At 47.7% G+C, this 72089-nt stretch overlaps 3 long non-coding RNA genes across 3 annotated transcripts; 2 read left to right on the top strand and 1 right to left on the bottom strand.

The window, feature by feature from the left end:
* The first annotated feature begins 15900 nt into the window (after positions 1-15900).
* On the top strand, positions 15901-27060 carry LOC146201399 (uncharacterized). Its single transcript, XR_014705337.1, has 3 exons — positions 15901-16056; positions 17416-17541; positions 26309-27060. It is a non-coding gene; the product is annotated as an uncharacterized LOC146201399 (long non-coding RNA).
* Positions 27061-43715: 16655 nt separating this feature from the next.
* Positions 43716-45735, top strand: LOC146201398 (uncharacterized). Its single transcript, XR_014704880.1, has 4 exons — positions 43716-43857; positions 44004-44153; positions 44294-44427; positions 45542-45735. It is a non-coding gene; the product is annotated as an uncharacterized LOC146201398 (long non-coding RNA).
* Positions 45736-56483: 10748 nt separating this feature from the next.
* LOC146201397 (uncharacterized) lies at positions 56484-63012 on the bottom strand. Its single transcript, XR_014705336.1, has 3 exons — positions 62881-63012; positions 61384-61509; positions 56484-56802 (listed from the first exon to the last, which is right to left on the bottom strand). It is a non-coding gene; the product is annotated as an uncharacterized LOC146201397 (long non-coding RNA).
* Between the last annotated feature and the right edge of the window lie 9077 nt (positions 63013-72089).

Genomic DNA, 72089 nt, shown 5'->3' with positions numbered 1-72089 from the left:
GAAACGTGGAGACTAACCAAGAGAGTTCTACTTAAGTTGAGGACAACCCAGAGGGCTATGGAACGAAAAATGGTAGGGGTAACATTAAGAGATAGAAAGCGTGCAGAGTGGGTCAGAGAAATAACTCAAGTTACCGACATTCTAGTAGAAATTAAGAAGAAGAAATGGACATGGGCAGGACATGTAGTGCGAAGAGAGGATAACCGATGGTCGCTGAGGGTAACAAACTGGATTCCAAGGGAAGGAAAGCGTAGCAGGTGGCGGCAGAAAGTTAGGTGGGCGGATGAGATTAAGAAGTTCGCAGGGGTCAAGTGGATGCAGCTAGCAAAGAACCGGGTTAAGTGGAGAAATATGGGAGAGGCCTTCGCCCTGCAGTGGGTATAATCAGGCTGATGATGATGATGATGATTAATTACTTTGCTGAAGATCGCAGAAAAGTAGTTAAATTACATTACTCATTACTGCTCCCAAAAAGTAATGAAATTACATTACAATTACTTCTTCTGAGTAATTCAATTACTGTTAAATTACCGTCTAGTTTCCATTCGTGCAGAAACTTAGTAGTAAACAAAACAACGTATTCTCCAGACGCGAAGCACACATTCTTTCGTCTTCCCGCCAAATTATATAAATTATTATAAACCAGCCTTCTTGCACCATCTCTTGCACGCCTTGTTCCCTGCTGCTAGGAGAACGGTTGCCATGGAATAGCTGCACTAAGTGACCCTGCTACACATGAGGTCTCAGGCTCACTGTTCTGCTCAATTCTGTCTCCTTTTGCTGATCCGTTATGCTGGCTTCGGCTTACCGCACGTCGTTCCTTCTTTCACGGCACTCTACTTCGTTGTCTATTCAGGGAGTAGTGGCGCACTTTAGTAAAAGTAATTTCACAAGGAATTAATTACTTTTGATGCGAAATTACTACCAAAAAGTAATTCATTACATTACTAAATTACCAAATCGAAAAAGTAATTTATTACATTACAAATTACCCGAAAAAGTAATTAAATTACAGTAATTTCATTACTACAATTCAATTACTGCCATGTATGTTTCTGGGTGCAGCGGCAGCGCCGCAACTAGAGGCCACAGTCGGCAACATGTGGTCGCAATAAATTCTGTGGAACATGAACAGAAGAGAGGCCGGTAAAATCGTAAGAAAGAAATAATAAGAAGAAAGACAAGCGCCAAAACTGGGAATGGGAACTGAAGTTTTTCTATCCCAGAACACAAAGTGTGTTCCATGAAGCCGTTAACGCTTTTCGGTCAGGGTTAAGACACACTCACGAAGTAGAGCTACAAAAGAAACGCGACGACCACGCAACTAGGACCGGGCGTCCCGTCCTGGACGCCCTTCCTTCTCATGCTCCTGGTTTTCGTCACTGTTGCGCTGCTTAACTACCACATTTTGCACCACAGCAATCCGCATGTCGGCTTCGCCTTGAGTCAACAATGTGGCCTTGACAAGGTCTGAGCTCTTCGTAGTCGGCTAGCCGTCGTTCTGAACTGTACTTCAGCTTGCAGTGTTTGTTTCATAGGAACACATACAAACGGCACAGGAAAGGGCTGTTTGACAGCCCTCTGTATAGTAGCCTGCCAACTTGACTCCCTCGCTTCCTTACAGAAACAGTACAAGGCAAGAAAGAGAATCAGAAGAACGGAAAGTCAGGGAGGTTAACTAGGGAAAAAGAGTGCAAAGAAGCAGGAGCCTGTAACTCTCAACTTTAGTCTGACTTTTGGCATGGTGGGAGTTAAACGCAAAAGAATGGAGCTGAGCTTAGGCGCGAAGCAGGAAAACTGAATACAAGCGGCAAAAGCCATCTCAGTCAATCCAAGCCGTGAAACACTGGACCCAAGTTCAACTAGGTCTCAGCCTCGCCAGGTCGACGGTATACCATCTATATATACTACAGGACTCCGATAAATGGCTCAACGTCGGCATCACAGCGTAAGCCACAGTCCGACAGCGCCCAGCACAGTTCGAAGAAATGGAGTCAGTCTTGTTAATGTGGTTCGGGAATGTGCCCATACAAAAATGGTCTATGTACTTCAATGGAAAAGTTTATAGTCAGCTATGTCTATCTATAGACTTTTATAGTCGGCTATAAAGTGCCATTGAAATATTTATAGGCAGCTATAGAAAATTCTATAGCACTTTGTCTATAGCTTCTGGACCATACAAAATCTCTTTAGCTAACTATAGAAAACCATATGTCCATGAAGCTATAGACTTTTAATCATAGAGTTATCTTTAGCTGTCTATAGAAATTTGAATGGCTCTAAAGCTACAGACTGCAAGCCATAGAATCAGTTTTAGCAAGCTATAGAAACGTTTATGCTCCTGGAGCTATAGATTATTAGTCATTCAGTTATCTTTAGCTGTCTATAGAAATTTGAATGGCTCTAAAGCTACAGACTGCAAGCCATAGAATCAGTTTTAGCAAGCTATAGAAAAGTTTATGCTCCTGAAGCTATAGAATATTAGTAATACCGATATCTTTAGATGTCTTTAGAAATTTGAATGCCTCTAAAACTACAGACAAGTCATATAAGCTGCTTTAGCTGGTTATAGAAAAGTGTATGTTCCTGAAGCTATGGACTACTAGTCATACAGTTACCTTTAGCGGTCTATAGAAATGTGAATGTCTCTAAAGCTACAGACTACAAGCCATATAAGCTGCTTAGCTGGCTATGGAACAGTGTATGCTCCTAAAGCTATATACTATTTGTCATACAGTTATCTTTAGCTGTCTATAGAAATTTAAATGGCTCTAAAGCTACAGACTTATAGCCATATAAGCTGCTTTAGCTGGCTATAGAAAAGTGTATGCTCCTGAAGCTATAGACTAGTAGTCATAAAGTTATCTTTAGCTGTTTACAGAAATGTCAATGCCTCTAAAGCTACAGACTGCAAGTCATATAAGTTGCTTTAACTGGCTATAGAAAAGTGCATGCTCTCGAAGCTATAAACTAGTAGCCATACAGTTATCTTTAGCCATCTATAGAAATGTCAATGGTTCTAAAGCTACAGACTGCATGTCATATAACCTTTTTTAGCTGGCTATAGAATATTGTATATACCAAAAGCTATAGACCAGTAGGCGTACATCCTTATATGACAGTACATATATCGTCGGTTCGAATCCCTCGCGCGACTTGTACTCTAGCTTGATTAAGAGTTGTGTGCTGTATGCAACGAGAAACCGTATGTCATCAACTACAACGCTGTATGACAAATGAAGTACGTCACAATCTTGATATAACTGGTGGGAGCACTGTCGCCGCATGGAAGTACGCCTACAGTGAGTACCTCCGACCCATGATGGTTTTAGTCGTGGGGACTGCTGGCCAATTTTCAGTTATTTATTCATCGAACTGAAAATAAACTCGAAGATATAGAGCATGACACACATACATGCTTGCGCATACACAAACACACGCACGAACATACATACATACACACACGCGCGCGCGCGAATTTTCTATAGCTGACCATAGAAAATGCTAAAGACTACAAATACTTAAATTAGGACACCAGAATTAGTCCATAGGTTATAGACTTCTATAGCAGGCTATAGCTTTTTGGGCCAAATATCTATAACCGACGATACACAGGATATTCTATAGCTGGCCATAAACGTTTGTATGCGACCATAGAAAATGCTAAAGACTGCAGTACATAGGAAGCCATAAGTCTATAGAATAGGTTAAAGACTTCTATAGAATAGATTATAGAAAACCTGAAGACTACCATAGGAATGGCTATAGCTTTTTGGGCCAAATATCTGTAGCCGACCATACGAAGAATTTTCTATAGCTGACCATAAAAAATGCTAAAGACTGTAGTAAATGGGGAGCCATAAGTCCATAGAACAGGTTAAAGACTTCTATAGAACAGACTATAGAAAAACCTAAAGACAGCCATAGAAGCGGCTATAGATATTTGGGCCAAGTTTCTATAGCCGAACATACAAAGGATTTTCTATAGCTGACCATAGGAAATTTTTGTATGGGTGCACGCGAATGGTGCTGTCGTGAGCGACGAAATGCTTCAAGAGAAGGCTCGCTGCCTCGGCAACATTATGGGTGCTTCTTCTCCTCCGTCTTGATAGGTTTTACCTGTGATGACTTACGGAATTTTTGTTCAGTAAAACAGGGGGATGTTTACTGAGAAATATTATTCTACGCTCTGTCTAGGCGTTACTGACTTCAGCTACTCAAGAGGATGGCTGACAAGGTTTAAGAACATACATGACGTTTCGGGTCGACGGATTCATGGAGAAGAGGGTAGCATCGACATCTAGGCTGTGTTTATATACCCAAATTAATTAACCCAGCAGCCATTAATTATAAAGTTTTCTCAATTATATACTTTTCGTTTTTATTCATGACTCGTTATTATGGATGACTCACTTTATGGACAGTTTTGGTCGGAAACCAAAGCTTCCGTACTAACGAGGCACGACTGTATCCCTATTTTTTTCTTAAATTAATGTATTCTGTCGCAAAACAATGTACAGTGTAGTAAAAAAAAGCTCGGCAATCATCAATTTTTTTTTCGAATTAAGAAAAAGAGCAAGGATGAAAGCTTCGGCGCGTTGGTGTCGGTTTTCTTGCCTCATAGCGCTAAACAGACAGGGACACAGCCAGACATACGGGACGGGCGATAAAAAAAAGCGCCCGTCCCGTGGGTCTCGCTGTGTCCCTGTCTGTTTAGCGCTATGTGGCAAGAAAAAAAAAAAGAGCATATCGTCATTGTTGTCGTCGTCACTAGGGTCAACAGCATTTGTCTTTTCAGTTTATAGTAAGAACTGGTTTGTTTTATTTCTAATGCGAATCTTATTCACGTGGGTCAGATGGGATAAACTTTTTGTATTGCATTATGGGCCTATGCGTAGTAACGTGGTACCCATGTAGGCCTTAGATTGAAACCGACCACAAAAGGGTAGGCGAGGAGGGGGAGAGGATTGCCACTTTAGTGTAGAGTTGGACATGTAGTGTCCAGAGTTTCTCTGCTTTCATCCAGGATATTAATTGTAGTATAAAATTAGGAGTAAAATACAGCCTTCATACGACAAAATTCTGGCTAGCCTAAATATACCCCCGGATTACCGAGAAATGTATATTTGCTTTAAGTTACTGTTTAATTTAATGATTCTTTTTTTTTTTTTGAGGTCGAGCGCCTGACCTCAACCTCACATTTTGAGTTTGAGGTGAGGTTGAGTGAGGTCGCCAATGGTCACCTGAAAAGTGAGGTGAGGTCGCCTGGGGGACCTCAACCTCAATTGATGAGGTTGACGTTGAGTGAGGTCGCCAGATATTTTTTGAGTTTGAGGTGAGGTCGAGGTTTTTGAGGTCAAATGCCCACCTCTGCTTGCAACGTACTGCAGGCATGTTCCATCGACAAGGGCGGGCTGACACCCACGTGAAAAATTCCAGTTGGGAATGAGCTGGTCCCAACTCAACTGGTTTTTTGGACAATTCCCAACTGCAGTTGGGACCAGCTGGTGTTGGTCCCAGCTGCTGCTGGGCTCAGCAGCAGGCAGCGGAACAAGCTGTGTTGCACCAGCAAGAAACACACTTCACAGTGCTGCTTCTCAGGTGCAGCAATATAGAAGCCGCAATATAAAAGAAGCCAAAAACATTTATTTCAGTGCCGACGGGGTACATGTGCAGCTTTCAAGACCAGTGGCTTCTGTCTTGTATTTTCTTCGAAGCTTTGGTATCATAAACAGCATCGCCACTCCGTCCACATCTTTCAAACAGCCCTTCGGTGGTGCGCGGCTGAAATAGAAAACCGGAAAAAAATATGTTACTCACACCAGAGGTTTAGCTAAATAATTTCGTGAAGCGGAAAGCTAAATTAGGAAATGCAGGTTTCCAGCATATCACATGCACAAAAAGCCGACGTTTAGATCAGCCTAACCATAAGCTATAAGTTCAACGCACAGCCTGTGGACAATTTGATCCCTGACTTCATCTTTATTTAATGCAGTTTTTGATCGAGGACTAGCGCGGCAAAAAATTATTTTGCTTCAGTTCACGCTGTTTACCGCATATCATGGAGATACAGCAGCGCGAAAATTTAATGTCCGCCCTAAAGCAACTAAACTGATATTTTAACTGCACGGCAAAAATAATGCCATGGTAGAGCAACGAAAGTTGCGGATGATGGCCTGGACACATGAATCGCAGGCCAGCACGGCACTCGTGATTTGGCATGACTCGAGCCGTTCCAGAATCATCGAACCGCTCTTGGCCGCGCTCAGTTTCATGGGGACGACACTCGAGATGAGCTCCGGAAAGCAGCAACAAAAACCTCAAACGTCATGAAACAGCTGCGCGATTGCCATCTTTTCAGAGAAATCTTGACTGCGTATTTTGTAGCTGATATGGTCGCGTGCTCCCGTTTAACCGCAGAACACATTTAACGAATAAATAAAACAACCTCTTCGGTTACTTAACGTGCAGATATAAAGAACACAAATAAGTACCCAAGCGCGCGCCGGAGCCGGCGCCGCGGGACGATGATGATGGTATGTACAAGAGGAAGACGAAGATCATGGTATGCACAAATGAAAGAAGATCCGTGGAGGGCTCACACAATCTGCCCGGGGGGTCGGAAGCGGCCAGCCTAGCCGCTCCTAATCAACCGATGTACCGCGGCGCACAAACGGCTTCAAGCGAGAGACATGAACAATTTCAGTTCCACGGTGGCGTCGGTCAGCTGGGGGATCAACAGGTGTGACTTGGTAGTTTACTGGGGAAGTTTGGTTGATTACCTTGTAGGGACCAAGATAGCGGTGCTGAAATTTATCACTAAGGCCAGGGGTGCCCAGTGGTGTATACAGCAGTACTTCGTCACCAGGATGAAAAGAGACCAAGCGATGTTTCGAATCGTAGCGACTCTGCGGTCCTGCTGGCACGCTTCTGTGTTGAGGCGGGCAAGATGACGGCATCTGGCTACACGGGATAAGAACTGGGCTGGTAATGATGAGTAGTAGTCGGGCGTAGAGAAGGAGGAAGTGTCGAGGATTGTAGTGGGAGGACGGCCGAAAACGAGGAAAAATGGGGAGTAACCGGTAGTCCGTTGTACTGCAGTATTATAGGCGAATGTGACGAATGGTAGAACAGTATCCCAATTTTGATGATCCGGTGTGATGTACATGGATAGCATATCCGATAGGGTGCGGTGAAATCGCTCAGTCAGACCATTAGTCTGGGGATGGTAGCTTGAGGTTGTCATATGGAGGGTGGATGACGCACGAAGAACTTCGGATACGACTGTCGATAAGAAGGCCGTCCCGCTGTCACTTAGAAGCACCCGAGGAGCGCCATGACGCAATACAATTGACCTCAAAAAGAAATTAGCTACCTCTTCAGCGGAACCAGTCGGTACAGGGGCGGTCTCAGCATAGCGTGTAAGGTGGTCGACAGCTGTTATAATCCAATGGTTACCCCCATTGGAGAGAGGTAGGGGACCATATAAGTCGATGCCGACTACGTCGAATGGTGTGGCGGGACAGGGAAGGGGTTGTAGGAGACCAGCGGGGGAAGAGGTCGGCCGCTTGCGACGTTGGCACAGCTGGCAGGAAGCAACGTATTTAGCTACGGTGGTAGACAGGCCAGGCCAGAAGAATCGTCTTTTCACGCGGTCGTATGTTTTGTTAAAACCAAGGTGACCTGCGGTAGGGTCATCGTGGAAAGCTGCTAGTATACGTGGGCGAAGCACACGCGGTACGACTGGGAGCCAGCGAGTTCCATCAGGATAATACACGTAGCGGCGTAGTATGCCATCTTCAAGCTTGAAATTGCGAAGCTGTCGGCGAAGCCTAGCGTGGGTGGGCTCGAAGCGCCGATAAGGCGGTCGATGATGGGCCGACAGTAGGCATCAGCTAATTGCTGTGAACGGAGAGCGTGCTTGTTCTCAGAGTCGTCAAAAGAAACTGCAGTGATATGCGTCGGTGGAAATGCATTGTGAAGAAAAACAGCAGGCTGATTCCGAAACCGGGCAGCGAGAAAGAGCGTCGGCGTCTTGGTGTTGGCGGCCCGATTTATAAACGACGTCGAAATGGTATTCTTGCAGGCGTAGAATCCAACGGCCAAGTCTGCCTGTCAAATTTTTCAGTGAAGATAACCAGCAAAGAGCATGATGATCGGTCACAACTGTGAAATGCCGACCATACAGGTAAGGGCGAAACTTTTGAACAGCCCAGACGACGGCGAGACATTCCTGCTCGGTAATGGTGTAGTTTTTCTCAGCTGAAGTCATGGTCCGACTGGCGAAGGCAATCACTTTCTCACGTGAAGTTGCATCGCGCTGCAGAAGTACAGCGCCAAGACCGTGACCACTGGCATCAGTGTGCAGGATGGTAGGAGCGCTGTCGCTGAAGTGGCCAAGAACTGGATCTGATGTAAGGGCGTGCTTTAGGTCGTTAAAAGCAGTGTTGCACTGTTCAGTCCACAGGAAAGGGCTGCGCGCTTTAAGTAGTTCATGAATTAAGTGGCGCAGCAATAGTTGCAAAATGTCTTATAAATCGCCGGAAATAGGACGCCAGGCCGAGGAAACTCCGCAAATCTGTAGTCCGTTGCGGACGAGGAAAATTCAAGACCGCGGTTATTTTTTCAGGGTCTGGGCGAATGCCGTCATGGCTAACCAGATGTCCTAATATTTTAATTTCCTTCTCTGCAAAGTGGCACTTTGTGTTGAGCTGAAGGCCCGCTGAAGCAAGACACGTGAGGACTTCATTCAGGCGCGTGAGATGGTCGGTAAAAGTTGACGAAAAGATAACAATGTCATCCAAGTAACATAAACAGGTTCTCCATTTGAGGCCACGGAGTACAGTATCGATCATTCTTTCAAATGTTGCGGGTGCGTTACAAAGGCCGAAGGGCATAACATTAAACTCGTAAAGTCCGTCAGGAGTTGCGAAAGCGGTTTTTTCTTTGTCGAGAAATATTCGGCACCTTGGAGAGAGTCAAGGGCGTCATCAATACGCGGCATCGGGTAGACGTCTTTGCGGGTAATTTTGTTGAGTGCGCGATAATCAACACAAAATCGTACCGATCCGTCCTTTTTTTTAACTAATACTACTGGGGAGGACCATGGGCTTGTTGATGGACGAATAATATCGCGACGGAGCATGTCATTGACAATTTCTTCAATTACTTTTCGTTCCGAGAGAGAAACCCGATAAGGTCGTCGGCGTACAATTGAGTTACCTTCGGTAAGGATGCGGTGATGTGCAACACTAGTCCGTCCCAGTGGTGGGGAAGTGGCATCAAAAATGGCTTGGTGGGCTTGAAGCAATTGCAGCAATTCTTGATGTTGGTTTGGCTTGAGGTTCGGATTGATTGTCTTCGACAGCATGGAAAGAGAGACTTGCGATGAATCGCGTTGCGGAGGTAGCGGGGCAGTGAGCACCATCATGGATATAGGGTGAGCATCCACTATGCATGGCAGGGAAGTTCCTTTAGTCAGCACGAGGGATTCACGGGATGTGTTCGTGTGTGTTCGATTCCGCAGAGCTGCTGCGGAATCGTACAAGGCTTGATGGGAAGGCGATTCCACGGGCAAGATGACGATGATATGGTGCGATGAGTACATCCCCGTCACTGATGTGTTCGGAAGAAACGGTAATAAGTGTTTCACACTGTGGAGGCAATACAGTATCAGCTGCGGCAATGAGGAAATGATGCCGTGCAGAAATGTCAGATGAACAATCACTGTCTGTCATATGGATGACACGGTCGCCACAAGAAATTAACGCTGAAGTTGTTGACAAAAAATCCCATCAAAAATCATCAAATGCGCACACGGTGAAAGCACAGCAAACTGCACATGGTGGCGGACGCCGTCTATAACAACTCGAACTGTGCACTTTGCTGAAGGGTGCAGAGGGACGCCATTTGCTCCACGAAGTTGAGGTCCATCATATGGTGTCGTTACTTTCCGCAAACGGTGGCACAAATCAGCATGAATAACAGAAAGTGCAACTCCTGTGTCAATCAAAGCTTCGACCGGTAATCCTTCAGCTAAAACGGAAATCATATTATACGGGCGACGAGGAGGACTTTTTGTAAGTTCGCAAAGTGCAGTTTCTCCTCCGGAAACTGCATCGCTTAGTTTTCCGAATTACGGACAGGAACAGTTGTTGCTGGTCGAAGTGGCGAAATAGTGCGGGGGTATGGGGAAGGGGACCGGCGTCGGGATACATGAGCCCCACTTGGTTCAGACGAGGATACCGGCTGTGGAGAGAATCGACGAGGTTGACTAGGAATTGGTCGTCGCTGATAATATGCAGGTGTGTCACTTTAGAAGGCGTCATAACCACGTCGCTCATTCTGAATGCGTCGGCGACCAAAGCGAGATATATGTCCTCGAATTCCACAATAATAGCACACTGGGAGAGAGGGGCGCCAAGGTGCGTAATAGGGTGGCGTCGGTTGAGCCGTCGTCATGGCGTTGATGTGTTGTAGGGTGGTGCTTGGGGTGGGGGAACAAAAGGAGGAGGGGATGCAGTGACGTGAGCGTAAGTCGGTGCTGGGCGAGGTGCAGGAGGATCAGGCGTGACAGGGTGGTTGATAGTGGCCAACTCTTCATAATGATGTGGCGGAGGCCGGCGTCATTAGGAGGAGACGAATGATCGCACCCGTGCCGGCAGAAAGGGCTGAGAGCTTGGAGCTCCTCGCGGATTATCGCTCGAATCATGGCTCGTAGATCGAGGTCAGTAGAAGTCGGGGCAGTAGTGAAGCTGGGCTGCAATCGGGAGGACTTTAGCTGGTCGAGGCGTTGGCAGGTCGTTATAATGGAATCAACACTTGATGGATTTTGGGCAACTAGGGTGTTATATGCCATTGAATTGATTCCCTTCAAGACATGGTGTACACGTTCAGATTCCAGCATAGTGGGACTGATACGCCGACAGAGTGACAGCACGGCCTCTATGTATGACGCATAGGACTCATCGGGACCTTGACGGCGGGTAGCAAGCTTGTTCCTTGCGATCTCCGTCCGAACAGCCGGGTCAGCGGAGTACTGTCGGAACTGCTGCTTGAAAGTGGGCCAGTTTGTGGTGTGGGGCTCGCGGTTAATAAACCAATTTCTGGCGACCTCAATAAGGTAGAAAGATACGTTCAGAAATTTCAAAGCATCATCCCACCAGTTGTAGGCACTGCAGCGTTCATAAGTGTCAAGCCAGTCATCGACGTCTTCGTCGCGACGACCAGCGAACAGCGGCGGGTCGCGTTGTCGTGTGGGCACCATCGGAGGCGGCGGTGTAGCCGAGGTAGAGGGTCCGGCCTGTTCGGGACTGCTCTCGGTTGACATGACGATGGTAGTGGTTAAACGGCGACTGGAACGTAGCTCCAGCGAGAGGCAGGGCACAAGGCAGCAAGGGGATCTAATTTCACCTCCACCACTTGTGAAAGAAGGCCAGGTCCAGACGGCAAGGTCGTGAAGGCAAGGCAAGGTATGCCGTGTCAGCGTTTAATCTGATGGAGAAAAACCCAAGCGCGCGCCGGAGCCGGCGCCGCGGGACGATGATGATGGTATGTACAAATGAAAGAAGATCCGTGGAGGGCTCACAATATATACACTCTTCGGGCAGCTCTGCTGATCGGTATCAGTCTTCGCCATGCGATGACATCCAAAGTGTTGTCTGCCTCTCGCCTAGAGAACAACTGATGAACTATTTCGACTTCAGAGCAAGTTTGTGAAGAATAGGCGCTAACACGAGTTTCTTCAAACAAAAAATTACACTCACGCACCACACATATCAAATCGACAAGTCACGCCGTGCACGTGTGTACGGCCGCTCCTGGCCGCCATGCTGCTGTCAATGCTGTTTACTGCGTACGAAACTAACTCACGCAATCTTAATTTTATATAACATTATGTTGCTTACGGCAGCGGAAAAAATATAACATAATTTTACCTACTAGTTCGTTGCTAATATTAGAGCTTTTGTTGCAAATAATAAAGTACGCAACTGACCACCACACTGAATGCCAAATTGCTCACTGGCCGGATGCCAGCGGAGACTATTGAATGCTAGCAAAATTATTCCTTCAACTTGTACCTGTGTAAACTGTTACTAAAACTAAAACCAACGATGCTACTGTTACCATCAAGCCCGGAACAAAAACAACACTTGCTAAACTAACTACCTTCACAGAAACCAACAGATGCTGTTGGGACCAATTTCTGCTGGGACCAGCTGGCCCAGTTGAAACCAGCAAGGTCGCTGTTGTGACCAATTGGAAACCACTAGAATTCATGTTGGGACCAACTGGCTCAGCTGAAACCAGCAGATTCCCAACTAACCCCAGTTGGAAAGCTGCTGGTGTTGCTGTTGGGACCAGCTGGCCCAGCTGAAACCAGCAAGGTCGCTGTTGGGACCAACTGAAACCAGCTGATTCCCAACTGGAATTTTTCACCTGGGCACGCATTGCAGAACTAGTGTCGCAGTCCACAGGTCGGAGACGGTGCTATCTGTAACTAAGAGAACGCATGGGAATATCACAGCATGCCGCTTCACGAACAGCAGTACGCGAGGCCGAAGCTCAAGGAGTGTTATAACAAGTGGAAAGGAACACCTGGGAACACGGCCACACACGGCCACTCGGCTACGATATTCAAACTACGATGCGAATTGAAACCCGTCCGCCACCATCGCCACAGCCAAGTCTGGCTTGCGAGCGATCACGGAGCCGGCGACACTGGCGACCAGCTATCGGCCTATCGCTAGAAACAGCGACGAGAAGCGGCAGACATTTTACAAACAAAACATAAAACAAGTTTTTTTTTTCCAAGTGGCGTTTCGTCGGCACTTACCTCGATCATGCGCAGAACCTTCATGATGGGGTTGTCATTGAATTCACCAGCTGGCACATATATATATATATATATATATATATATATATATATATATATATATATATATATATATATATATATATATATATATATATATATATATATATATATATCCATTTTACTCTCGGAATCTTAATTTATTTCATTTTATACATATGTGTACAGTCCTATATACCTAATATCCCTTGTCCATTCTTATGCTGTGCTCATCATATATCCTTCTAGCTGCAGCTCAGGTGTTTGATGCAGTCTTCAATACCATATCCTGGGGCGAGAAAAATGTTTTGCTTCCATTTAATTAACGATATTAATTAAACCGTTAAGAAAAATAAATAAAGAAAATAAGCTAATTATACCAGTAATGTTTACCACGTCTCTCAAAGCAGCATTCACAAAGCTGCATTTTTATTATGCCTGCTCTAATTCGATCATGCCATTCTACTAAACAATTCAATTTTTTTTTTAACTGAACAAAAATCTTTACCAGCTCGTGGGGCTATTCTGGACCTAACTGGCTCTAGCTGGAACCAACTGATGATTTTTCCATAAACTGTACCCTAAATGGTGAAGATTTCTGCTTGATATAGTTAAAAAAAATCCCTCAGAACTGAAAGCATAGCCCCATGCCCTTCATAAATTTAGCAGAACATACAGTACCTGTAGCTTTCACACCATGCATCAACTTTTCTATACAACTAAAAGCAATCGATACATTCATTTTCTCGAAGAAGGCATGATATGCAGGGAAGACTTCGAAGTCATTGAAAATTCAAGTTTATTTATTATGTACATTATTTACATTAGAATGAACACTATTTCATTACAAAGAACAAAAAAAAAATGAAGCCATATGCAGGAATTAAAAGAAAAACAGAGATGAACTATGCATGCAATAAAAAATACATGAAAAACATACTCTAATTTCCAGTATAGTCTGCACTGTCTGTAAAAACCAGCTAAAGAAAGGATAATCCGCACATGGCATACAGTGCGTGTGACTCTGGTATAGGCATAGCAATAATGACATAACATGGTAAACGCTCTATATATATTTTTTTTTGAAGTAATATGAATGCTTTTCAATGCATACCATTGCCATCAGGTTGACCGCACCCACGGCAGGGTAAAGGCCTCTGCCATATACATCAGCTAATTAACCGTGTCTTGTGCCAGCTGCACCCGCCTAGTCCTCACAAACTTCCTGATCTTATCCGCCCACCTTTCTGCCTCCCTCTGTGACGTTTGCCTTCTCTTGAAATGCAGTCAGTTACCCTATAGCAACCATCGGCTAGCTTGCCTGAATATTAAATGCCCTGCCATGTCCATTTCTACTTGGTTTGAATTAAAATATTGTCACAGAAGCCAGTGAAACTGGTTCAGCAGGTTTACTTACAACTAAGTAAAAGTACCGGCAAGATCAGGCACGGAACCGACTGGCGGGCGAGCACCGAGAGCGAAGAAGACGAGCGCGTGCCAGTCTCCCGAGCTCGCCACATGGCGGCGCCAGTAAGTTAACATTGCGGCGTTGATGCAGGCGCAATCACTGTTCCTGAAGCTCTGGGGTTTAGAGATACCAGTGGCCGGGTGAATAAACCGGCGGTGGAAACTAGCAAAAAACGACTGGAAGATTGGTGGCTTAAAAGCAGAGAAGTGACATAATGTTAGTAATGTAGGAACAAAAATTTAATAAATAGAATGATGGTTTAGTTAACCATTCTAAATCAATAATTAAGATATATGGAGAAAGATGAGCATGATAGCTACTGCTACCACCCCGTTTCAAAGGGGACGCTCCTATATTCCATCCATCCATCCATCCATCCATCCATCCATCCATCCATCCATCCATCCATCCATCCATCCATCCATCCATCCATCCATCCATCCATCCATCCATCCATCCATCCATCCATCCATCCATCCATCCATCCATCCATCCATCCATCCATCCATCCATCCATCCATCCATCCATCCATCCATCCATCCATCCATGCGGCATTGCCCCTCCCGGTGGGAAAGGCATCGTCCCGATGCCGAGTGGCGAGGTCGAGGATAACCCTGGTCGGCGAGGATGTGCGTTTACATCAAGTAGTTAAAGGAAGCAAAGAAAAAAAAAACACATGTAGCTTGACCTAGCGGGAGTAGAAGGGCTTCATCCTGGCGACATGTACGACTTCCGATTGTGCTTGCTGTCGGGATAAACGAACAGTTCCTTGCGGGGTCACTTCGCAGCTGACGTCGCTGAGTTTGCGTTGTACTTCGTACGGGCCGAAGTAGCGGCGCAGAAGCTTCTCGGAGCGACCCCGCTGGCGAACAGGTGTCCACACCCAAACCTGATCGCCAGGGTTGTAAATTACCTCCCTGTGACGAAGGTTATACCGTCGAGCATCTTTAACTTGCTGTGTCCGGACTCTCAGTCTAGCCAGCTGGCGAGCGGCCTCGGCATGCTGGACGAATTGGTCGGCACCGGCAATCGATGGGTGGGCAACATGTGGCAGTATAGCATTGCGTCCAGCATGGTGACACCCAGACGGCCACTGACGTCCGACGGACAACCGAACTCGGCCGCAACTCGGCGGCCGATTTCGGACGTCCGCCGGAATTCCGGCGTACGTACGAAAGCGGATAGTCGAATCCGTTCGCCCAGCGGACAGCCGCCGTACGTCCGCCACTGGATTTGCTTTTACACAGCTATGATATAGTTTGTAGTCGTCGTGCTCGTCTGAACTGCGTATAAATCAGTAATGCCGTCAAGTCTGCATTATATGATGCCAGAGCGAATCGATGCGATAGAAAGCGTTTCCATTAAACAGTTTTTTTTATTTTCCGCATGTTTCATCGTTGAATTCTTCCATCAAAAATTTTTGATTAAAAGTTAAATGACCATTAAACATGTTTCTATCATGATGCTTCGGTAAAATTTTAATCAGTGGCTGAATAGACGCAGCAAGCAGCAAGCTCAAAAAGAACGAAACCGAACCTATCCTCAAAAAAATCTGAAATGAGCCAATCCAATCCACCTGACAAGTTGAAGTTTAGTCATGGAAGATGGCTTCACGTTTCCGTGTTCTGCATTTTCTGCGCAGTTACAAATACCTACGGCTGTAATGCACTGCTAGCATTGTTTTTGCTGTGGCTTGGTGCGGCTGGCACACTTTGTTCACCCGCCGATTCCAAAGTAAGTATTTCACCGAACTTTTGTTTCTTTAGTGGAACTTTTCGATGCACCGATAGTGGTGAGCTTTTGGGTAAGGAAACAGCTCTGTACAGCAGCCGAACGGTCGATTGTTTTAGGCGAGACTGACAGGATGGCTCCGCGCCGACTAATTAAAGTGCAGCCTCAAGTCTGAGGGCCATCTTTCTCGGTATTACTGGACGCTGCGCCAGTAAGCCGCGCAACTTCTCTGTCTGATAAAGGAGTGACTGCCCGAGCTTTAAAGGAGTTAATTTGTTAACCATGCGCAACGAGCTGAGTTGTAAAAACTATACGAGAAAACTTTTGCACTCCTCGAGCCTATCGTGCGACATGCCTACACTTGTGAAAACGTCGCGAGTTTTTTTTTTTTTTTTAATGGACAGCCGCTGATCTTTCTCTCTCGAGCTTTACGGCAACTACAGTTTCTAGAAGGAACGGCTGTAGCTACTAAATAACTAAAGGTTTAGTACTCCCCTTCAGCTTTGACAAACCAGGACAGCACCTTGCGCATGTTGGTTATGCATGTGGGACCGAACCGCGCAGAACAACCGGACAAGGAGATGAGAGAAAAAAAAAAGTCAGCACTTGTCTTTTTCTTGACCCGTTGTTCTGCGCTGTTCTGGCGCGAATTTGACATACCGCCGCCGCGATACAGGTGGGCTGTGAGCTCTGGTGCCTGCAACGCCTTCTTTTATGCAAAACAGGCGTACTGGGAGGCCATGCAAGCCGCGGGCTCAAAAAAAAAAAAATCAGGAGTTCAGCAAAAGTGAGATGAAAACAAAATTGTTGTTGCTTTGTCCTTACAGATATTCAAAGGCTACACAGAACTTCACTGCATTATTGACAGCGAGATAATGCCAAAGCTACACTAGAGCCATGCAGCACCTTATAGTGCATGATACTGAGCTTATGTCTCGCACTGAAAGCTCTTACCATGTTCTTAGATTATCATATTAAAGTAGCTTTAAACCCATGCTTGTTAATACAGTGATAGCCATAAATTGAATCTAGGGCATCATGCTCACATACAAGGCTTCTGATAACCGCTGGTCACATGATGTGGGCTATAGCAGAAACCTGTACCTGGTCATCTTACAAGCATTTGTGCAATTGATGCTTTTAATGTGTTGTAAAAGTTTTTGTGTTCTGTTTCTGTATGGGAATGCTTTCCTTATTGAAGGCTAACATTTGGCTTGCTACAGCAAAACCTCTACCTAGTCATCCTAAAAACAGCACCGCAGTTGGTGCTTTTAGGGTGTTGTAAAAGTATTTGTGTTCTGCTTCTGTATGGCAATGCTTTTCTCGTTGAAGACTAGCATGAGGCTTCCAAAAATTTTTCAGATGCCATTTGCTGTAGCCGATTTCGTAGGCCAACAGGAAGCAGCACTTTGAACATGGAAAACTGTCATCCACGGGGGAAAAACAGCAACATCCCTTTGCATTCTCATTTCTTTGGTATGGCTAAAAGTGAGTATTGTATCATTATCTATATTATTAATATTGAATCATGATTGTCAGTGTTGAAGTTGTTTGAGCGTGATGATTTTAAACACACAGGACATCCCTTCGACATTAAGGTTTTAGCTTGTTTACATGTAGGATGTAGAACTGGTTTCAACAAACTTTATGCAGCAAATTCTTTTTACATTGTCCACCATGTTACTTTTTGTCATTGGACACTGTCATCCACTCTTAGCTTGAATGGGAATGTGTGGCATGCAGTTTGCAAAATAGCAATGCATCCGTCACAGCCATGCATCAAGGCTAAGTGGCTTGTGCGTAGAGGGACCAGCCGCTCCAGCTTCACGTCATCTGCCTCTTTGCTCCGGTGTGCAGATGTTCATTGAGGCAAAGTGGTATATGTGTAGAGAAACCAGGAGCTTCTTTGTCACATCTGGCTGTTTGTTACGGTGTGCAAATGCGCATCGAGGCAAAATGGCTGATGTGTAGAGGGACCAGGAGCTGCTGCTTAACGTCCTTCGCCTCTTTACTACAGTGCACAGTCGTGCATTGAAGCTAAGTGGCTTGTGCATGGAGGGCCCAGGAGCTGCAGCTTCACGTCTGCCTCTTCGCTCAGGTACGCAGGTGCGTATTGAGGCAAAATGGCTTATGCATAGCGGGACCAGTAGCTGCTGTGTGGCGCAGTCTGTATATTTGCTATGGTGCGTATCGAAGTACAATGGGGGGGCTCATGTGCAAAGGTACCATGTGCTGCCGCGTCATGTCGTCTGCCTCTTTACTATGGTGCGCAGGCATGCAACAAGGCAAAGTGGCTTATGCGTAGAAGGACCAGGAGCTGTTGCTTCACATCTGCTATGATGCGCAGCTGCGTATTGTGGGTGGTGGTGGAAAACATTTCCATCATATACAAATACAGGAGGTTACTCACTAGCTGACCCTGAGGGGGCCTGTCCTGACAAAAACAAGGGGTCCCTAGTTTGGGACCCCAGTGGTGGTAGAGGGACTAGAGGCTGGTACTTCACGCTGTCTGCCTCTTCGCTACGGTGTGCAGCTGCGATGGATGCAGTGGCATCTCAAAAAGTGCATGCCACGCACTCGCATGTTCAGCCTGAGTGGACGACTGTGTACCTGCTATAGCTTTGTTATTCATAGAATAAACCTAGGCCAAGTTGGATAAATTATAGCTCACCTCATATGGGGTCAGCAAAGAAAAGCCACTCCAGAAAATCTGATGCATTTACTGTCATAGGATTCTTATTCATATACATGCTACTGACAAGTCAGATTCTTCACCCTCAGAAATGCCAGAAAAATAACCAAGGGTGCGTCTGCAATAGTCTATCTAGCTTGCTCTTTCTCTGCAGACTTTAGTCAGATGTGTGTTCCATTGCTGTGGGTGGGACAGGTGTGAATCTTTGATTTTAAGCTTGCAACAAGTATGTTATTGTAGTTTAAAGGCAAAACGGTACTAATAATCGTAGCCCCCCGTGGCCTTTATCCCCTTTTAATAGTGTTGCTAGACACTGAATTATTAGTTTACTCTGCACTGTTTCTGTCTAGTTAATGTGCGGAGATGTACATATATTTATATGACTTGGAGTTGCCGACTTTGCACTTAGAAACATTATAGCGTTATCTGATGTGTTGCTTTCATTTCTTTAATGATTTCTGTAAGGGATCGGTGGGTATGCTAGGCACCATTATTAGTCTGCTCTTTTTGGGTCACCTGTTCAATGCCCAGCTGCGGCCGTCTCCCACTTGCCCTCGGACAGGAGGCGGAGAGACGCGCACAGAGAGGCAGCTACAGCAGTTACAGTGCTTAACGGAAACGTAGGCAGAGAGGGAAAGAAGTCCTCTCTGCCGAGGACTTTGCTGTCACACTCGAAGACGCGGGGACAGGCAGTTTGTTCTCGTTGCTGTGTCATGTAGGGGGCTCATTTTTATTTAAGGAGCTTTACGAACAGTATACAACTAAGGGGTCCTTAGTACTAAGCGTACTAAGGGGTCCTTAGTACGCTGACTGGACCCATCATCCGGAGGCAGCACAGCTTTGAAACGAGCACCTGTTTTGGAAGAACTGCTTATCGTTCAAAGAAAAAACACTGTCAGGTTGAAGGGTGTAAGGCCCTCTTCCTTGTGGGGAGCCCATAAAAGTGACAATTATTCAGTGCAGGCGCGCTGAGTGGGGTCACGTTGAGGATTCCAACCCTGGATGTCAACAATGGTGGGAGATAGCGGCGTTGAAAAAGGGCAAGTGTGTAACAGTGACGGTATGATGCGGAGCGGGAGGATGTGGGTTGACTCTTCTGATGTGGTCCGCAGTGGTGCTGACTCGGATGCCAATAATTGCAATAATTGCCCTGTAAAAGGAGCCGCCAAGGATGCAAGCTGTGGGCAATGGTTGCGCACGTGGGACACCGTTTTGATGGGTTCTAATTTTTTTTCTTTTTTTTTTTCCTAGGGGAGAGAGTTCGGCATGTGACCTAGTGAGCCAATCATTTCGAGGTCCATTCTCTAAATTCCGTTTGTTGTGAAACGAATTTGTTGTCCCTTTTGCATTGCTTGTATTAGGGAGAGGGTGAAGAACTTATGAAAGTGGAAAGACATGCCAAAATGTTTGTTAGCCAGTCATGTGTGAATTCGTTGTCATCGGGGAGAAGAAATGTGGGCGGAGTCCCGAAGTTAATGAAACGGCCCCGCGGCCTGGAGAACTCGTTCTGAGCTGGATTTTGATCTCTTTACTCTTCGGCATAGATCATGGTCATTGTTTCACCTGTTGTAAATATGTACATTCATGTATAAAATTTTCAGTTCATCTTTCAGAGTTGTTGTGGCCAGATGCAGTAAATTCACTATTTTCAGTTCTATATAACGTGCCTTTCTGAAGATGGTGAGCTCTTTTGTCCAATCCTGTAAGAAAGCTGCAAAGCGCTCCCAAATCTTCCACAAAACTGCGTGATATCTTTAATACTAACTGCGGCTTGGTGTCACTCAAAACATGTAATTGAGGTAGATTTCTTCCCCCCCCCCCCCTCTTTTTGTTCGTTCAAATGAGGACCAGCGGACACTAACTCTTGCTTTTGTAATGCCCTAGGCCCCGCCTTAAGGTAGTACTCCAATGTCAATACCATTTTTATAGCTATGGCTGTCCAACAGCACTAATGTCTTTTATACACTTCTTTTACTAATCTCTTACCCAAGTGGTGGCTTATACTGCGGGGGCAAAAGTCTGGACAGTATGTCTGTAGATTTTGGACTAGAATCGCGATGTAAACGAATTGTGACCTTATTTCTCTTGCACACATGAAATAACTAACGTTCAACTTTCACATCTACAAGTATGGTCCGAGTTTCCTGGTCGATGTGAAAGTTATGTGCTTTGATTGCAGTTTGTGTAGTCCATACACTTGTCCCCGATATTACATAGGGGCAAATTAGGTGCCTTTACAGGGGCAGTTTCTTTGGCACCCACTACCTTCCCCATAAAAAAGCTACAGTGTTTCTTGTGAACAGCTGGCTGCATTTATAAATACCATTATTTTTTTTTTGTAATTTGTTGTGCGTAGTTGAGAAATCCATGATATACATGCACAGCTGGTTGCCAGAATTATGCAACCATATTTCAGTAACTAACATCCATGCTGCCTGCTGCCGGTAATACATCAGGAGCTTGTGGTTGTCAGCTTTTTGTGTTTTGTGTAACTATAAGCCTTGCTATTGTAAAGTCACATATAGCGATGTGGGTAAACAAATAACTTTACTTTTAACTCTTGTAGAAGCATGAACAATGCGCAATCACTACGGCGGGCTATGCTTCCACATTGGGCTTTAGCCACATGTCAAATGTCTTTCTTTATTCTGCTGCAGCAGCTTGCATGTTATCAGATAAGTTACTTCGTCGCAGCTGCTCTAAGGAGACGCTTTCTAGACGCTTGTAGCCTAGATGTTGATATCGATATACCCCCGACACGCTGTGGTTTCTACGTGGACATAGGCCACAAACCACCGCGGGTTCGAGCGTCGCGCGAGCCGAAACCCCGATCAGCCGTCACCGCGCGCGCACTGAAACACTGCAGCGCGCACTCAACCTCCATCGGGAGGAGAGCACTTCGCTGCAAGGACGCAACCTCCAAGTTCACAAAGGAGACGTTTATTGAAACGCCATCCTCCAGCGGCACACACACACGCACACACACGCACACACATACACATATTTACAAACGCACATACACACACATACGCAGTCACCGTGTCAAGGGAGCGCGCGAGGAGCAAGGCTCCCCTGCGCGCACAAGTGACACGGAGTGCGCGCCGCAAGCACGCAAGGGCGTGCTGTGATCTCTCTCGCAGTGACCAAAGGGTTCCTTTGAGAGAGTGTGGGCAACCACCGCAAGGTACGCCTGTCGCGGATCGTTGGATCACGATCGACAGGCTCGAGCTTCGCTCTCAGGTAAGACCCGGAGCATACGAACTCGAGTACACACTGGTCTGCGCGGACAAAGGCCGGCAGACAAGAACAGTTGCGTACGCACCTTGCGATGTCTCGGAGGGGTCTCTCTCTGAGCTCCGCTCGGAGGGTCGCGCAAGCGCGGCCCTCGAAGCGGTGCCGTGTTCCCGCCAAAAGGCGCCAATGAGAACAGCCACTGGGACGCCAGGGCGGAGCTGTGGCCCGAACGACAGTGACAAGTCGTCCGAGCCCCTCTCCGCCGCCTCAGGCGGGAGAAAGGGAACGGGGAGAACTGGGAAGCGGGTGGCGGCCGCGCAAAGGGCAGCCGCAGCAAGCCCGAATCCCACATCCTCCTCTCCTTAATTGCCCTCCTACCCATCAGTGAAAGCACGCGGCAGGTCCCCAGCATGAAGAAAAGAATGCTATCCTCACGCAAGAAGTCAACTACACTTCAGTTCCAGCAAGAAAGATCTCGAAAAGACAGACACTCAAGAAAGACAAACATTAGCAAGGCTCACACAAAAATGAAGATGGCATGAAGAATAATGTACAAAGTTCCGGAGGCTAAGTAACAACGACTATTTACAGAACACAATCATGTACAGCACACTACTATGTACAGAAAGAACTATGTACAACCACAACTATGTACATAAGTTCCAAAGTTCGTCGGTGCAGCTCAGGGAGCCTGCGGTGACTCACCGCTCGTTGACTTCTGGGTGGCCAACGTTCATCCTTGGCTGCAAACGATCTCGGTCGGTGGTAGTACAGGTTAGGTGCAGCGACAGCGAACACGCCGAAGGGGCCCCGGGTGTGGAAAGTCCGTGGCTCCGTGGCGATCCAAGACGCACATGGGAAGACCGCGCGGGGCTTCCTTTCCACCGCGCTTCGCACACGCCGGCAAACACACATGGCGCGACGTCGTCGCCTCCACGCCCAGGCACGCACACGCACAGCCACTCACACACCAAAGGGTGATGCCGACCTTCCGCGGCGAACCTGTCCCGAGCACCTTCGCAACCGCGGCGGCCTTGGGTGAAAGGGGCATCGTCCATGCTCCCCGTTACCAAACGGCCCCAACTTCCTTTCCACACACGCCGGAAAGGCCACGCGTCGGAGCTGCCTAATGAGCAACCCTCGCAATTTCAAGCAGAAAGAGGAGAGAAGACGCGCTGTACAAAAGAAGGCACTCACTGTACAATATTTACAAGATAAGAAGCAAGATTGGAAACAGAAGAAAGCGAAAAATGGGAAAAGAGACACAAAAACAAAATAAAATACAAAGGCTGGAACTGAGCGAGCTAGAAAAGATAGAGACCAACCTTGCTTCCGGGTAGGGTTCGACGAGCAAGCTCGCTCGGTGAAGCGGTATGCCTTCGGTTGCGAAAAAGGCCCGCCGTCCGGCATCAATCACACAGGTGATCGCCGCCTCACCTTGTACCGGTGCGTGGCACGGCTGCGTTCCACCGCATCGGGTGTGCCTTGGCGCTTGCCTGTGGTGACAATGGGCACCAGCGCAAGCTCGTCAGACCGTTACGCATAGGCCTTCAGGTCTGCGATGTAGGCACGGCTGGCTTTCCCCATAGGGGGATTCTCCAGCAATGAGCCCCTGCTTGTTACTGAGGAAATGCCCCATGAACTCGCAGGTGGCCATCTGCCACGGACGCACACTGTCAGTTGGTGTCGTCATGCCCGGTGGCTTGCCACCCCTTGACTTCTCCATTTGACAGACATGGCAGGAACGACAACAGCGGGAAATGTCGCGCTTCATGCCGGGCTGCAGTCACCGATTGACTCAGTTTCTTGAAACCTTGGAGCCACTCAGATGACCAGCCAATGGTTTGTCGTGAGAGAAACGCAACAGAGCGCCGCTCAGACATTGGGGAATAGCCACTTCAAATGGTTCATGGACTCATCATCCATGGCTATGTATTTCAGCACGAGCCCGTCATGGCCCAGCAAATATGAATCCCCGGGGCACGCCGCGACACACGCTGGCTCGTGCCCCCCTGCGCCCGCTCAATACAAGTAGCGTAACGGCGCTGCGCCCGCTGCAATACAAGCAGCGTAACGGCGCTTCGTCTCCCAGAGACCGTCGCTGACATCGCGACAAAACGGGTCACTTTGCTGGCCCGTCGTAGCTCTTCATGGCTGAAAATGATCCCAGTCATCCCAGAGGAGAGCCTGGTTTCGTCCCCCCGCAGGTTCACAGCAAAACTTCCGCTAGCATCGGCGTCTCAGATGTGCTCACAAAGAGCTTTCACCCTCGCCTGCTTTGCGAAGCGCTGCTTACCCGGATAGCGGAATGGGGAACCCGTCTGCGGGCGTCCCCTCCGTGCCGATCTGCGGCTCGTCCGCTGTTTCGCCCCCTTCGCCCGCCGTCCGTAAAGACGCCGCCGCGGGCGAGTGGGGCACGGGATAGCGCGTCAGCTACCACGTTCGTTCTCCCCTGTAGATACTGCACCGAAAAGTCGAAATGCTGTACCAAGAGAGAATGGCGCGCCAGCCGGCTCGCAAGTTCAAGGAGCCGCATCAGCCAACTGAGCGCGCTGTCGGTCCGGTTTCCAGAGGGAGCCCGGCCGACGCCTCGCCGTTCCCCGAACAGAAATGTCTGCAAGCGGGGTACGGGTGCTGTTGTGCGAAGATGCCGTCAGCGGCGGCGTCGCGCACATTGCTTCCGCAACGGCGTAAAGCTGAAACAGCGGAGGCATATGGTCAACGTTCGCACCGCAGGGGGGTCCGAATAACCATGTAGCGTGTTTCAGTGCCTTTGCCGAGTGCCGCGCAGGGGGCGGCAGGCATGGCGCATGAGCTTGATCGTCAAGGCGACCGGCTCGGCCGATGTGCTGTCCAACGACTCATGGAGCCAGGGACAATTCACGTTGGGCGCCAGTTGTGGTTTCTACGTGGACATAGGCCACAAACCACCGCGGGTTCGAGCGTCGCGCAAGCCGAAACCCCGATCAGCCGTCACCGCGCGCGCACTGAAACTCTGCAGCGCGCACTCAACCTCCATCGGGAGGAGAGCACTTCGCTGCAAGGACGCAACCTCCAAGTTCACAAAGGAGACGTTTATTGAAACGCCATCCTCCAGCGGCACACGCACACACACGCACACACATACACATATTTACAAACGCACATACGTATATTTACAAACGCACATACACACACATACGCAGTCACCCTGTCAAGGGAGCGCGCGAGGAGCAAGGCTCCCCTGCGCGCACAAGTGACACGGAGTGCGCGCCGCAAGCACGCAAGGGCGTGCTGTGATCTCTCTCGCAGTGACCAAAGGGTTCCTTTGAGAGAGTGTGGGCAACCACCGCAAGGTACGCCTGTCGCGGATCGTTGGATCACGATCGACAGGCTCGAGCTTCGCTCTCAGGTAAGACCCGGAGCAGACGAACTCGAGTACACACTGGTCTGCGCGGACAAAGGCCGGCAGACAAGAACAGTTGCGTACGCACCTTGCAATGTCTCGGAGGGGTCTCTCTCTGAGCTCCGCTCGGAGGGTCGCGCAAGCGCGGCCCTCGAAGCGGTGCCGTGTTCCCGCCAAAAGGCGCCAATGAGAACAGCCACTGGGACGCCAGGGCGGAGCTGTGGCCCGAACGACAGTGACAAATCGTCCGAGCCCCTCTCCGCCGCCTCAGGCGGGAGAAATGGAACGGGGAGAACTGGGAAGCGGGTGGCGGCCGCGCAAAGGGCAGCCGCAGCAAGCCCGAATCCCACAACGCCCAGGGAATGTCTTCAGTAGAGGGTACATGGAAACTAGCGAAATGTGCAGTTTACAGAACAAAAAGGTAACAATTTTAAATGATATTATTGATCACTTCTTTTCAGAGCAGGAACAATGACTTTAGAAATCTGCCTGTTAAACCGCTCAAAATGCAGGTTTCTGCCGCCAATGCGTACCTGTGTAATACTGCAATGCTCTGGCTGTGCTTTATGTTCATATACAGCATCCTTTATGCTTAGTTTCTCTGCATGTGCACTCCATGTCTTGAGCATTGCTGAGGGCGCATAGCAGCAAGCATAACATGCCATGTTTGGTCAGAGTGGCATGTTCAAAGAGACGACATAAAAAACATTAAAATACTGAATGCCAGGTTCTAGTCAAACTACGTTTGTATCTTTTGTTATTCTGCATGGGTTTTGCTGCAGTTACATGACCTTTCTATATAGTATGTGACAGTTCTGAATGGAGATGCATGCGTACAGTGCCATCTGGAAAAAGCAATTGAGAGAAACTGGCAGTTGCCCTTGGAGATGTGTAATCAAAGTTCAGCACAGATAACTTGAATTTCATTTTCCCCTCTATTGCAGGAGGAGCCCAGCCTGCTCTTTCCATCTTAGGCCTGAAAGACTAGCAACAGCTGATCGAGCAAATGCACAGGATAGTAACTGCTCCTGGAATCCCGGCCTGCGGAGACCGCCCACACAGAACTCGATCATCTCGCTAATTCCGAAATATTAGGTTTCAATAAATACCTTTTCCTCCACCACCTCCCCAAAGGAAGAGCTGTCACGGCCAAGGATAATTAAAAAAAATTATTCAAGTAGATTCTTAATACTCCCGTTGGCCTGCATTTTACCATGCCATTCCTTAACATCGATATTTTTTTAGTGTAGACTATTTATGCATGCAGTTTTTGCAATAAAGCAAAAAAAAATGCTTTTTTTACAACCTCGCATGCTGGTATGCCTATGCACTTAGCATGTTTTCAGGAATGGTGCATTTGTGTAAAGCTCAGCTAGCATATGTGCCTCTTTGATGGAAGTTTTAATTGCACACTACTGTTCAGTGCTTTGTGTGTGAAAGTAAAGCTGACAACAGGAAACTTGAACCTGTTGCATATTCTGTTGTCTGCTTTACTCTCACGACAAAGGCATTGAGCACTAGTATGTGACTGAAATTTCCATGGCACATGCTTGCTGAGCTTTACACGAATGTTGGCAAGTTTTTACACGAATAGCGGGCCCTGCAAGCATGTTCCGGGAAACGTCCGAATGTCCGCCTCCGGCTGCCCGTCGGACGTCCGTGGGACGCGATCCGGATCCACGAACGATAGTCCGACGAACGTCCGCTGTACGTATATCGAACATAACCGGACTTCCGTCGGATGTCCGAAGGTCCGAAAACGGACGTCCGTCGGTCGACCGTCGGACGTCTATGGCCGTCTGGGCAGCTTCGCGACCGCACACCAAACGAAACGGTGTAAAGCGGGTCGTTTCCTGGACTGCGGTGTTATAAGCAAATGTTGCATACGGTAGCATCTGGTCCCAGTTCTTATGATCTTCGTCGACGTACATAGAAAGCATATCGGCGATGGTCTTATTGAGTCGCTCAGTAAGGCCATTCGTCTGAGGGTGGTAAGCTGTTGTTCTGCGATGACAAGTGCCACTGAGCCGCATCACTTCCTGCGTTAGAGCTGAAGTAAATGCCGTGCCTCTGTCAGTTAAAACGATCGCAGGGGCACCGTGACGAAGGACTAGATTAAAGATGAAAAAGTTCGCAATATCAGTAGACGTGCCGCTGGGAAGAGCTTTCGTCTCACAATAGCGGGTTAGATAATCTGTGGCGACTATAATGTACCTGTTGCCCAATGATGACATAGGAAATGGCCCCAGCAAGTCCATACCGACTTGGTGAAAAGGTACTCGAGGAGGAACAATAGGCAGCAGCAGGCCGGCCGGCTTGACAGGTGATATCTTCCGACGTTGGCAATCACGGCACGTCCTGACATAGCGCTGAACCATAGCGGCAAGCTTGGGCCAGTAGTACTTTTGTCGTACTCGTGCCAAGATGCGAGAAAAACCGAGATGTCCGGCAGAAAGCTCGTCGTGGCATGCCTGCAAAACGTCGGTACGGAGCGGCGTTGGGACAACCAGCAGATACTGAATGTCTGTGGAAGCGTAGTTTTTCTTGTAGAGGACGCCGTCACGCAAGCAGAACGACGACAGGCCACGCGTGAAAAGGCGAGGCGGCGATGAGGCGGTTCCTTCGAGGTAATCGATCAGGGGCCGCAGTTCGGTGTAGTCTCGCTGCTGTTGAGCGAGATCTGGCGTCGAGAGAGCACCGAGAAAGACGGAGTCATCTGTTTCACTTGAAGAACACGGGATAGGGTCTCGGGATAGGCAGTCAGCGTCACTGTGTTTCTTGCCGGACTTGTACACAATAGTGACATCGAACTCTTGTAAGCGGAGACTCCAGCGGGCTAACCTGCCTGAAGGATCTTTAAGGTTCGCTAACCAACAGAGTTAGTGGTGGTCGCTGACCACTCTAAACGATACGGCCGAAATTTTGTTACCGCCCACACAACTGCAAGGCACTCCTTTTCGGTAGTAGAATAATTCGCTTCGGAACGAGACAGGGTACGGCTGGCGTAAGCAATCACCCGCTCAACGCCGCCTTGCCACTGAACGAGAACTGCACCGAGGCCAACGTTACTGGCGTCGGTATGCAATTCTGTGTCAGCCTCCTCGTCGAAGTGGCCAAGTACGGGCGTTGTTTGAAAGCGCTTGCGAAGCTCCTCGAAGGCCCTTTGCTGCTCGTCGGCCCATATGAAAGGCTGGTCGTCCTTTGTTAGGCGAGTCAATGGTTCCGCTATTCGGGAGAAGTCGTGCACAAATCTCCTGTAATATGCACAGAGGCCCAAAAACCGACGTACGGAACTTTTATCAGTGGGGGTCGGGAAAGTAGCTACGGCAGCCGTCTTCTCTGGATCAGGGCTAATTCCCTCAGCACTCACGACGTGACCCAGGAACTTGAGCTGTTGGAATGCAAAGTGGCATTTTTCTGGTTTTAATGAGAGTCCGGCCCCGCGGATGGCATTTAGCACGGCCGTCAATCGTTTGAGGTGTTCTTCGTAGGTCGCAGAGAAAATGACAACGTCGTCAAGGTAGACGAGGCACGTTTGCCATTTCAGGCCGGCTAGGACAGTGTCCATCATTCTTTGAAAGGTTGCGGGAGCGGAACACAAACCGAATGGAAGCACCTTAAATTCGTACAGTCCGTCAGGAGTAATGAATGCGGTCTTCTCTCGATCACGTTCGTCGACTTCGATCTGCCAGTACCCGCTGCGTAGATCGAGCGATGAAAAGTATCGGGCGTGGCGAAGTCGGTCGAACGATGTCATCGATTCGAGGCAATGGGTAGACGTCCTTTTTCGTAATTTTGTTAAGCCTCCTATAGTCGACGCAGAATCTGAGTGCTCCGTCCTTTTTAGCGACCAGCACAACTGGTGACGCCCATGGGCTTGTGGACGGCTGGATCACATCATCGCGGAGCATTTCATCAACTTGCGCTCGTTTTTTCGGCAATACTCGGTAGGGGTGTTGGCGGATAGGGTGCTCGGTGGGATCAACTATAATTCGATGTTTGGTTACTGACGTCTGTTTCACTTTGGAAGTGACGGCAAAGCAGTCACGGTAAGTGTCCAGAATTGCTTGAAGGCGGCGTTTCTGGGTAAGAGACAAAGCTGGATTCACGTCAGTTTGAACAGTATGTCCAGTGCTCTCGGGAGGGAATTCTCGTTGGCCAGCGAAAGGGCGCAATGGGCGGATGGCGCACTGACTTCGTCAAAATAAGCGATAGCTGTACCTTGCGGTAAATGGCGGTATTCGGCACTAAAGTTCGTTAAAAGCAGTTCAGTTCGTTTACTTTTCAAGACGAAGACTCCCCGAGCAACGCAGACTTGTAGGCTAAACAATAAATTCACGTTCGTTTCCGCGAGGCCTTGAAAGGCGGGGGCGGGGGGGGGGGGTTGTCGCACTGTACTGTAACAAACATGCTGGTGCGTGGAGGTAGAGTGACATGGTCGTCGCACACTCGGAAAACTGGCCTGTCTGTGTAGTCGTCGCTGTGCTGTCTGTACTCGTCGGAAATTGCGCGGTGAGAGGAAAACGTCACCATGAAGTCACGGAGGTCGATGATTGCGTCGTTTTCTCTAAGAAAATCAAGGCCGAGAATCAGGTCCTTGGAGCACTCTGCTAGCACAACAAAGCAGCACGAGAAAGTTACGTGGTGAATCTCGACGCGAGCGGTGCACACTCCGAGCGGCGTTACCACGCGCCCTCCGGCTGTCTTTATCGGGGCTCCGTGCCAAGGAGTCAGGACTTTTCGTAGAATGGTAGCAAGGCCATGACTCATAACGCAAAAATCAGCGCCGGTATCTACAAGGGCAGTCGTGTTGTGGTTATCAACGACGATCGGTATTTCGGCGGAATGTAGCTCACCGTCGACAAAGTGCGGCTTGTCAGGGATCGTCGGGCTGACGGGTCGTTCGTTGCGTCGAATTACGGCGTCGAAGGTAAGCTTCTGTGATCGTCGGGAGGTCGTCGGACTCGTTGGTCGTGCGGTGCGTCGATTGGGGGCGTCGGAGGAAAGCTTCGGCGATCGTCGAAAAATAGTCGGATTGTTGATCGGAGCGAAGGGTCGGAGGTCGGTATGTGTGATCGAATCGGTGAGCGGAGGATGTTGCTCGTAATGTCCATCGACGGCGGCCCTACCCCCGAGGGTCGCCGTCTTCAGTTTTCCCGGTGCGGACTTGGGGACTGCCTGAGGAAAGAACGGCGGCTAGTTGAAAACTGTCTCGGCGGTGGTGACCTGGACTGGCGTCGCTGGAGGGACGCAGGTGGGACGTGGTCGCTGAAGTATTGGTCGATATCCTGAGGTCGTTCGCCATAGCGCGGCCGAGGGGCATCCGGGGAAAATCCGCGCAAGCCCATCCGACGGTACGGGCAGTGGCGCAGAACGTGACCGGCTTCGCCGCAGTGGAAGCACAAAGGCAGATTGTTCGGCGTGCGCCACGCGTGTGCTTTGCGAACGGGTGGTCGAGGTTCAGGCACACCAGTCGAAACTGGATATTGCGGTGGAGGACGTGCGGGAGGAGCAGGGTTGCAGGGTGCCAATTGTTCAGGCGCAGGGGTACGCAACACGTCGCTGTACGTCATGATCTGTGGTGCAGGCGGCTGGGGAGACGGTACTGCCCAAGCATCCTTGGCCGACCATTTACGTGTGGCCGACGTTCGGAAAATGGTCGGCAGCCTACTTAGTCGGCTAGTAAACCACGGCAAGCGGTCGGCCCGGAGGTAGCCGCCAGCCATTTCGGCAAGTAGCTCGCAGCGGCCTTTGGCCCGACTTTTTGGGCGGACTAAATGCCGGGCACGGCGCCAGGTTAATGGCAAGAGTGCGGCAATGCGTTGGCCCGACTGTTGAGGCGGTACATTGAAAAAAAGTTATGAAGAGCACGACTGCAACTTTTTTTTAAATTTGCCTGTTACTTGGCTTTGGTTTTTTGCGATGTTATGTAATTTGCGCTTAGTATGGAACAAACTGATACATGCTATTCAGTGTAAATGTTTTGTTACATTAATTAATGCTATTGTTTGTTTAACTTGTCGCTCACATTTTTAGTGAACCTTATAGCTGTTAGTAAAATTATTTACCGAGTTCTGATAAACAGCAAGCCCCAAGGTGACCGCGATTTCATGTGTAGATCATGTCATTATACTGTTTGCTTAATACGAAGCGCAGCTGTAGGTGCTGTAACATCAGTTATATTTTGGCGCACAAGCTCCCGTACACCCCATTTAGCCCGTATCACTCACTGAAATGCGTCCGCTACATGGCAGGGCACTTGAGTAGACGCAACTTCTCATTGTAAGGGAGGAGAAGGCTATTGTGTAAAATAAAAGAAGCGGACAGAAGAGAAAAAGCACACGGGGGCAGAAATTATGCGTAGGGCACTGGCAAGCCTTAGCCGCGGCGGACGCTCCGGCAGGCAAGCAAAGAGACAAATTCTAAAAACACTACTTCGCAGCAGGAGAAGAGAAATGCGTACACGGAGGGAGACCCGGAAGAAACAAAACCGACCTCACGCTCGGACGTTTCGAAGGAAGGGCGGAAAAGAGGGGGGAAATGGTGGGAAGGGCGGTGCAACTGTGTCACCCCCACCGTGGTCACCCCGCAGCTCGAAAGTTGGTGGCGAGCGTTCCAGACTGGGCGAGAGAAGAGATGTATACACGCCGACTTTGAAGAGATCAGCATGCAGTTTTGTGGTATTTGTATACTATTTTTGAAGGAGCTCTTTTCGACCAAAATTGTCTTACGATGAAATACATGAAGAAAAAAAAACGAAGGAAAATGATTATTGTCCAGGTTATTAATCGCATACTTTTTTTCTCAAAACAGTCTGGTAAAGCTAAGAGCCGCGAGAAAACGGGCCAGCGTCCTTGTCATTTGGTTTTGTTTCTTTGCGTGTGGCCCATTCATCCTCTTTTACGACCTGCCGGGGTGGGACGGGCGGCTCTTTTCATTTTTTTTTCGGAAGTCGGAGGGGCGCATTTTCGCCGCGAGCGGTCCGATTCTACACCGGAAACTACCCCCCTCTCCTCCCCCGCTTCTTGTCAACAGTTCTTGGAAGACTCGGCAGCTTGTGCTCGTGGGTGCGTGCGTGCTTTCAAGTTCATTGCAGAAGTGTAGAGCGCGACCAAGAGACGATCTCGAGCGCGCGAGGACGCTGTACGTGCCAACGAAATGTTGGAAATGTAAGCGCGTTTTCCAAAGTTGCGCGTTATTAGTTAAAATTACAAGACAGTCAACTTTGTTACCTTCAATAACTAGGCGCTGGACAACCAGGTACCTCTTTTTCATTCGCATTTATATACTGTAAGGACAAGTGACTGTAGTAGTTTTCAACCGCTGTATCCTTTCAGTAACTCCGCCAAGCCATCCTGAAGTAACGCGCTCCTCCGGCGCGTTTGGACACAAAAAATCGAAGATGCTCCGCTTTTTCTGTTTTTTTTTTGTTCCTTTTTTCTTTTTGCTCAAAGAATGGGAGTGTGGTTTCATAGGAACGAAACAGTTGATTTTTATTTATTTGATTAGTATTTCGCTTTTGTTTTACAGATTGTTTTGAATTATGGCTTCTATATTTTCTTGCTTGTTACTGTCCACTCCTGGTCCGCGAGAGACTTATTTTCTCAACGCATCCTGCATATCAATATGAGTTTGAGACCCCTATGTTATACAGAGTGATTGAAAATTAAGAATATTTATTGAGAGCTACACGAGGTACGCGCAATGAAAGAAGCTAATTGAAAAGAATTCTTTCCTGAAGCAGCTGCCGCAATTTCGGGTTTTTGTTGTGGCTTGCAGACTAATAATATGGAGAACTTTCAGTTTTAAGGCGTGAACATGTATCGGAAGTGATTAAAGCGAATTATCTGTCGTACGTACTAAGCCGAGAGATCGCTTGTAGAATAGCCCTGCATATGGAAGGAATGCTGCATAGGTCCAGAAACTTAAGACTTCGGCTTGAAAAGTACCGGGATAAGAGAGTAGAAACGATCATGACGTCATAGGCGTGAACTTCAACCATTTACATAGCAGGGAACCAAAGAAATCTTATTGATAAACATGGAAATAGCAAAGCACACTGGGACAATAAATAATGTTTCAGTAAAACAGCAAACAGTACCGAACATATAAGGTAGCGGCAAGAAATATATAATGCAGTGAGTTTCTGGTCACACGTTGTATATCAATAATGCGCAGCTGCAACAGGACTCCCTCGGGCGCTCTGACCACCTAACAAATTTCCAGACAGTCGATTGCTCGATACTTTGTGCTCACAAATATACGCGTGAGCCGCAGGCTTGCGTCTTTCAAGACAAGAACCGAGTTCAAATCACTTCGATGTACAAGTGACCTTTCTGAGGTGGATGTGCCGCGTCAACAACCTCCGGATAAAGCTTTGCTCTCCAAGAACTAACAGCTGGCTATATCTAGGTGAGACGCACTAGCATGGGGAACAGTAGACAACGGGGTCAGCGAAAGAATACGATCGACCGCGTTCCTATTCTGCCAAATGATCAATCCCACGGACTTCACTACACGTTGTTCGAACGCTTCGCGCGGCCTTCCACTGTGCGACGAAAAAGCTCACGGCGCTAGGCAGTGGAATGTCCAAGCTGCGACGCAGTCCTTAAGGACACGTGTGTGAGACTCGACCTGACCAAAGTTGATACTGTGCGGATCAATATGCCAGCTGTAAAGCCTGTCTTAATTTGGTGGGGATCGAATACGCCACACTCAGTGCGCCACCGAAAGTCTCTTAGAGCATGCGGGAGATTGGGTGCAACAGGCGTCTCCCACTTCGCATACGTTTGGCACATATGTATAGGGGCGCAGAATAGCAGAGCGCTTCGCAGAGATTAGATACTGCTATGGCTATCCATGCTCCGTCTACAAACATCTCCTCTAACTATGCGAACACGTGCGCCTGCTTCCCCTGACCATGCACTAGAAGCATCTGCCTTCTACTTCTAAGCCAGTATAAAAGTTAAGGCCGCCCAACTTAACCTATGTGATCCACTAACTCGGATACCCAATAGCGCACAACAAAGGGCATAATGAAGACAAGGCGGAACCCAGATAGGCGCCACCACCTAGCTATAGTGAAAATATAATCAAAGTAGATTGACTTTGCAAGAGGAATCCACAAGAAAACACGTGCTAAGCCATGCAGGGTCGTATCATTGGGAGGCTGGATCAATAAACAATCAAGGAACACAGATGTGGGAAAGTTGGCACCTGTGTGCACTAGGCTTTATCGGAAGTTTCGCGCATACGTTAATTAGCTATAACTTTAGGATGAACAAGATGTCCGAGATTATTGAGTTAATAGTCTATCCCAACATCGGCACGAAGCCGTGTGTGACGCATGCACGTACGCACGCACGCACTTACGCACGTCTGCAGTCGCACAGAGTAAATTGTTCCACGACCTTACACGGTGGTACGATGGAATAGTTAATAATATTTGGAAGAAGAAAATAAAAATTAGGGGGACGCTCAAGCTTCCCCTTAACATTCGACGGGATACAACGCCTTCTCATTCTTCTCTCTATCTCGCTATTTCGGTGGACAACCGCAGTTAATTGTAAATTGGTTATAGGAAAGTAAAGCGCAGCATCTGTCACAGATCCCGGTGGGAACCTGGACCGCATCTCCATATTTACTACCACATTCCGAATATTTCAGACAAAACCCGACGATACTCAAGCGAAAACCGGGTTAGCGAGGTGGCTTTTGGACCAAATGAGCTGTAGCGCTTCGCATATATACATATATGCTGCACTCTCGATAGACGAAACTCGAGTATATTGCCGACATGAGGATAAATGGAACAGCTTGGGACAAATATTTGCCCGCCTCAGTTAAAACACGGGGATTAGGAAAGCTTTATTCCTTATATATCAATATGCCGAGGCCGACTGTCTTTATCCAGAACACAAATGTGGTCCTGATAGTTTTCAAATAAAAATGAAAGGCAGGCAAAGAGCCGATCGCCCGGACGATTCGCCTGTCGAACGTATACTTCCTGCGAACACAAGCATTGTGCAAGAAGTAACCTTTGGTTCTTTTGAGAAAATTCAAAGGGATTGCGTTTTGAGAATCCCGCGCAACATGACGAGGATCGATCGGCTCCTGCACCAGTGGCGGTCTACATTGTGTTAAATTCTTCAACGTCAGCCTCACACGCAGAAATATGGTATGAAATGCCAGAATATATATAAAGTTCCTCGTATCCCCTTTTCCCCAGCCGCGTATTCACTGCTGCTATAATATATCATTAAATAATATTGTGCATATCAAAGTAAAGTCTCCTGCAATACAGCAGGTTTCCCCTCTACGTTCCATGAGGCAGTCGGCTTAGCAGGAGAAAAGTGGAAAATTCGTATCATTGAAACAGCTATTTTTATGCAACATTGAGTTATACCGCGTGCATGATATATATTGACACTATATCATTTGAGCCTGCTGATAGAATTATACATTGCGCAACAGAAGGTGAAATTAACTGCTATTTATACATATTTTGAAATAAAGCTTTAACCGCGCGCTAATTGAGCCGCGGCGGGTATGGTACACTCTGTAGTTGATCGCGAGTTGTCATGAACTTATGCTTTAATTTATGAACTGGTAGGCGCTGATTGTCTGTTTGAAGCATACTTAGTATTAAATGCCTAAGATTTGCGCGGTAACTGCTATGAACCTACGAATGTAATTGTCCATTTTTTTATGGTTCAATGGTAACCTCTGAATTTAAACAACCTCATCATAAAGTTAACCTATAACGTAACCCTAAGCAAACCCACGGTAAACCGAAGAGATCACGTGCCTTTATGGTTTATATGTTAACCGTCAATTACTTTTGCCAGTGCCCTCGAAACCTATCAATCCTAAACGCCCTTAAATTCGTTTCGCAGCCTCCGTGAGTTTACATTTCGTACGGGGTGAAGAAAAGAGGCGGTGAGCTTTTATGAGCTTTCATCCGGATTCGGTGCACTTTGCCCTGCGACCTTCTACTGATTTTCATGCATCCCTAAAACAAATGGACAAAATATATTTTTGTCAGAAACTTGCAGCAGTTACTATGTGGTTCAATCGGTATTTACCAGCTTGAGCTCGAGGTCACGGGCTTTAGTCGAGATGCAGAAGCCGCATTATGATGGAAACCAAACGCGAAAACGGAAATGTGGTTTGCGATTAATATGACAGCCGGAGGGACTCTAAATAACCCACGTACTGCTTTGGGAAGTATAAATCCGCATGGACTATGTAATTTCTGCAAAAGCACTCATAATATACAGTGTTCTGCAACTTAACCGTCTTGGAAAAGACGGTTCCGATAAAGTTGCTGAACACTATATGCGTAGCCAGGTCTTGCTATTTTGGCTAAATGAAGCTGCAGGTGTTCTACTGCCCCACACTTGATTTATGTGGAAGATATTCGGTTAAAAGAACATTACATACATTCACTCCAAGCCATATTTTTCGAAGTGTCTAAAGGTACGTCCGACGTATCCATTCGATTCTCGTAAAGATACGGCGGACGTCGATATACAGGCTCATGGCTATATGCACGTCGAACGCGGCCACATATCCCGCTTGCTAAGCGTGAATGAATCTTATCCTCTATGATATCAGCTAGCCGCGACTCTCGATGAATTGCTACGAAGAGTGCATCCGTTCTAACATAGATCACGGTCTTCACTTAGGGTTGTGTACGGCAAGCATCGCTGTCACGCACATAGCTGCAGGCGATATGCTACGTACTGCACCAGCTCCACCAGCTGGCATCGAGATACGCACATTCACGAGCAGCTTTCGCTTCGCACTAAACTATTACCTCGATCTGCCCGTAATGTAAGCGAGCTACTCCTAGCATTTACGCTGTCTTAGGTCCTGCATCGACCTCCGAAGATCTAGCGCCGGTACAACACACACACCCCGCCGTGCAGAACATTCGGCAGTCCAAAGTATGTATGTGAAATGGCATTATGCTCTTTCCTCACATGCAGACCGAGGAAACAGGATGTTTCTAGCCAAATTCTTCGTTTAAATTCTACCACAGAGCCGTGGCAGAAGACATTCCGAATCTACTAGAGGCCTGCGCTGCTACTGCGGCGAGCTGCACATCGACTCGTCGAGGCTAAGACCTACTGCATCGCACCGCAAGAGTGCACAACCGGAAAGCCGGAAGCGCGAATGATCCGAATTCCCTGTGAACAGCAATGTTCTTTGGTATTTAGGGGAAGACTAGACTAAAGTGCTTAGCCTGCATCTTTTTCTTGTCGTTGAATTTTGCGTACATGTAGTTTAAACCCCCGCATGCTCGAGGTTAGCATGACCCGACTGAACGGCCGCGCAGCTTTGAAACGATCGGGATCGATATGCATGCATCGGCGGACTTGGGTACGCGTTAGAAAATGTGCGCTGCACATTTCGTTGCAGAAGCTGACTCTTGGAATTTTGCAGAGTGCGCCACGCAAGTGATCTTTGCTACAACCACGCATCCATGTTCCAACGGCTGGCCAACCCCGAGGAGCATAAATGTTCAACCGTGGACGTATCAATGATCGAAGAGAGGACAGATTTTCACAATATTGGGCGCGAAATCGATAGCTACCAGTGCTCAGTGTTAGAGAAATTCTGCCTTGATCATGCGCAATTCAGTGTTTCAGGTGTGGTCAGTAGCTGTAAGTTTGAACAGTTCGCCTGTCAAGTCAGCGGCGCCAGCGATGGACCGGCGGAGTGATTTTCCACGCTACACCGCTGTCTTGCTAGAAAGCCTACCTAGGCGGCGTTTGACATTCAGCTGCTTTTTGTGGGCCCCGTAATTGAAAGCAACGCCTTCAGAAACGCGTTAAATGTTCAAAACTGTATTCTCTTCAACAGTTTCACTCCAGGCTGTCAAAGCAGGCGGACGTTGATAAAACAGTTGAGCACTCCAGTCTTTAGATATCTGTAGAATCGCCTTCAGTTTGTAAAATTATTGGAATAGGTCACTTTCCGATCGCTGGGACATAGACCCTCATGACAGCGCTTTCACGTGAATAAGGACCACACCAGACCGAAAGCTTGTCTCATATAACATAGCTAACCAAGGTATACCTTACAGCATTGTGTTGATTTTTATGGTGCATAAGCGACTAATGCTGCCATGCACCAAGAACAAGGTTTAATGTATTTATTTGTGTGTAATGACTAAACTGTTCTTTAGGATGTAGCTTGTTTAGGAACATTTTAAGAAACCAAAAATGCAGGAAATTTGCACGTCTCTCCTAGGATTACAGTTCAGAAGAGCGTGTTGTCAGGCTAGTTGGTTCTGCATAGTATAGAAGAGAAATGCGCAACAACTTAAACAGGACACTTATTCTCTTATTTCCTAGGATCATGCTGGGATGTAAAGGGATCTGTTGCAAAATTGTACAAAATGTTTCCTCTTATTTTCTCGACTCTGGCGCACGTGTAAAATATGGTTTATTGTTAGTTCATCTCCACACTCCTTGCATATTGGTTTGTCCTCTTTCATAAGTATGAAGCTGTGTGTGAGGTGTGGGTATGTCTTTTGTGAAGATGACCTAAAATGGCCTCCATGTTGTGTTTTTGATTACTGCATGATTTCCACTCCTTAATGACAGGTTTGACAAGTATAGTTTGCAGTTTATTTCAATGTTTCAAAAATCCTGCCATTTCACTCTCACCTTTCTTTGTACAAGCTTCTTGGTATCTTCATGCAGCATATTCACCCTCTGTAATTTAGCATTGCGTCAAGGTAACCTGGTTATTTCTTTCAAGACAACTGTCCCGATTTCATAAAGTGTAGGGTTTCTGACGACAGGAACTCCTTGGAAGTCATAGAAATAAATGAGATCCACAATCATGAGCTATCTAGGGTATGCATATACATGTCCATCGCTCAGTGGAATGGTGTCAGTACGCTGTTAGAACAGGTCTTGTGGTAACAACAACCATTGTCTGAGGTGGTCCTTTAATGGGCATTGAAATGCTATGTAACTACAGGTACTGATAGAACTCTTGATCATGTTATGTGATGATGCGATCCTTGCATGCATATAGGTATACATTTCAGAATCTGCAGTGCACCACTTGACCATTTACCACCAGTTTCTGTGAAAATGTATTTTTCATGCATGTTAACCAGTATTTAACAGATGACCCCTGTGCACAAGCCAAAAGTGCCACGAGCCAAATGTCACGAGGCCACACGACATGGCAGGAGCTGTTAAGTCAAGCTTACAAAGTTGTATTTGAAATATGTTCTGGGACGTTTCAGCTCCAATTAAGAAAGGTTGAGGCTTACAGAGGTCTATGCCAGGTTGTCTATCACCTAATAGGGCAGCCTACGACCGTATGGTAATGAGTATATCTGAGATAACAGAGACATGAATTAAGGAATTAGTAATTATGTTTGTAGCAAAGGGCATGTAAATTAACAGGAATCCACAGTGGGATCTGCAGACAAGAACCATTAACGCTGGCACACCATACCCTTACAGGTGGAGATTAGGAGCCTCCCTAATTTTTTTTTCTGCTCAAAGCTTGTCTTTCCTTCATTCTTCCAGATGAGGAAGATGTGAAAATGATAGCATCGAAAATTCCAGAGACCATCGTTAACAAGGATGCTGATCCCAACAGCGTAAAAAGGAATTTCAGAAAAGATGGGTGACTAGTAATGCTGGCAACAGTTGAAGCTAAGTGGAAAGGCATAAAATTGAAATGCAACATATGCAGAGATATGTTGCGAGACGACCAGTCTGTGGTGTGCGACATCTGTCTCCGTTAGTTTCATCAAGTGATTGGCCAAAACAGATGGGGCTTGTGGTTTTGTGATAAGTGCAGTGTAGTAGCATAGATGCAACCTTGCCCATTAATAATTGCAGTGGAGTAAGTGCATTGTTTTGTTTTTGTAAGATGTTCATGGTTTTCATGCAAACATTATGAGAATTTTTTTCCTAGAGAATGTTTGCTGAAATGTGAATATAATGTGCAATAAAACTAGTGTTTTCTTGCTATTTACTTTTCCTTGTATACATTAGTTCTGTGAAGAAAACCACAGGCTAGAAGGAAATGTAATGGCATGCATTTTGATACTTGGCCCCATTGTGCTGGCTCAGTAGTTAGTGCTTGGCTGCTGAACCCAAAGATGCAGATTTGGTTCCAGCCAGAGCAGGAGCATTTCAATAGAGGCGAAACAATAGGCCGTCATGCACCGTGCAGTGTCAGTGCATGTAATGTAATGCAGTGCATGTGGTCGAAATTATACCGGAGCCCTCAACTATCGTGTTCCTCATAGCCGTAGTTATTTTGGGATGCTAAACCAGATATATATCACATCATACTCTGAGTAAGATGCTATTCATGGTCAGTTAATCATACACTAAACGATCAATTTTTTTCTGCATGGTACAGCAGCTGTTGTACAATTCTACTTTAGCCTTCATGAAGAATATCACACTGGCTCCACATGGCCTTCTGTTGACCCTTGATATGCGTCACAATCACACACCCGAGTATGTATTTGTCTAAGGGCACCTATGCATGCAAGGAGGGGACCATTACTTTCCATTTGTCCGAACTGATATGCATGATCCACATCATTTCTGTAATTCAACTGCCTGCTATTTGAACTGTCCAGCATTGATGCAAGTTTCAAAGAACTGCAATTAGCAAATTAACCCAAGCAGGAAACCATGCCCAGAACTGCTTTGGTTTCATCTTTAACAACTGTTTGAGAACTAAAATTAGCCAAATGTTGCAAAACATAGATGAGAGGTTACAAAATCTAAAAAACAATGCAGCCTAGCTGTGGCATGTAGGGTTTCACATTCTAAAGTGACATATGTAGCTATGAAAAATACCGTAGTGGAGAGCTCCAGACTAATTTGACTGCCCGGGCTTTGTACTTTGCGTTGACATCATGCAGGAAACAGAAGCATTTGCATTTCGCCTGCCCCAAAGTGCGACTGCCATCACTGGCATTAAACATCACGACCTTGGGGCAAGTAGCCGAACGTGCCACTAAGATGTCGCAGCGTCTACGTACATGCTATACACGTCAACCTTTCTAGCATTAAAGCTGTCACATGCATGGCAGATATTCATGTTCAGCTTTGGACTGACAAGTTCAAAAGTGTACTATTTGTGTTTTTCTAGCATGAAAAACAAAGGAAACTAAGAAAAAACGAAAAAAAAAGAACATATGTTGAAAAAGCACTAGCCATTAACACATAAAGCATATTCGTTCTTTTATTAATGATAAAGTGGCCTTCAACAATAGTACAAAGCCTGAACATTTAGGAAGGTGCTGTGCCAGGCAGCTATTTTACAGAAACCTGAACCATTTCACCTGTAGTAATGCGCATCCCGGCGGTGTGGGCTGGGCACTTATTTTTCGGTCCACTAGCTCCAACATGCGAAAACTGCATCATGTGCATTCCCATTTTCCGAGTTTTGAGCTCTGTAGTGCAGGCTAACAAATTGTCGATGACTTATTTTCGTCTGATTGTTGCACAGCGCGTGTAAATAAATTACCACTGCACCTAATAAACACTGACATGCACGTGCAACATCGCCGATCATAAACGGTCACACAGATGTCCGTCCGGACATCGGCGCACTCATCACAGCACTCTAGTAGGACGTAATCCGTACATCACAGCATCTCACGGTAAACACAAACCACACCTCCAACAAACACGAATGACGCGATGCTTGGGCTAGAGACACGCCGGCGGCACCCAGCTTTTTTAGCGACTACGTAGAACTTGCAGCACCAAACCTCAATGCGAGCAGAAAGCGATGCGTTACGTGACGCATCTCATCACAGATGGAAGTGAGGAAACTTTGAAGAATCAAAACTACATAGCTACATAACGACCGTCGTAGACGTTAATCCACATGATAACGAGGACCAAATGAGCGGACGTGCGGGCCGCGGGCTGGCTGTCAACACCGCGATTACATGCGCTTGCGCTGGTCGTGCTTGCGACCCTGCCGCGGTCCAACTCACGTAAACCTATCATCATGCCATCAAGTAGTATATCACCCATTCTAGGCACTATTCTTGCCACTGTACTATTCTTTGTAATTTCACATTTCACGCATGCAGTAGTACATACTTCCTGCACCTCGCACGTACACCTCATACCAACTTCGATTTGGCTACATATGGCTACCGTGTTGTTGCTACAACCACATCTGGGGATCTCGGATCCGTCCGGCTTTCCCGACGGATCCCAAGGCCCATATCGGAGAAAAATGCGTTGGGTCCGTCGGAAGAACCCTACCGATCGGGTCCGTCCGCCGTACCTCTGAAAAATATTTCCCGGATCCGTCCGTCGTATCCCGAAGAAAAACGCACCGGGTCCGTCGGACGTACCTTTAAGACCATTGATCGGGTCCGTCGGACGTACCTTTAGCCACAGCCTATTTTTTTCATGCAAAGAACTACAGCCGCTGGTATCAAGACGAGGGCTCTACAGAAGCCGTAGAAAAAAGAAAAGAAAAGAAACTACCTCGACGCTTCTTGAACGACGAGAGAGAGGGGGGGGGGGGGGGGAGGGGGCGTGAAAAAGAAAGAAAACTGCTTCTCGCTGCACGGGACCCGCTGCCCCCCATCGGTCCATCTCTTCTCCCTGCGGCAAAGCGGAAAGAACCACGGGGAGGCGAAAGGCATCGAGGCACCCTACCGCGGGGGGCGACAGGAATGCCGAAGCAGAGAGAAATAGCGGCGAAAAAAAAAAAGAATTGCATGCACCGCACACAGGGAGATTCTCCCTGCTTTTGCAGCTTCTCTCTCCCCCCCCCCCCCCTCCCTTCTTGAGGTTACGTGGCCAAAAGGCGGGAAAGAACATCCCGCGCGAGCTGAGATGCGCGGCGCCACTCAGTCGACGGCCAGCCTCCGTGAGTCCGTGTGGGCGCGCGCGATGCCTACTGCCTAATTTTATCGCCCGCTTTTATTTCGCGCAAATTCAATCTGTCTCAACCTCCTGCAGCAGTCAGCGTTTGAAAAGAACAGCCCATATATGCAGCTGATGATTGCAGACGCTCTGTACAGATTCTTCGTGCCGAAGTTCACCAAAACATGCGTAAGTACATGATCTTTCGGTCTTGATCAGAGGAGCTTTTTGCTAGATTCGATATTATACTGAACATAATAATGTATTGTTTTGGAGCATATGTTCGTCTTGTTATATACTCCTTGCATCTTTCTTCACACATGTATATATATATATATATATATATATATATATATATATATATATATATATATATATATATATATATATATATATATATATATATATATATATATATATATATATAATTGGTGTGGGCGCTGATCGCGCAGGAAGACTTGCTGAGCCGTTTGGAAACAAGGCTGCGGCTGGCTGCGGTGGCAGAATTGGCTCATTTTGCTGCAGTCTGGGTCCTTGGGTATCTCCTGTCCCAAAATGCTCGCCTTTTAATATGGAGGGACACTCACTATACCGATCAGGTAAGTCCAATTAGCACATATTTTGTTCGATACGACAATATACTGCAACTGTTTCTGGAGCGCGTATATATATGCGCATCTTATTACTACGTACATTTTTTTTATATATATAATCGATGTGTGCGCATTTCGCTCTGATTGCGCAGGAAGACGTGCTGAGCCGACTTGGCAACGATGCTGCGGCGGTGGAATTAGCTCTTTTCGCTGCAGTCCGAGGTCCGATCTCCTCTGCCCCAAAACGCCCGTCTTTCACTTCTTCACATCGAAGTGCATGCACTGACATGTATACCGACCAGGTAAGTCAAATTATCGCTGATTTTCTTCTATACGATAATGTACTGCAACTAATTATGTATTGTTTTGAGACTTATGCGCATCTTGTTACTGTAAATGCATATTTTGTAATTGGTGTGCGCGCCTTGCGCTGATCGTGCAGGGAGGCGATATCAGCTGATCTGGAAACTGGCTTCGACAGTGGAAGCTCGTTGCGCCGAAGCCCGAAGTCCTTGGTCTCCTCTACACTAAAACGCTGGTCTTTCGCTTCTTCATGGCGGTGCACTTGCCGGACAGGTATTAGCGCTGATTTTGTTCGGAAAATTCGATTATCCGACTCACATCGATGGGACGCATGCAACCCAGTTAAATGTCAAATGCTATCACTGATATAAATATTGCAGCACCCCTCGCCATAGGAGCGATCAGAAGCTGTACTAGCATCATCGCTACTGCCAAGCAAGCTCGTGCCAGGACTGAGTACAAGATTTAGGCCGTGTTTATTATTATTTTTTTTTTGCTGCTGTAATGATGCATATACGTGAAAATTGATGATTGAGTGACGCGGTATGCTGGCAAGGTAAGTGAGCCAGTGCGTTCATTTTGTGGATTTTGGAATTATATGTGATGCACACAGATCTGAGCCGTTTCACATTGATTTTGCTCTGTGCGCTTGCTTTCTGGGCAAGCAGTTGTATTTTCATCGTGCGGATTATTTCCTGGTGCTTACATGCTCATGAGGTGTTCAGCTAACTTGTTTCAAGCTTAAAAAATTTAGAACGGGTTCTATAAGCTTCTAAGAGTTGGGCTGTCTAAATAGCCGTCTTGGCTGATGAGACAATTTTTAAAATAATGCTTGGTTGTTAAATAACGATAATAAATCAGATGACTTATCGTTAAATATCCGGTCGCTTTTGCTGTAAAGGTTCCATCTAGTTTGAGAAAATTAAGCTGTATTCTACGGAATAAACTTATTGTAGGTTTCATGTAAATATCGCGGAAACTGTTTGTTCTGCCGCGTTGGAATCCCTCATACGCGCTCTATGACAAGCGCGGACACTTGGTTTTGCTAGAATTATTAAATTGCAGCATTAGCATATAAGAACGCGCTGCGGGAGGATAAGATTTGAGTGCGCTACGGTTGCAAATTGCAACATCATGACTCCAGCAAAACAAAGTGATCGCGCCTTTCTCGCGGATTCACGGATCCTGATTACCTATTGCGGCTTTGCGCTAATGCGTTTTCAGTAGGGTCGCATGAAGTCAAGCGTATAAAATATATTGATGTGATAGTGCAGTTGGTGGCAGTGAGCAGACATTATTTTTTCTACCTTTTCACCCTATATTTGCCTGCAATGTATAAGTCTAGGCGAAAAGGAAATATTTAATTAAAGCACTTTTCTTCATACAGCTGACCAAGATGGAACCTGCCGCAGATCCGACCAGTCGCAGACATCAAGTGATCGACAGGCTGCCAAAAGAAGGAGACCAAGCCTCAAGCCCATCTTCCATATGTGGCACACGCGCAGTCATATATCCACGCTTATTAAAAAGCAAATCGCGAGCTTTTTCTGAACGCTGTTGACAAATAAATTTTTCACCAAATACTGCAGCTTTTGTTCCTTCATGGCATCAGAAAAGCTACTTCTTTTCTTGATGCATTTGTATGTGCTACCCCGTTATATATGCATGGGCCACGATATATTAAATGCATGGCATGATACCTGCACGAGGGGCGATGCCGGCCACTAACCGGCGTCGGGAAGCAACCGGCCGACGTACGGTCTTTCGTCAGCAAAATGCTAGGGCAGACGAGCGGCCGACCATTCAGTAACGCTGGCAGACGGCAGGCCCACCTGCGGCAGGTGGTCGATCACGTCGGGCCGTAGTCGATTGCCGAAAATCGGCCGACGTTAGGTCAGTGTCAATCCCCGACGCCGGCCCTCATTCGGGTGCCGAAGGTCGGCCGGCCACTTTTTGGTCGGCGAGAAAGGTCGGCCCTACCTTTTGCCACACACTTTTTTTTGCTTGGGCTGATGGCACTGCTTGACGGAGCTCTTCGCGCACCATATCCGAGATGCCCCCAACACGTGGATGTTGTTCGAGAGAGGGCAGCTTTTGCAGCTCTTCGCGCACGATGCTTCGGATAAGTTCACGAAGGGCTTCCCTGTCGTTTCCGGCCATTGGCAAGCGGAAGTCTATGGCAGCGATGTTTGCTGAGCGATCAAAATGTACAAATCGCTGATTCAAGGCACGCTCGATGCTTGTTGCTTCTTTCGTAAAATCAGCAACAGTACGTGGAGCGTCACGTACAAGGCCAACGAACAACTGCTCCTTGACGCCTTGCATAAGGTAGCGCACCTTCTTTACCTCCGACATGGAGGGATCCGCCCGGTTGAAAAGGCGAATCATTTCTTCCACAAACATGGCGACGCTTTCATTAGGCCGCTGTGCTCGGGATTGTAGAGCGAGTTCGGCCATCTCTTTTCTTGCATCGTTGCCGAATGTTGCGAGCAGCTGCCGCCGGAAATCCTGCCAGGTGGAAATGGTAGCCTCATGGTTTTCGAACCACATCTTGGCGGAGTCTTCTAGTGCGAAATAAACATTCTGCAATTTTCGCCCCTCGTCCCACGCATTAAATACAGCGACCCGGTCGTAGCTGGTCAGCCAGTCCTAAACGTCTTCGAACTTGTCGCCATGAAACAGTGTGGGCATACGTGGAGTATGGCAGATCAGCTGCTGGGCACTCACGGGAAGCTGAGTGGCCTGAATTGCCGCTGTAGTCATCGTGGTTCGCGGTGGGGAAACAAGAGGACCACACTCGGGTGCTAAGCCTCTCAAGCGACGGCTCGCCTTGTGCACAGGTGTCGTGTCCACGGTGTGTAGATGGGCGTAGGGGGCAGCCAGAGGCTCTTCGTACATGGGATCTACCCAGAAGCTAAACCAAAAATGTCACAGAAGCCAGTGAAACTGGTTCAGCAGGTTTACTTACAACTAAGTAAAAGTACCGGCAAGATCAGGCACGGAACCGACTGGCGGGCGAGCACCGAGAGCGAAGATGATGAGCGCGTGTCAGTCTCCCGAGCTCGCCCCATGGCGGCGCCAGTAAGTTAACATTGCGGCAATATTAATAACTCAAGTTTATTCCTGACCACTCTCTCTGCTCAGTTACTGTATCTTAGTGTTAAACCTATCGTTTCCTGTATTGTTGTGCCTGGCCAAAGCCGCCCAGAAATTCAGCCGGACGCCAAACTTCTTCGGCAAACGCCTCCTTCACAAACTCTGGATACTTCTCTGCAAAGCACCAATTAACTGGAGGCGAGGCGTACCAAAGGGAGAGAAGCGACGTGTTTCAACATGAGCTGAGCGTCCAGACAGCACGGCGCCGTGGCCCTGACGGTGAACCCCTTCTCGTCCCGCGGCATATTTGAAGCGAGAGCGCAGCAAGCTCTCTCATTGGCCCTGCGAAAGTGCTGCCGTCGGATTGGACCATTTTGAGCGTCAACGGTTCTCGGCGACGGAGTCTCAAGTGCTTCCGTTCGAGACTCCGAGTGTGAGTTCGTCACGAGCGTCCATCGGGAGCAGTTCGCCCCCTGACAGTGCGGACGCGGCGGAATCTCCCCGGCCGTCGCTGCGCGAGAACAGTCGATCGCGTATGGCTATGTTAGCTTTCGGCCCCAGAGCCGAAATCCTTGTTTAAATACCTGTAAATAGTGTATAAAGCTTTTTCTTCATCTCACCAACGCCGACTCGGATTCATCGCTACCGCCCAGGGAGCTGACAGCCCTCGTTCACGAAACGGGTGACGAGCGCTGCGTTACCAACTCCTTGGCACAACCCTGTTGACGGTGGGCTACTGTGTGATAACCCCACCGGCACAACATTGGTGGCAGTTGCGGGATCCACTGGCACAACCCTGTTGACGGTGGGCTACTGTGTGATAACCCCACTGGCACAATAGTATCAAAACTGTCTGCATTGTCTAAAAGTTATGTTGAAACCTTTTCATTAGCCTTCTCATTGCTGCCCAATAGGTAGCACCGAAAAGATACAGCTGTCACATATGCTATTTACTTTTTGAGGTATACTACTGGGCAGCTACTACCTGCCAAAGTCAATTTTATTTTCATAGTTATTTGACTGCCATCGAAGAGACAGGCGGTTGCTATACCTGTACTTATAAGACATATTTCCTAACCACTTCGAGGTCCTTGCTACCTATCGTAAACTCCTATTTGCTATCCTACTTCATTTTATTTTCAATTTCTCCTTATAAAATTTTAGTCCTATTGTTCTACCTTGCCTGTCTAAATTCGTCCCCTGAGTTACTTTGCAAGGCACCATTATCAATGAATCACAGGTTACTGAGGCATCGTCCTATATCCTTCAGTAAACAAAACAAAAAAAAAACTGCTGATATATTTGGTGAAATGAGAGAGAGGAGTGCCTTTCTAAGCCAATGATTGTAATGGTGTTGTCGTGCAGGTGCCTTCGTTTAGGGAGAGGCTTCAGAGATGAACGTTCCTTTACTGGTGAACTTTGTACATGCAAGCCAGAACTCTGTCACAGAACTGGCTAGCCTTCTGAAAGCATAGTAAAAAAATTATTCATTTCAGAGTTAACTTCTTCGTCATGACAATGATAAAGAATTGAACTGCACTTTTCCTAACCTTCCACAGTTTTTCTATGCATTTCTGAAGGCCCTGTAGGAACTGCTGGCTCAGACACTGCAGCCCCAGAGGTTTCTGTTGAGTACGTCTTTCTTAACCGTTTATGGTCATGGAATGTTGACGCGGTCGATGCCCTCGCATGAAGCTCTGTTCGTTGCACTAACGGGGAAGAAACTTTTCAGGGCGCGTCATGGAATCGAAGACCAATCTATATAACCGGTGTCACACACATCAAAGTTGGACCCGCATATATGTCACAGCATATATGCGGCACTTTACAGAAAAAAAATATTTTCTCGTGTCCTGTAAATTTTTGCCGCCGATGAATATATGCATAATACCGCTTTTACAACATATATATTGTAACAGTAAATTCAATTAACATCATTAAGCTGCCGTCAACATCATTTTTAATATTTCTCCCCGCGCGCTTCAACAAAGAAATACCGAGTACTTCCGAAATACTGCGAAATACCGAGTGTATATGCATATACGCACACAAATATATATATATATATATTGTTGTAGAAGACCTTGAACAGGGCGATACGTCGTCAACAGTCAATGGAACGTTCTGTGATCAGTCGTTAGACGTGTCAGCACACGTACGAGCGTCGAAGAGAGCTTTGTTGTCATTTTCTTTTCTGCCCGTCACGCGCGTTAAACATGCTTGTAGTCGTTCTCTTCAGCAACAGGCGCTGAACATATCAGAGCCCAATACCTGTTTTACAACTTCCCCCGGGCGAACATCAGCGTACGTGAGAGGAGCCGCCACCAACGGCTGCTGAGGAGGTGGAAGGCAGAACCTCAACGACCTGCTCTTGTATGACACGCTGAAGAGTGGGAGTGAGCGGCGGCGCAGGCGCAGGTGCTGGCGGGCAAGTGAAGGTGGACAAGGAAGGCTGGCGTGCGACTTCCTCACGAACAAACTGTTGAATGTGCTGAATTAGCGACTGCTGGTCCATGGGCACCGTCCCCGGAGAGAGCCAAGCTGGAAAGAGTGGCCTGCTGAAGGCCAGCACGTCGTGTGGAAAGCCGCCTTTTGTGCAGCTCATCGAAGCTTTGGCAGAAGCTGATAACGTCGGACACAGCTTGAGGATTTTTGGCGACGAGCACGTGGAAGGCGTCATCGTCGATGCCTTGCATAATGTGCCCGATCTTCTCGGCGTCGCTCATGGTAGGGTTGACGCGCTTGCAGAGGTCGACGACATCTTCTATGAAACTGGTGAAGTTCTCGCCGGTTTGTTGCGCCCGACTTTGCAAGCGTTGCTCGGCGCGAAGCTTACGTATAGCGGGACGGCCAAAAAACTTCGGTCAGGCTAGTCTTGAGAGCCGCCCAGGTAGGGATGTCACTATGGTTGCGAAACCATAGATTGGCCCCGTCGCTCAAATAAAAATGACGTTTGTGAGCTTCACGTTGTCGTCCCACGCACGTACGCATTCATACGACGCCAACCAGTCTTCTACATCCGTGTCATATCGGTGCCGCTGAAGATGGCTGGGTCGCGCTGACGCGCTGTACCGGGACAGATGACAAGCGATGGGGTTGGCGGTTGGCTGGCGGTCTCAGGCACCGCGGAAGTGGTAGGCAAAGCTCGGCTGCGAAGCTCCAGGTTGAGGGAATTGCTGGCACCTCTACCACTTGTTGTAGAAGACCTTGAACAGGGCGATACGTCGTCAACAGTCAATGGAACGTTCTGCGATCAGTCGTGGGACGTGTCAGCACGCGTACGAGCGTCGAAGCGAGCTTTGTTGTCGTTTTCTTTCCTGCCCGTCACGCGCGTTAAACATGCTTGTCGTTCTCTTCAGCAACAGGCGCTGAACATATCAGAGCACAATGCCTGTTTTACAATATATATATATATATATATATATATATATATATATATATATATATATATATTGCCACCTAGCGTTGCCAGGTGGCGCATGACTGAGTGAAGGACGGCCCTATCCAGCTCTGGACTAGAGGCCCAACGAGCCCTCGTGACACGTGCGCGGGTAGCAGTGGCAGCCGCTGGAGTCCCGGACTAGGGACCCCACCTACACATCCCCCTCCCTTAAATATACCTAATAAAGTTTTTCACTCACTCACTCACTCACGAAGTGTCGCTTGCGGGTTTTGCGCCTGTGCTGCTCACCGCTGTTGTATCGGAGCTAACCCCTTGCTATTCTTGATATCCTCAATCGCCTTGTACGTGACATTCTGGTGGAGCTGCTGGGTAAGATCACCTATGCAAGTCTCCATCTGAAAGACATCGCGTCAGCCGTGCCATTGGACACCCCCGTGCATCGCTCCAGTCGACGGCTCCAGGGACTGTCTCGGAGTTTCAGCCATCACCCGCCGCCATGACATCCAGTGCATCTGCTCAGCAGGTAACGGGCGTCGCACCGGCCTGTAACTATACATCTTGCAGGCCCCTCGTGTACCGAAGTCTTTCCATGGCGACCACTTTGAGGATGTGGAGGACTGATTCCTTCAGTTCGAACGTGTCGCTGCTTTTAACCAGTGGGACGATACTGCCAAACTAAGGAACGTCTACTTCAGCCTTGAGGATGGCGCCCGCGGATCTGGTTCGAGAACCGATCGTTAACATCGTGGCGGGAATTCTGTCGTCAACTGCTCGAGGCCTACACTAACGCGGATCGTCGCAAACATGCAGAACGTGCCATTCACTCTCGCATCCAGAAGCCGAATGAGAGTGTCCAAGCGTATGTCGAGGACATGACGCGCCTCTTCAGGCGAGCCGATCCCGCCATGTCCGAGGACAAAAAGGTCAGGCACTTGATGCAGGGTTTGAAAGGTTCGTAGGCCTAGCGCAGCCCCCCGTCGACTGTAAACGGATTCCTTTCGGAAGACGCCACAATGGAAAGGGTGCTACAACAACGTGCCGCGGCTTATAACCGGCCTCTCCATACTGGCACAACTGCGGAGTCATTTGCATCTTCCGAGCGGCATCCTGATGCTTTGCGTGAACTAATTCGCAGTGTCGTGCGCGAAGAACTGAGAAAGTCCTGGAACCCCCTGCAGCAATCGCCAGCTTCCGTTTCTGCTATAGTGCAGGAGGAGGTACGACAGGCGCTCAAGAGCCCTCTTTCACCTATAGTTACGAGCCCGCCATTACTGTCGGGGACCGAAAACCGTCCTACATATGCGGAAGTTTTGCAGAGTCAGGCTCCCCCTTCACCGCCACCCATTCCCGCGCCGCCTACAGTTCCGCTGCCCTCGGTGCAACCAGTGCAGTACTTCGACGAACGTCCCCTGCGGCCCTGCCCCGACGCAAAGCCGACATTTGGCGCACGCCTGACCGCCGTCCACTCTGCTTCCACTGCGGTGAACCAGGCCATCTCTGCCGGGATTGTCCTTATCGACGCCTCGGTCTTCACGGCTTCCGCATCGACTCGCCTCCTCCCCGATTTGGTCAACGACCCCGAGTTATTGAAGAGTACCGGGCGGAACAGCGTATATCTCGTTCGCAGCGTCAGTCCCGCTCCCCTTCACCAAGGCGCTCATCGACGTCCACTCAAGGTTCCTCGCGAGAGGGGCAAGGCCGCTCGTCTAGCCCTGCTCGGGAAAACTGAAAACAGCGACCTTCGGGGGCGAGGCCGCTGGTAGTCGCTGCGTTGAAGACCTCCCGTCGTCGCCGCTTCGATCCGACCGCGAGCTGCTGGTACCGTCCCCTAGGGAAGCCGAAAGTGTTTCTCTGGACATTCCTGTTATTTTAGACGGTCGTACTACAGTCAATGCATTAGTGGACACCGGTGCGGATTATTAGATTTTGAGTGGTCGCATGGCGACTGTTTTGAGGAAGGTGCTCACTGCTTGGCCAGGTGTGTACCTTCGAAACGCCGGCGGTCATATAGTTACCCCAAAGCGGATGTGCACGGCTCGTATTCAGATTAACAGATATACGTTCGTCGTTAGTTGCGTCGTTTTGAGTGACTGTTCCCGTGACCTTATCCTCGGCATTGACTTTCTGCGAGAGTACGGAGCAGTTATCGACCTGCGAAATAGACGCGTCACATTTTCGATGGGACAATCTGCCGAACGAGATAGTAGCAGTCCTTGCAATGCCGCACTTCGCGTTTCCGCCGAGAGCGTCTCGCTGCCGCCGCGAAGCAGTGTTCTTGTGGAAGTTACCTGTGACGATTTCCGGGCCGGCGATGCTGTAGCGGAAGCGAACCATTCACTCCTGCTTGCTCAAGGCATCTGCGCTGCTCGAAGTTTACTGTCGTTTCACAATGGCCGGGCTGCACTCCTTGTCACAAATTTTTCTAATGAGCACCGGCACTTGTTTCCGGAAACTGCTATCGCTTTCACTGACCCTGTTACGCACGATCCGGTCCGTTTTGCATCCACGGCAGTCGAAACTAATGAGCCATCTCTTGACAACATCGACATTAACTGCCACTTGTCGAAGGAGAAACGGCGGGCCTTAGAGCTACTGTTGCTGGACTTCAAGCACTGTTTTGCTTCTTCCTCGAAGGTTCGTCAAACGCCCATCACACAACATCGCATCATTACTTATGAAGACGCTCGCCCTATACGACAGCAGCTTTATCGTGTCTGCCAAAGAACGAGAAGTGATCCAGACGCAGGTTCAGGAGATGCTGGATGATGGTGTTGTGCAGCCTTCACAAAGTCCGTGGTCTTCACCAGTAGTCCTGGTCAAGAAGAAAGACGGCACTCTTCGATTTTGCGTCGACTATCGGAAATTGAATAATGTGACAAAGAAAGATGTATACCCATTGCCGCGCATCGATGACTCACTGGACAGATTGCGACGTGCAAAGTATTTTTCATCTATTGATTTGAAAAGCGGCTATTGGCAAATCGAAGTTGACGAAAGAGACCGAGAAAAACCGCATTTGTCACTCCAGATGGCCTATATGAATTCAAAGTACTCCCATTTGGATTGTGCTCTGCCCCAGCTACATTCCAAAGGAAGATGGACACCGTCCTCACTGGCCTCAAGTGGCAGATCTGTGTTGTGTACTTGGACGACGTAGTTGTTTTTTCCGAAACATTTGACCAACACCTCGAACGCCTTCGAGCTGTACTGGAAGCGCTCCGTTCTGCTGATCTCACGCTGAAGCCCGAGAAATGCCACTTCGGGTATACAGAACTCAAGTTCCTTGGCCATGTTGTGAGCGCTGATGGGGTGCCCCCGGATCCCGATAAGACTGCTGCCGTCGCACGGTTTCCCGTTCCAGCTAACAAGAGGGCTGTTCAGCGCTTTCTCGGCCTGTGTGCATATTATCGGCGGTTCATTGCGGACTTCTCTCAAATTGCGGAACCTCTGACGCGCCTCACAAGGAAGGACACCTCCTTTGTGTGGAACTCTGAGCAGCAGACGGCCTTCTCTTTGCTTCGCGAGCGCCTTCAAACATCCCCTGTTCTAGCGCACTTCGATGAAGCGGCTGACACAGAGGTGCACACTGATGCCAGTAGTATCGGTCTTGGCGCGGTGCTTGTTCAGCATCAAGACGGGATTGAGCGAGTAATAGCCTATGCTAGCCGCACACTCTCTCGCGCCGAAACGAACTACTCCACCTCGGAAAAGGAATGCCTGGCGGTCGTGTGGGCCACTATGAAGTTTCTCCCCTATCTTTACGGCCGACCATTTAAAGTCGTCACGGACCATCATTGTTTGTGCTGGTTGGCAAATCTGCGAGACTCATCGGGACGACATGCACGCTGGAGTTTACGGCTTCAGGAATTTGACGTAACTATTGTTTATAAGTCAGGCCGCAAACACGAAGACGCTGACGCGCTGTCACGAGCCCCCGTTGACACTGACGATGCTGCAGCCGATGGCGACAACGGCTTTCTAGGAGCTCTCAGTGCATCTGAGCTCAGGGATCGACAAAGAGCTGATCCAGACATCCTCCCATTCATCGATTATCTGGAAGGGCGTGATACGACACTCCCTCGACGCCTATCTCGGCACATTGGTTCATTCTGTATGCAGCAAGGCGTCTTGTATAAAAGAAACTCCCAAGGCCAAGAAAGAGCTTACCCTCTGGTAGTACCATGTGAGCTCCGTGCGGATATTCTACTTGCCTGCCACGACGAACCGACGTCTGGTCATTTGGGTTACTCACGGACGCTTGCTCGAGTCCGCAACATGTATTACTGGCCAGTACTCTCCGCAACTGTGAAACGCTATGTAAGAAGCTGTCGCGAATGCCAGCGCCGTAAAACACCGTCCCTGAAGCCTGCCGGATTTCTCAAGCCCGTTAGAGCACCACGTATTCCATTCGACCAAATCGGCATGGACCTCCTTGGCCCTTTCCCTTTGTCGCAGGCGGGAAACAAATGGATAGTAGTCGCTAGTGACTACCTGACCCGATACGCTGAGACAAAGGCAATCCCTCATGCCACAGCTTCCCAAGTAGCCGAGTTTTTCATGCATAACATAGTCTTGTGGCATGGCGCCCCTTCGTATGTCATTACCGACAGAGGGACAGCTTTCACTTCGCAGCTCATCGACCATATATTTGAGTTGAGTTACACGACCCATCGCAAGACCACAGCGTACCATCCGCAGAGCAATGGTCTTACCGAAAGGTTAAATAAGACGATTGCGGACATGTTGTCAATGTACGTCGATGTGCAGCACAAGACCTGGGACGAGGTGCTGCCGTACGTCACATTTGCGTATAAGACAGCCCAACAAGAAACAACGCGCTTCACACCATTTCGACAATTGTGTACGGGCATGAAGTTCAGAGCATGCTCGATTCCATGCTCCCGTGCCCAGATGATGACCAGCTTCCCCCAGATGCCCCGCAGTATGCCATCTGCGCTGAGTAAGCCCGCCAGCTTGCCCGTGTGCACATCGGGCGGCAGCAGACCTCTGACGCGCACCGCTACAACCTCCGGCACCGCCAAGTTCACTACAAACCTGGGGACCAAGTCTGGGTGTTGACACCAGTTCGCCGTCCAGGCTTGTCAGAGAAACTCCTTTCCCGCTACTTCGGGCCGTACAAACGTGTTGCGTCGTGTGAGTGACCTCAGTTATGAAGTTATTCCAGACGGCGCCGCACTTTCGAAACGTCGAAAGCCCAGCTCGGACATTGTGCACATTGTGTGGCTGAAGCCGTACTACCAACGATAACGCACGGCCACCTCCCCAGACGGCCATAGACGTCCGACGGTCGACCAACGGACGTCCTTTTTCGGACCTTCGGACATCCGACGGAAGTCCGGTTATGTTCGATATACGTACAGCGGACGTCCGTCGGACTATCGTTCGTGGATCCGGATCGCGTCCCACGGACGTCCGACGGGCAGCCGGAGGCGGACATTCGGACGTTTCCCGGAACATGCTTGCAGGGCCCGCTATTGGTGTAAAAACTTGCCAATAACATTCGTGTAAAGCTCAGCAAGCATGTGCCATGGAAATTTCAGTCACATACTAGTGCTCAATGCCTTTGTCGTGAGAGTAAAGCAGACAATAGAATATGCAACAGGTTCAAGTTTCCTGTTGTCTGCTTTACTTTCACACACAAAGCACTGAACAGTAGTGTGCAATTAAAACTTCCATCAAAGAGGCACATATGCTAGCTGAGCTTTACACAAATGCGCCATTCCTGAAAACATGCTAAGTGCATAGGCATACCAGCATGCGAGGTTGTAAAAAAAGCATTTTTTTTTGCTTTATTGCAAAAACTGAATGCATAAATAGTCTACACTAAAAAAATATCGATGTTAAGGAATGGCATGGTAAAATGCAGGCCAACTGGAGTATTAAGAATCTGCTTGAATAATTTTTTTTTAATTATCCTTGCCCGTGACAGCCCTTCCCTTGGGGAGGTGGTGGAGGAAAAGGTATTTATTGAAACCTAATATTTCGGAATTAGCGAGGAGATGATCGAGTTCTCTGTGGGCGGCCTCCGCAGGCCGGGATTCCAGGAGCAGTTACTATCCTGTGCATTTGCTCGATCAGCTGTTGCTGGTCTTTCAGGCCTAAGATGGAAAGAGCAGGCTGGGCTCCTCCTGCAATAGAAGGGAAAATGAAATTCAAGTTATCTGTGCTGAACTTTGATTACACATCTCCAAGGGCAACTGCCAGTTTCTCTCAATTGCTTTTTCCAGGTGGCACTGTACGCATGCATCTCCATTCAGAACTGTCACATACTATATAGAAAGGTCATATAACTGCAGCAAAACCCATACAGAATAACAAAAGATACAAACGTAGTTTGACCAGAACCTGGCATTCAGTATTTTAATGTTTTTATGTCGTCTTTTTGAACATGCCACTCTGACCAAACATGGCATGTTATGCTTGCTGCTATGCGCCCTCAGCAATGCCCAAGACATGGAGTGCACATGCAGAGAAACTAAGCATAAAGGATGCTGTATATGAACATAAAGCACAGCCAGAGCATTGCAGTATTACACAGGTATGCATTGGCAGCAGAAACCTGCATTTTGAGCGGTTTAACAGGCAGATTTCTAAAGTCATTGTTCCTGCTCTGAAAAGAAGTGATCAATAATAACATCATTTAAAATTGTTACCTTTTTGTTCTGTAAACTGCACATTTCGCTGGTTTCCATGTGCCCTCTACCGAAGACATTCCCTGGGCGTGTCGGGGGTATATCGACATCAACATCTAGGCTACAAGCGTCTAGAAAGCATCTCCTTAGAGCAGCTGCGACGAAGTAACTTATCTGATAACATGCAAGCTGCTGCAGCAGAATAAAGATAGACATTTGACATGTGGCTAAAGCCCAATGTGGAAGCATAGCCCGCCGCAGTGATTGCGCAGTGTTCATGCTTCTACAAGAGTTAAAAGTAAAGTTATTTGTTTACCCACAGCGCTATATGTGACATTACAATAGCAAGGCTTATAGTCACACAAAACACAAAAAGCTGACAACCACAAACTCCTGATGTATTACCGGCAGCATGCAGCATGGATTTTAGTTACTGAAATATGGTTGCATAATTCTGGCAACCAGCTGTGCATGTATGTCATGGATTTCTCAACTACGCACAACAAATTACAAAAAAAAATGGTATTTATAAATGCAGCCAGCTGTTCACAAGAAACACTGTAGCTTATTTATGGGGAAGGTAGTGGGCGCCAAAGAAACTGCCCCTGTAAAGGCGCCTAATTTGCCCCTATGTAATATCGGGGACAAGTGTGTGGACTACACAAACTGCAATCAAAGCACATAACTTTCACATCAACCAGGAAACTCGGACCATACTTGTCGATGTGAAAGTTGAACGTTAGTTCTTTCATGTGTGCAAGAGAAATAAGGTCACAATTCGTTTACATCGCGATTCTAGTACAAAATCTACACATACTGTCCAGAGACTTTCACCCCCGCAGTATAAGCCACCACTTGGGTAAGAGATTAGTAAAAGAAGTGTATAAAAGACATTAGTGCTGTTGGACAGCCATAGCTATAAAAATGGTATTGACATTGGAGTACTGCCTTAAGGCGGGGCCTAGGGCATTACAAAAGCAAGAGTTAGTGTCCGCTGGTCCTCATTTGAACGAACAAAAAGAGGGGGGGGGGGGAAGAAATCTACCTCAACTACATGTTTTGAGTGACACCAAGCCGCAGTTAGTATTAAAGATATCACACAGTTTTGTGGAAGATTTGGGAGCGCTTTGCTGCTTTCTTACAGGACTAGACAAAAGAGCTCACCATCTTCAGAAAGGCACGTTATATAGAAATGAAAATAGTGAATTTACTGCATCTGGCCACAACAACTTGCACACGGAGAGGAAGATGAACTGAAAATTTTATACATGAATGTACGTATTTACAACAGGTGAAACAATGACCATGATCTATGCCGAAGAGGAAAGAGATCAAAATTTAGCTCAGAACGAGTTCTCCAGGCCGCGGGGCCGTTTCATTAACTTCGGGACTCCGCCCACATTTCTCATCCCCAATGACAACGAACTCACACATGACTGGCTAACAAACATTTTGGCATGTCTTTCCACTTTCATAAGTTCTTCACCCTCTCCCTAATACAAGCAATGCAAAAGGGACAACAAATTCGTTTCACAACAAACAGAATTTAGAGAATGGACCTCGAAATGATTGGCTCACTAGGTCACATGCCAAACTCTCTCCCCTAAGAAAAAAAAAAAAAAATTAGAACCCATCAAAACGGTGTCCCACGTGCGCAACCATTGCCCAAAGCTTGCATCCTTGGTGGCTCCTTTTACAGGGCAATTATTGCAATTATTGGCGTCCGAGTCAGCACCATTGCGGACCACATCAGAAGAGCCAACCCACATCCTCCCGCTCCGCATCATACTGTCACTGTTACACACTTGCCCTTTTTCAACGCCGCCATCTCCCACCATTGTTGACATCCAGGGTTGGAATCCTCAACGAGACCCCACTCAGCGCGCCTGCACTGAATAATTGTCACTTTTATGGGCTCCCCAACAAGGAAGCGGGCCTTACACCCTTCAACCTGACAGTGTTTTTTCTTTGAACGATAAGCAGTTCTTCCAAAAGAGGTGCTCGTTTCAAAGCTGTGCTGCTTCCGGGTCATGGGTCCAGTCAGCGTACTAAGGACCCCTTAGTACGTTTAGTACTAAGGACCCCTTAGTTGTATACTGCTCGTAAAGCTCCTTAAATAAAAATGAGCCCCCTACATGACACAGCAACGAGAACAAACTGCCTGTCCCCGCGTCTTCGAGTGCGACAGCAAAGTCCTCGGAAGAGGGGACTTCTTTCCCTCTCTGCCTAAGTTTCCGTTAAGCACTGTAGCTGCTGTAGCTGCCTCTCTGTGCGCGTCTCTCCGCCTCCTGTCCGAGGGCAAGTGGGAGACGGCCGCAGCTGGGCATTGAACAGGTGACCCAAAAAGAGCAGACTAATAATGGTGCCTTGCATACCCACCGATCCCTTACAGAAATCATTAAAGAAATGAAAGCAACACACCAGATAACGCTACAATGTTTCTAAGTGCAAAGTCGACAACTCCAAGTCATATAAATATATGTACATCTCCGCACATTAACTAGACAGAAACAGTGCAGAGTAAACTAATAATTCAGTGTCTAGCAACACTATTAAAAGGGGGATAAAGGCCACGGGGGGCTGCGATTATTAGTACCGTTTTGCCTTTAAACTACAATAACATACTTGTTGCAAGCTTAAAATCAAAGATTCACACCTGTCCCACCCACAGCAATGGAACACACATCTGACTCAAGTCTGCAGAGAAAGAGCAAGCTAGACTATTGCAGACGCACCCTTGGTTATTTTTCTGGCATTTCTGAGGGTGAAGAATCTGACTTGTCAGTAGCATGTATATGAATAAGAATCCTATGACAGTAAATGCATCAGATTTTCTGGAGTGGCTTTTCTTTGCTGACCACATATGAGGTGAGCTATAATTTATCCAACTTGGCCTAGGTTTATTCTATGAATAACAAAGCTATAGCAGGTACACAGTCGTCCACTCAGGCTGAACATGCGAGTGCGTGGCATGCACTTTTTGAGATGCCACTGCATCCATCACAGCTGCACACCGTAGCGAAGAGGCAGACAGCATGAAGTACCAGCCTCTAGTCCCTCTACCACCACTGGGGTCCCAAACTAGGGACCCCTTGTTTTTGTCAGGACAGGCCCCCTCAGGGTCAGCTAGTGAGTAACCTCCTGTATTTGTATCTGATGGCAATGTTTTCCACCACCACCCACAATACGCAGCTGCGCATCATAGCAGATGTGAAGCAACAGTTCCTGGTCCTTCTATGCATAAGCCACTTTGCCTTGATGCATGCCTGCGCACCATAGTAAAGAGGCAGACGACATGACGCAGCAGCTCATGGTACCTTTACACATGGTACCTTTACTTCAATACGCACCATAGCAAATATACAGACTACGCCACACAGCAGCTCCTGGTCCCTCTATGCATAAGCCATTTTGCCTCAATACGCACCTGCGTACCTGAGCGAAGAGGCAGACGTGAAGCTGCAGCTCCTGGGCCCTCCATGCACAAGCCACTTAGCATCAATGCACGGCTGTGCACTGTAGTAAAGAGGCGAAGAACGTTAAGCAGCAGCTCCTGGTCCCTCTACACATCAGCCATTTTGCCTCGATGTGCATCTGCACACCGTAACAAACAGCCAGATGTGACAAAGAAGCTCCTGGTTTCTCTACACATAAACCACTTTGCCTCAATGCACGTCTGCACACCGGAGCAAAGAGGCAGATGACGTGAAGCTGGAGCGGCTAGTCCCTCTACGCACAAGCCACTTAGCCTTGATGCATGGCTGTGACGGATGCATTGCTATTTTGCAAACTGCATGCCACACATTCCCATTCAAGCTAAGAGTGGACGACTGTGTAAACGTAAAATACTGGTTATTTACTTCAACGGACAATGACAAAAAGTAACATGGTGGACAAAGTAAAAAGAAATTGCTGCATAAAGTTTGTTGAAACCAGTTCTACATCCTACATGTAAACAAGCTAAAACCTTAATGTCGAAGGGATGTCCTGTGTGTTTAAAATCATCACGCTCAAACAACTTCAACACTGACAATCATGATTCAATATTAATAATATAGATAATGATACAATACTCACTTTTAGCCATACCAAAGAAATGAGAATGCAAAGGGATGTTGCTGTTTTTCCCCCGTGGATGACAGTTTTCCATGTTCAAAGTGCTGCTTCCTGTTGGCTTACGAAATCGGCTACAGCAAATGGCATCTGAAAAATTTTTGAAAGCCTCATGCTAGTCTTCAACGAGAAAAGCATTGCCATACAGAAGCAGAACACAAATACTTTTACAACATACTAAAAGCACCAACTGCGGTGCTGTTTTTAGGATGACTAGGTAGAGGCTTTGCTGTAGCAAGCCAAATGTTAGCCTTCAATAAGGAAAGCATTCCCATACAGAAACAGAACACAAAAACTTTTACAACACATTAAAAGCATCAATTGCACAAATGCTTGTAAGATGACCAGGTACAGGTTTCTGCTATAGCCCACATCATGTGACCAGCAGTTATCAGAAGCCTTGTATGTGAGCATGATGCCCTAGATTCAATTTATGGCTATCACTGTATTAACAAGCATGGGTTTAAAGCTACTTTAATATGATAATCTAAGAACATGGTAAGAGCTTTCAGTGCGAGACATAAGCTCAGTATCATGCACTATAAGGTGCTGCATGGCTCTAGTGTAGCTTTGGCATTATCTCGCTGTCAATAATGCAATGAAGTTCTGAGGAGCCTTTGAATATCTGTAAGGTCAAAGCAACAACAATTTTGTTTTCATCTCACTTTTGCTCAACTCGTTTTTTTTTTTTTTTTTTTGAGCCCGCGGCTTGCATGGCCTCCCAGTATGCCTGTTTTGCATAAGAGAAGGCGTTGCAGGCACCAGAGCTCACAGCCCAACTGTATCGCGGCGGCGGTATGTCAAATTCCTGCCAGAACCGCGCAGAACAACGGGTCAAGAAAAAGACAAGTGCTGACTTTTTTTTTTCTCTCATCTCCTTGTCCGGTTGTTTTGCGCGGTTCGATCCCACATGCATAACCAACATACGCAAGGTGTTGTTCTGGTTTGTCAAAGCTGAAGGAGAGTACTAAACCTTTAGTTATTTAGTAGCTACAGCCGTTCCTTCTAGAAACTGTAGTTGCCGTAAAGCTCGAGAGAGAAAGATCAGCGGCTGTCCATTAAAAAAAAAAAAAAAAAAGAAAGAAAAGGAGAAAAAAAAAAAAACTCGCGACGTTTTCACAAGTGTAGGCATGTCGCACGATGGGCTCGAGGAGTGCAAAAGTTTTCTCGTATAGTTTTTACAACTCAGCACGTTGCGCATGGTTAACAAATTAACTCCTTTAAAGCTTGGGCGGGCACTCCTTTATCAGAGACAGAGAAGTAGCGCGGCTTACTGGCGCAGCGTCCAGTAATGCCGAGAAAGATGGCCCTCAGACTTGAGGCTGCACTTTAGTTAGTCGGCGCGGAGCCATCCTTTCAGTCTCGCCTAAAATACTCGACCGTTCGGCTGCCCAAAAGCTCACCACTATCGGTGCATCGAAAAGTTCCACTAAAGAAACAAAAGTTCGGTGAAATACTTACTTTGGAATCGGCGGGTGAACAAAGTGTGCCAGCCGCACCAAGCCACAGCAAAAACAATGCTAGCAGTGCATTACAGCCGTAGGTATTTGTAACTGCGCAGAAAATGCAGAACACGGAAACGTGAAGCCATCAGGTGGATTGGACTGGCTCATTTCAGATTTTTTTTAGGATAGGTTCGGTTTCGTTCTTTTTGAGCTTGCTGCTTCTGCGTCTGTTCAGCCACTGATTAAAATTTCACCGAAGCATCATGATAGAAAAATGTTTAATGGTCATTTAACTTTTAATCAAAAATTTTTGATGGAAGAATTCAACGATGAAACATGCGGAAAATAAAAAAAAAACTGTTTAATGGAAACGCTTTCTATCGCATCGATTCGCTCTGGCATCATATAATGCAGACTTGACGGCATTACTGATTTATACGCAGTTCAGACGAGCACGACGACTACAAACTATATCATAGCTGTGTAAAACCAAATCCAGTGGCGGACGTACGGCGGCTGTCCGCTGGGCGAACGGATTCGACCATCCGCTTTCGTACGTACGCCGGAATTCCGGCGGACGTCCGAAATCGGCCGCCGAGTTGCGGCCGAGTTCGGCTGTCCGTCGGACGTCAGTGGCCGTCTGGGTCCTGTGACCACTCTCTTACTTGGCACACCTTTCTCACCGGCCGTCTGAAGTGTTCTCTGGTCGGAGTCTGAGGCAAAACTGTTTACTCCGGCGAAAGCGTACAAGCAGGGTAGACAGTCCAGACAGAGAGAGAGGGGGGGTAAAGAGAGTTCAGCGTCCTCGCGTAGCTTCGTCCATGCTAGGACCGAAGAGCCGCGGGGACGAGGTGTTGAGCGAAATACGATGCTCAGCCCTACTGAAAAATTTGTAAGGGGCAATAACCTCACATTTTCTCACACAATCTCACTCAATTCACATAAGAAATCACGTACAAGTCGCATATAATTGCATAAGTTCTCATAGTTTCTTGTACATTATCATAAATTATGTACGATATTTTATGATAATGATGTGCACCTTATGAGACTCTATGCGATTAAATGAGATTTTATGAGGTTATTGCCCCGTAGAACTGTTGCTTTTTCAGTAGGGAGGCCAGACAAAGTACAGCACGGGAAGCGGCGCTTGGAGCGGCAGCATGTGCGATACACAGTTGGAGCGGCAGTACTACGATACACAACACTCCTCCCCCCTTGCTAGACGTAGTAGTCTCGCAGGTGAGAAGGAAACCTTCTTTCAAGGGCGGAGCGTCGAAGAACGGTGCCGGTTGCCGGAGGAATTCCGTCGGAGGCATCTGCGTTCTCCGAGTCGGAGCGGCTGTGCTCGGGTTCTGGTGAGTCCGCGTCTGGCTCGGGCAGGGAAGTGCGAGAAGGTTGTTCGTTCTGCTCTTCCGACTCGGAGTGCGGCTCAGGCATTCAGAGTTCAGGTGCACGGCGAGGAATATCGGATAGGTTGTAGTCCCTCTTCCTAAGGTGGTCGACGTGCCTGCGCCATAACGTACCGCAGAGGAGTCTGACTTCATAGGACACAGGCCCTTTGCAGGAGCAGATGATAGCGGGAAGCCACCGAGACCCATATGGCGAAAAATTCCTAGCGAAAACTGAGTCATCGGGCACAAACTTGCGGGTCGGTGTAGCGCGGAACTTCTGTAACAGCTGGTCACGTCGCGGGTCGCCCTCCTGGGAATCAGGGTGCAAGTAGTCTAGGGCAGACTTAAGCTGACGTGAGAACAGTAGCTCCGCCGGGCTATAGTGCTCTAGAAGATTGGGCAGTGTGTCGACCGCGCGGCGAAATGCATGGGAGCGAGGGGCCGCTTTTGTGATGACGGAGGCGCCCCAGCGCAGAGGGCGCCACCAGCAACTGGTGTGTCAGCCATCCGGGCGCCCGCGTATGCGCGCTGAGCGGCGGGGCGGATACTGCGCGGACTGTACGTTCTTTACCGTAGCAGTCTGGGCGTGTTGGTTATTCATGATGAAAAAATACAGCGCAGAGAAGGACGAGGACAAAATGAAGACACATAGGACACACGAGCGCTGCGCTCGTGTGTCCTATGTGTCTTCATTTTGTCCTTGTCCTTCTCTGCGCTGTATTTTTTCATCATGTACGTTCTTGTTTACTTGTGCGTCGTCTCGAGCTGTTCGCGACAAGATTTTACAAATATGCCGGTTAACGGTGCTCAGTACTGTTAGCAATCACCTAATTTATTTTCCATTTTGGCCGTCGGCAACACCTCGGGGAAGTAACATGACAGGAGTTGGCTCCGAAGAAAACAGCTTGGAGAGGGCCGGCGTACGACTCGCACAGCACGCTTCACTCGCCGTACAGCTTGCTTTAGCATTCCTAAAGCACCTAATTCACGTCCAGAAATGTAGTCGTTTTGAAAAGAGGGCAGTGTGGAGGCAGGATGTATGAAGAAGTGAAACATACAACACGTGCGTTCGAGCGCTGACTAAAACTGGTCACAGTAATCCCATTATCAAAACAGTCCAAAATGGTATATTCCGTTGTTTCCCACGCCAACTATGCCGACTACAGTAAATCACTGAAGCCACAAGAGAAGTCGGCATTCAGTTGGAATGAATTAAATGTGGACTACCCGCATGGAGGTAGAGATGTAGTAAAGTAAGGACATGAAAAACGAACGACACCACGCCAACTGGCTACTGAATAACGGAACACAGTTGGTCGGGAAAGGTGGAAGAAGTGGGAGGTAAATGCTGCACAAAAAGAAACGTGTCGCCTACCAGGGAGGGAGAAAGGGGTTGGTGGAAGGCACGCAGCGCCGTGAAAAGAGCGACCGCGAATGTGAACAAAGGTTCAGAATTTTCGTGCGGCACGGCAAACGCACGACGAAGAAAAATGGAGATATATTAAAAACAATAAAAAAAGAGGAAACAACCGAGCATAAGAACCAAATGAAGGCCCGGGAAGAGGAAAGCAGTGGACAAACAGGCTGCAATCGAACGCGTATAAAGATATAAGCGTCGAAATTTAGGAGACAACAATTTGTGAAACTGTACCCTAATCTAAGAACACACCATTTCATTTGCTCTCCATAAGATGAAACATTGTTGTAACGGGTAGCTTTATAAATACCCAGAAATGTGCGCTATACTTATGACATTTAATCTCAATGCGTTTGACCTAATTGTTCAAGAAAATGTTTCCATTCTAGGGTGCGCAAGCTACCGGTTATATGCAAGTCATTGCCTCCAGAAGATCGCTATAGTCCTGTTTATGTACATACAAAAAAAAATGAATACCTTTGAAAAAGAAATAACGACGGAAAATAGAGGACGCAGAGGCTATAGGGTACGCTTAATTCGCTTCCGCTAGATCATCCTTCTGCGAAAGAGAGGTTGTGAGGCCGGCACGATTTCTCACCACGAACAAAAATAGCGCTATAGGTTCGAAGCTAGGTCCCAATATACTCAAAAATTTGGCTCGGATGCACGGTCCTTTTCGACTGCTTTGCACTTCACATTTTGTAAACTTCCTGTAAAATGTGAAGGTTCAAAAAGTTTACCTACTTGGAGCACCAGAAAAGCTCGCACTTGAATCAATAAAATTTAATGTGATTTTGCGGCTTCGCTCTTTGCGAAGTAAGCGAATCACGACAAGAGTCCCCAAAGGGAAAGTAATTAAATTCCCTTGGAAGTATTTCACGTGTAATATCAACCTTGCTAACAATTAGTCTGGTGAGTACTGCAAAGAGCACCCGCGGCAAGTAGCCCGATTATATATAGTCCGGTAAGCAGTAGTTGCAAGTATATCCAGTCGATTACTCATATTTCATACCACACACTCAAAGAATAAACACGCAATATGCCCGCATTTGATTTCGGCATTATATTAATTGCTTTCGTATTAGGTGCTCGTCATCTTTTTTGCATTTTCCGCTTTCTCTCGGTGCACGGGCCAAGAACTGCATCATACCTGCCAATTCGACGCGCAGTTATCAGGGCTTTTATTTTTGTCTGTTTGCTCTGTACCATTTGATGCCAGTAAAGCGTCCGCACTCAAGTGCTCACTATGAACGTATTACGTAAGTGACAGGTTTAATTTTTCACATTTTATTTGAAGCAATGCCGTAGCTGTACTAAACAGCTGGTTCACCCTTTCGTTAGTGGCACGCAAACAAATGTCCGTGATATACGTATATGTTAATCACGAACAAAGAATAAATGCTTGAGTCGCGTATACCTTGTTTATTTTTTTTTTTGCCGGTAAATACCACAGTGCTTTAAATTAGTACGGTAGTGAATAAATGTGTTTTGCTCGCACACTGTATTTGTAATTTATATAAGCGGTGATTAGGGCACATAAAGAACACCGATTAAAGAGATATATTACAGATTACTGACGATTTAAGATAAACGTTGTTATGTATTAATAAGCGCAAGCTGCAAAATGTAAGCAGGTGTTCGTAAATAAGGTTTGTAAAAAATAAGTGTTCCTAAAGAGGCCATACGAAGCACAAGCTTTGATTCGCATGTACACTGTTTTTCTCCGCGTGTTAATAGCGCTCCTGGGCAGTAGCCTTTATTCTCTTACGGGAAAAACGAGTGCAAAATATGACGCTTCGTTGCAAACGTTAAGTACAAATTGCTCATCTGGACGATTTATAACTGTCCGCAGGAAGAAATGTTGAGTTTCAGATAGCGATTTAAACATCGCGCGCTGCTCCGAAGGACTACCCAAGCGTGCACGATGTCTCCAGATAGACGTAAAAGAATGGCAGGGATCAGTTTAAGCACCTGGAATAAGTAGCCTCTTAATTAATTATCACACTAATTGCGTAGCGTCTGAAAATCGCTCAAAAGAGAACGGCACCCCTCCTCTGTACCCCCGCTATCCCGCGGCCGCTACGCGCCGGGCGGCGAACGTGGCACCCCTGTTGCACGTCGCGCCCTCTCGCGGGAGTCGGTTCTTGTCATCGCAAAAGCGGCCCGCTCTCCGGCGCCGGTCGTCACACTGCCCAATATTCTAGAGCACTGTAACGCGGGTGATGCATAGTGATGCTACATTCACACCAAATCGGTCTAAGGGCGGGACCTCCGCTTTTCACGTGATCAATGACGTCATGGCGTCGGAAAAAAATACATACCATAAAGAGGCGCGCTCCGCGCGTTCCTTTCGGCCGTCGATCCGCGCGCGCGCTTCTCGATCTTCTCTATCCATTCGACTGTTTCCATCGCGACCATGAGCGACGCTCCTGAACGTCAGGAGCTCATTTTGCGACGCTACCTCAGTAACATACATGAGGAAGGAGGCTACTGAAAGAACTGTAATAGAAGAGACATCTGGGCGAGTTGGTATGGTGACATGGTAGAAAAACAGCGCAACAGACGTGGACGAAGGTGAAGAACAGACAGGACGGGCGCTGAACTCACAACTGAAGTTTATTGAAAAAAACACAGATATATAACCCAGCCAAGCAGCACCAAACCGCGCATTAAACAAGAAAATCATGATAACCCCCCACACACACCACGTTCAAGAAACTCAACCTCATTATCTGTTAAAGCGATTGACGGTTCACTAACGCATTTTTCACCCAATCGAATGATATCAGGTGCAAAATGCGTTAGTGAACCGTCAATCGCTTTAACAGATGAGGTTGAGTTTCTTGAACGTGGTGTGTGTGTGGGGTTATCATGATTTTCTTGTTTGCGGTTTGGTGCTGCTTGGCTGGGTTATATATATATCTGTGTTTTTTTTTTCAATAAACTTCAGTTGTGAGTTCAGCGCCCGTCCTGTCTGTTCTTCACCTACGTCCACGTCTGTTGCGCTGTTTTTCTACCATGATACTGAAAGAAGATTGATACTTGAAAGAAGATTGTAAAAAGTTGGAGAGATCTCGGCTGACAACGTAAAGTAGCTGGGCTGACTTCACGAGAGTTCGATGCGTCACCCAAAGGTAAGCTCCTTTCTCAGTGTTGGCGCTTATAGCCAGTAATATATGTATGTGCACGGCCGCTCGATGGACGAGCGGCCGTGGTATGTGTATACGCATGCAAGCAAAACTCGATTTTTCTTGTGCCATTTAGCTGCAGCCCGACAGCATTAAGGCGAACTGTGCAATGCTGTAATGCGAACTTTATACTGTGCATAAGAGCAATAATTTCGATTTTCGTTTGTAGCAAGGATTGCGCAAAATTTATTTGCGTGCGCGCGAAAGAGAGAGAGAGAGTGTGCGTGCGTGCGTGTGTGTGCACGTGTGTGTGTGTGTGTGTGTGTGTGTGTGTGTGTGTGTGTGTGTGTGTGTGTGTGTGTGTGTGTGTGTGTGTGTGTGTGTGTGTGTGCGTGTGTGCGTGCGTGCATGCGCGCGCGCGCGGGAGTCATATTTATACGAACCTGATAAATGCGTGCCTCTTTACATGTTCTCCATGATTCATCATATGACCGAAAAATTCTTATGGACGTGCCTTTCCGGGTAGAGACAGAAGTAAAAATCTGCATCCTCGGCGAAGAATACTGGAAGAGTGACAACGCGGTATGTGCCAGATTTTGAAATTGATGATGGCTATACCTAGCTGATTTTCTTTCTTCTTTTTTTCATTCAACTAGCGTTAGGAATTTAACCTTTCACCTGTAACCGCCTGTAACTACATATACAAATCTGCATGCACATGCATTATAGATTCAAGAATGATATAAGGGGCCCTATTATTATTGATGATGGTTATACCAAGCTGATATATATTATATATATATATATTGTGAGCCCTCCACGGATCTTCTTTCCATACCATCACATCGTTTACATACCATCATCATCGTCCCGCGGCGCCGGCTCCGGCACGCGCTTGGGTTTTGTCCATCGGAATAAACGCCAGCCACGGCATCCCTTGCCGTCTCGACCTTGCCGTCTCGACCTGGCCTTCTTCCACAAGTGGTGGAGGTGAGACTTGATCCCCTTGCCGTTTTGTGCCCTGCCTCTCGCTGGAGCTACGTTCCGGTCGCTGTTTACAGCCTGCCACCATCGTTATGTCTACCGAGAGTACCCACGAATCGGCAGGACCCTCTACCTCGGCTGCACCACCCCCTCCGACTGTGCCCACACGACAACGCGACCCGCCGCTATTCGCTGGTCGTCGCGATGAAGACGTCGATGACTGGCTGGACACCTATGAATGCCGCAGTAACTACAACCGGTGGGACGATGCTCTAAAATTTCTGAATGTTTCTTTCTACCTCATTGAGGTCGCCAGAATCTGGTTTATTAACCGCGAGCACCACTAACTGGACCACATTCAAGCAGCAGTTCCGCCAATATTTCGCGGACCCAGCAGTTCGGACTGAGGCCGCGAAGAGGCTCGCCTCTCGCTTCCAAGGTCCCGATGAGTCGTACACGTCTTACATAGAGGCCATACTTGCACTTTGCCGGCGTATTAGTCCCACCATGCCGACACCTGAACGCGTACAGCACATCTTGAAAGGAATTAATTCTGTGGCTTATATAATACCCTGATTGCCCAGAATATCCTTCTACTGTTGACGCCATTATTGCGACCTGCCAACGCATCGACCAGCTGCAGTCCTCCCGATTGCAGCTCGGCATTGCTACTGGCCCGACCTCTGCTGACCTGGATCTGCGGGCACTGATTCGAGCCATCTCCCGGGAGGAGCTCCAAGCCCTCAAGCCTGTCTGTCGACACGGGTGCGATCATTCTTCCGTACCTTCTAATGACGCCGGTCTCCGCAACATCATTAAAGATGAGCTGGCAACCATCACCCGACCTATGGCGTCCGACCCTCCTGCACCCCGCCCAGCATCGACTTACGCGCACGTCGCAGCATCACCCCCTCCTTTTGTTCCGCCACCCCAACTGGCATCGCCCTACAACCACATCAACGCCGTCACGACGGCTCAGCCTACGCCACCCTATTGCGCACCTTGGCGCCCCTCTCGCCCAGTGTGCTACTACTGTGGAATACGAGGACATATATCCCACTTCTGTCGTCGACGCATTCAGAACGAGCGGCGTGGTTACGACGCCTTCGAAAGTGACGTACCCTCATATTATCAGCGACGACCTATTCCCAGCCCACCTCGTCGATCCTCTCCACCGCCGGTATCCTCGTCTGAACCAAGTGGTGCCCATGTATCCCGACGCCGCGCGGTCTCTTTCCCCATACCGCCGCTCTGTTTCTCCACTTCGACCAGCAACAACTGTTCCTGTCCGTCATTCGGAAAACTAAGCGATGCAGTTTCCGGAGGTGAAACTGCACTCTGCGAACTTACAAAAAGTCCTCCTCATCGCCCGTACAATACGATTTCCGTTTTAGCTGAAGGATTACCGGTCGAAGCTTTGATTGACACAGGGGCTGCAATTTCTGTTATTCACGCTGATTTGTGCCACCGTTTGCGGAAAGTAACGACACCATATGATGGACCTCAACTTCGTGGAGCAAATGACGTCCCTCTACATCCTTCAGCAAAGTGTACAGTTCGACTTGTTATAGACGGCTTTCGCCACCATGTGCAGTTTGCTGTGCTTTCACCGTGTGCGCATCAGATGATTTTTGGATGGGATTTTTTGTCGACCTCTTCAGCGTTAATTTCTTGTGGCGACCGTGTCATTCATATGACAGAGTGATTTTTCATCTGACATTTTTGAGGGACGTCATTCCCTCATTGCCGCAGTTGATAGTGTATTGCCTCCACAGTGCGAAAAGCTTGTTACCGTTGTTTCGGAACACATCACTGACGGGGATGTACTCATCGCACCATCTCATCGTCATCTTGCACGTGGAATTGCCTTCCCATCAAGTCTTGTACGATTCCGCAGCGGCTCAGCGATAGTAGCTGCCACGAACACATCCCGTGAAATCCCTCGTGCTGACTAAACCGACGAAACACAAAAAGAGCTAATTGACATCTAGAATATGTCTAGGCCAAGAAATGGGCACTTCTAAAAGAAGACTCATTTGAGACGTTATGTAGACCCAAGAGCTACAAGCCTTCCTGTAGCTCCGATTTAGCTCTGCTAACGCTACGCCATTACAAGTCTTGAAAACTTCTTGCCTAGAAAATTTTTATACTTGTTCTAGACATTGCTTCTAGCTGTAGCTCTGCTAGTAGACATCTTTAAACCCTCTTGGCTAGACCGTTTCTATTCTTGTTTTAGATGTGTAACGATTTGCAGTTTGTGCTCATTGTCCTCAATTCTGAATGTGAGGTCACAGTGCTCTGC

Source organism: Amblyomma maculatum, chromosome 2 (genome assembly GCF_055883805.1).
Source record: "Amblyomma maculatum isolate TAMU_Amacu chromosome 2, ASM5588380v1, whole genome shotgun sequence".
NCBI classification, from domain to species: Eukaryota; Metazoa; Arthropoda; class Arachnida; order Ixodida; family Ixodidae; genus Amblyomma; species Amblyomma maculatum.
This window is presented reverse-complemented; position numbering and strand designations above follow the sequence as displayed.